The sequence below is a fragment of the Triticum urartu genome, chromosome 2A, assembly GCF_056163025.1.
Source record: "Triticum urartu cultivar PI428250 chromosome 2A, HENAU_Tu73, whole genome shotgun sequence".
NCBI classification, from domain to species: Eukaryota; Viridiplantae; Streptophyta; class Magnoliopsida; order Poales; family Poaceae; genus Triticum; species Triticum urartu.
In genome coordinates, this window is record NC_141874.1 from 483993951 (window position 1) to 484066039 (window position 72089).

The 72089-nt window shown below is 48.1% G+C and overlaps 1 protein-coding gene across 1 annotated transcript; it reads right to left on the reverse strand.

Moving 5' to 3' along the window:
- Positions 1–33542: 33542 nt before the first annotated feature.
- LOC147985552 (uncharacterized) lies at positions 33543–34124 on the reverse strand. The gene has a single exon (XM_087541637.1). The coding sequence runs from the start codon at positions 34122–34124 to the stop codon at positions 33543–33545; it is 582 nt and encodes a 193-aa protein (XP_087397763.1).
- Between the last annotated feature and the right edge of the window lie 37965 nt (positions 34125–72089).

A 72089-nucleotide genomic window follows, 5' to 3' on the forward strand; every position in this document is an offset into this window, starting at 1 on the left:
CCGGCAGCTGACAGGTTGGACCAACACTCAGAGGAGCACTGGCCCGGGGGTTTAAAATAATGATGACCCTTGGGTGCGCGACCCCCAAGGGAAAAGAAAAGGCTAGGCGGCGAATGGTAAAACCAATGTTGGGCATTGCTGGAAGAGTTTTATTCAAGGCGAACTATCAAGGGGCTCCCATTATTACCCAACCGCGTAAGGAACGCAAAATCCGGGAACATAACACCGATATGACGGAAAACTAGGGCGGCAAGAGTGGAACAAAACACCAGGCATAAGGCCGAGCCTTCCACCCTTTACCAAGTATATAGATGCATTAATTAAATAAGATATGTAGTGATATCCCAACAAGTAAACATGTTCCAACAAGGAACAACAACTCCATGTTCCAACAAGGAACATACTTCAATCTTCACCTGCAACTAACAACGCTATAAGAGGGGCTGAGCAAAGCGGTAATATAGCCAAACAACGGTTTGCTAAGACAAGGTGGGTTAGAGGCTTGGTTCAACAATATAGGAGGCATGATAAGCAAGTGGTAGGTATCGTAGCATAGGCATAGCAAAAGAGCGAGCAACTAGCAAGCAAAGATAGAAGTGATTTCGAGGGTATGATCATCTTGCCTGAAATCCCACAAGGAAGAAGAACGAGTCCATGAAGAAGACAAACGGACGTAGTCGAACAGTTCCTCAAAAACGCGACGTTGCCGAAACCAACCCGAAGAAGCAAACACCGGAAAGAAACACACAACATAGTAAACAACCAACACATGAACATGGTATGCTATGCGGGATGCGGTATGAGATGCATATGCATGATTTGCAAGGGAAAGAAAGAACCTGTCCTCAACTTGGAAATCCAAGTGTGCCACTGGAAAGGTGAGATGAAATCGCTTGAAAATGATATAAATATCACCGGGATCGGAGTTACGGTTTGGAAATGGCAAGCAATTCAAATATGACCACGTTCTGCGATTTACAGCAAGTAGTCATCTAAATGCAACAAGATGAACATGCTACAGCACCCAAACATGGCATCAAAATACATGGCAGGGATCCACTCATGATGCTTAACAAAAGACTAGCACTGAGCTACGGCCAATTCATCCCTTAACAGGTTCAAACAAGCATGGCAAAAATGCAAACGGTAAACAGATCTCAGACTTGGTGAAATTAACACTTGTCTGGAATTTCAGATCAGATAGCACCCTTTGGAGCAACAAAACTATATGCTATAGGACCTGAACATGGCAAAGTAAAGTATGGCTTGGAGCTACTCAAAGAACTTAACAAAAGTACCTTAGTGACCTTGAGCCAAAAGGGGTCAGAAAACACATTTGCAAGCATGTGAACATGGCAAAAACATAATCAGATCACAGACTTAGTGAAAACTGGAGCATGCTGAAAACAGATATCAAGTAGGCATGTTTACGAGCTCGATGCACTCACTACAGAGCAAGACATGACAATCTAAGCATACACCCATCAAGAATACACAAAATGCAAGCTAGACATGGCAAGAACAATAACATAGCATGCACGGATCAACTACAACATCCTTGGCAAAATCGCTAACAAGTAGACAATCTGCCCAGATTCATGAAATAGCAAAAGTAGAGCTCGATTGACTCAAGCTAGGGTGCTCCATAATTGCAAACAAAGACATGGATGGATAGAGCACTACAAGATTAACAAAACATCCTTACTGATCATCCTCAAAAGAGGCACGGATCACTAGGAAACAACATGAACATATGGCATTTTGAGATAAACAGACCAAGGACTTGGTGGAAATGCTAAGTCCCTGAAATCAGCATTACCAAGTGCCTCACTTTGCAAGCTTGTGCTAGTCACCACACACATCACAAAAATACATGGGTTGCACCTCTGGAAAGATGGCAAAACCCTTAACAAAACATATGTAGAGCTCATGGGCATATCATGCACACAATAATCATGGCAAAAATGACAAATATCTAAATGGAGCAGCAGATCTGACAATTAACTCAAGTAGCACTCTTCTAACAGAATTTCGGGCATCAAGATGAACTCTAATGAAAATGATGCAGTGAGATGAAATGAGGTACTCTCTGAGATGAACATTTTGATATGCTATATGCACAAATCGGAGCTACGGATGCAGAGTTACGGCATGATGAACAAGGGGATATGAATCTGGGAATTTCGAGGACTTAGTAGAAATTATACCTCCGCGAAAAAGTCAACGCGGGATGAGGATATCCGGGATGTGGACGCGGCGTTTGGATGGAGGGTGTGGTGGATCTGGTCCCGGTTGACGCGGATGACGAGGACGGCGGATCTCACCGGAGACGACGGGGACGGCGGTCGGAGGAGCTTGGGGGCGCCGGAGAGGAGCGGGGCGGCGCGGCGTTCGAGCGAGCGAGGTCGGTCAGGTCGGGTCGGTGGCCGGCGCCGGCGTTGCGGGGTGGCAAGGTCTTGACAGACGATGGCGGCGCGGCGAAGGCACATGGAGGCGGCACGCGGCCCGAGGAAGCGGGCGGCGGAGCATGGGACGGGCACCGGTGCGGGAGGCCAGGGCGCTGGGGCGGGGAGGCGGCGCGGGATCCGGGCTTGGCGGGCCGGATCAAGGTTCCGAGGCCCGCGGCGGGAGGCGCGATGGCGGAGGCCACGTGGCGGCAGATGATAGGGTGCGGGAGGTGGCTCGGCTGACGTGGCAGCGCCTTATTCGTCGGAGTGAGGTGGCTGAGGGCAGCGGACATGTCCAGCCGGTGGCGGAGATGCGTCCTGTGGCGCGAGGTAGAGGAAGACTAGGGTTTCGTCCGCGAATTTGGAAGGGTTGCACATATATATAGGTAGAGGGAGCTAGGAGAGTCCAAATGAGGTGCGGTTTTTGGCCACGCGATCGTGATCGAATGACCGAGATGATGGAAGAGGTTTAGGTGGGTTTTGGGCCACTTTGGAAGGGTGTTGGGCTGCAACACACACGAGGCCTTTTCGGTCCCTCGGTTAACCGTTGGAGCATCAAACAAAGTCCAAAAGGTACGAAACTTGACAGGCGGTCTACCGGTAGTAAACCAAGGCCGCTTGGCAAGTCTCGGTCCAATCCAGAAATGTTTAATCCCCACACACGAACGAAAGGTAGAAATGACCACCGGAGGAGAACGGAGCGCCGGAATGCAAAACGGACAACGGGAAAAATTCTCGGATGCATGAGACGAACATGTATGCAAATGAAATGCACATGATGACATGATATGCAATGCATGACATGCAAGCAATGACAAGGCAACAACAGCGAATAACTGGACGACACCTGGCACATCGGTCTCGGGGCGTTATAGCAGTAGCGAAGGAATCACTCGGGTTCAGTTAACAGCAAGGGATCGATCGATCGCTTGGGTTCAGTAACGTGTATCTTGTAGTGCAATCTCTCGGGTTTAGTTAGAGCCCAACGCCTCTCTCGGGTACAGGTAGAGCGCAACACCTCGCACACACGCCCATACGTATGAGAAAAACGCGCATCGCTCGGCCCCCGACCACCCACCGTAACAGGGAACACGCCGATATTTTCCTTTCCCTCGCTTCTACCATGGTTTTTCCGTCATGGACAGCCCAAAGAATGTCATGTAGCTGCGTCTCCGGCCCGCCCAGGACGAAAAGCCCATTTTCTGTCATGATTTTTTGTCATAGAAGTAGGACCCCACCACATCTATGATCATACCGGGTTTTGTCACAATTATCATCATAGAAGTGTCATAAGTATGACATAAAAAAATTCGTTCAGCCCAAAATGCCACGGATGTGTCTTTTTTGTAGTGCTCCTATTCAAGCATATCACGGTGGGGGCGAACACGGAGGTGGCACGGCCATTGGCGAATGGGAGGGCTTCCACCATCGGTAGCTTAGCATTGTTCGTGTCAGGACGCAATGATGATGAGGCCCGCCCATCCTACTCGATAATCGACCTCACCTCCATCGACTATGTCGATGACCAGGCAGAGGAATCTGGAGTGGAATAGTAGGAGGTGGTACACGGACGTGCCCATCTCTGGCGAAAAGTTGGATGTGGGACAGGGACGTGCCCATGGCCGATGAAGAGTATACTAGGGTCGGACACTTTTGATAGGTAAAAAATCGGTATTAAGGAAAATGGCGTGTCCGCTTTTTTCGTGCATCAGGTTTAATGGCCGGTTGTGCTAGCACTGTCCACGGACATGTCCAGATATGGTTGTTCATGTTCTGTGTGTCCATTTTGATGGACGATGTTGGCGAATCCCTTATAATTTGACACTGATGCTAAATTTCTAGGTTTGATTGCTACCATTATTTTTACCAAGGGAAATGGTAAGATAGGTTCTATAAAATTATTAAAACACGGAATAATATATGTGGATCAAAACAGACTAAACAGGGCACTAAAGGGGGAAAACTAGGTGCGACATAGTCAAGTACGCCCATGGCGGTAACTAACGGCATTGCTACGATGCCAAGGCCTAGTAGCGAGGCCAGGATGGGCAGGGTTGCGCTAACCTTGAGCCCAGTGGGCTGGCTGGTGACAGATCGAGGTCTGGCTGTGGGGCAAAAGTAGTGTAGTCCAGGGTGATCAAAACCATGGGAAGGATTGCTAATTGAGAGGTGATTCTTGCTAGCTTCTATCATCGTAAAGAGTTCTAGCTTCCAGGACCAAAATTGCGTAGTTTTAGAGAGAACAAATTATTAGGAAAATAGGTCAGGGCTTAAGGTCTTACTTGCAACCGCATACTTGCATTTGTGTTTTCATCTAAATATCCAACATGGTCCTGGTAGATATCGCTACTTATGTTTTGTCAATGTGTATATGTGGGGGTTGCGTCCTAATAACCTCTTGACCGATCAGCAACCTGCATCACAATTCTATTGCCAACCAAGGCACTTACCGTCACACTGGGTAACCTTGATTATGATGGATTCCGCTTAACTTCACATTTTCCATTTAGGCTTCAATTTCCTCCATTAAGTGGTCTATTGCAAAGGAAATAAAATAAACAAAAGGATTTGCAATCTCTTAGTTTTATTAGTCAGTAGTAATAAAAAAATTACAGACTAAGGCATAGCCTAGTGGTGGGAAGGGGCTGATGCCTTCCCGCCCACCCAGGTTCAAGGCATGGTACTTGCAATTTGGCTTTGTTGCACCAATTATACTGTAAGGGGTTCCCTTACAGTCTTTGTCAAAAAAAATAGTATTCCAAATTGGCTCAAGAGGATTGGTTAAGGGTCAAAGTGGGCCGTGTACATGTGGGAGCAATTCATGGGCAGTTGGGCGTGCTAGAGGACGTCTGGTCTGGATCTGACGGTCCAAATTGTGATGAGTAGGGTTTGGACGGATGGAGCTAGGGTTTTTAGGGTGGAGGTGCTAGATCTGAGAGAGGGTTAGGGTTGGCTATTGGGTTTAGTTAGGGAGAGGATTTTTCTTCTAGATTTTAGTGTTTTGCCCTAAAATGGATGAATGATGTTGCATTATATAGTGAGGGGTATGTGGGGCTAGGTGGGCTATTGAGCTATGTTAGATGAGAGGGAAGGCCTGGCCTGTCTAGCAAATTTAATGCCAAATTTATTTATTATTTAACTGGCAATAGAGACCTGATGTTTAATCTTTGGGGTATCAAACGAACTCTAATTGAGTTGAAATTTTAAACGGATCCTCACTAGAGTATAAGCCACAAATTGTGATTCAAGCCATTCAGAGCTCACTTGATATCTATTTTAGAAAATATCTCTATTTGTTCAATAAATAAGGTTTGGACTACATGTGATAGATAACCTTGGGCTAAAATTGTGAAACAATAATGGTAGGTCATAAAATTCACAAAAAGAGTGGGTGCAAGGTTTGGGGGTGAGTCTCGGACTAGAACATCGAAAGGGAGAGGGATTTATGTATCAACCATTCAACAAAATGGCGAAATAAAATGTCAAATGATTACATGATGTCGATCCAATGCTAATGATGCAATGATGATAACATTAAATTTCTAATTCAGAAAACACTCCAGGATGTTACACTATACATCATACTTCACCAGGAACCTGACAGATTTAGCAAACCTTTGGCATTCCCATGAACGCCGTCATTGTGTAGATGCCAACTACGCAAGAGCAATAAAACTGTCCTTGATTTCATGGCATCACTGCATGCACTTCATTTTAAACTGTCATAGGGTCAAAGACTCCCCATCTGCATGCACTTAATAGGACTAAAGCCTATCATCACCAGTCCACCTCGACAAAGATTCGGATGGCAATTCCCATTCTGCCTCACAACTTTCTCAAAGTTATACTCTTTGTGCATGCCATAATAGCGTGAAAATCATCTTCATTTGAGCAGGTGCATATATTGCATACGCCATCCATTTATTTATTTTATTGGAAGAGTGCTCATGGTTGCGCGTCTGGCAAGGATCCTAACATTTTCATGTACTCATATCTTCTACATCAAGTCACATATCCTTTAGTCATCCACTGCATTGCTGGAGCTAGATGCTTGTGGGAAATTTTGGGCTTTTAGTTTAGACACGAGCCTATAAGCGCTCGAAAGGATTGATATGGTTGACTAGAGGGGGGTGAATAGGCAACTGACAATTTTTAGCTTTTCTTTACCAAATTAAACTTTGCATCAAAGTAGGTTGTCTAGATATGTGCTACCTCTTGAGCACTGCGTTGGTTTTCCCTTGAAGAGGAAAGGGTGATGCGGCAAAGTAGCGTAATATTTCCCTCAGTTTTTGAGAACCAACGTATCAATCCAGTAGGAGGCCACGCACGAGTCCCACACACCTACACAAAAAAATAAAATCCTCGCAACCAACATGATAAAGGGGTTGTCAATCCCTTCACGGTCACTTACGAAAGTGAGATCTGATAAGATAATATTTTTGGTATTTTTATGATAAAGATGCAAAGTAAAGAAGGCAAAATAAATGGAAAAAGAAATAGCTTGTTGACGGGAGATTAATATAATAGAAAATAGACCCGGGGGCCATAGGTTTCACTAGTGGCTTCTCTCGAGAGCATAAGTATTACGGTGGGTAAACAAATTACTGTTGAGCAATTAATAGAATTGAGCATAGTTATGAGAATATCTAGGATGATCATGTATATAGGCATCACGTCCGAGACAAGTAGACCGACTCCTGCCTGCATCTACTACTATTAGTCCACACACCAACCGCTATCCAGCATGCATCTAGAGTATTAAGTTCAACAGAACAGAGTAACGCTTTAAATAAGATGATATGATGTAGAGGGATAGACTCATGCAATATGATATAAACCCCATCTTGTTATCCTTGATGGCAACAATACAATACGTGCCTTGCTGCCCCTACTGTCACTGGGAAAGGACACCGCAAGATTGAACCCAAAGCTAAGCACTTCTCCCATTGCCAAGAAGATCAATCTAGTAGGCCAAACCAAACTGATAATTTGAAGAGACTTGCAAAGATAACCAATCATACATAAAAGAATTCAGAGAAGATTAAAATATTGTTCATAGATAAACTTGATCATAAACCCACAATTCATCGGTCTCAACAAACACACCGCAAAAGAAGATTACATCGAATTGATCTCCACAAGAGAGGGGGAGAACATTGTATTGAGATCCAAAAAGAGAGAAGAAGCCATCTAGCTAATAACTATGGACCCGAAGGTCTGAGGTAAACTACTCACACTTCATCGAAGAGGCTATGGTGTTGATGTAGAAACCCTCCGTGATCGATGCCCCCTCCGGCGGAGCTCCGAAAAAGGCCCCGAGATGGGATCTCACGGGTATAGAAGGTTGCGGTGGTGGAATTAGGTTTTTGGCTCCGTATCTGGTAGTTTGAGGGTACGTAGGTATAGATAGGAGGAAGAAGTATGTCGGTGGAGCAACATGGGCCCCACGAGGGTGGAGGGCGCGCCTGGGGGGTAGGCGCGCCCCCCTACCTCGTGCCTTCCTAGTTGCTTTCTCGACGTAGGGTCCAAGTCCTCTGGATCACGTTCGTTCCAAAAATCACGTTCCCGAAGGTTTCATTTTGTTTGGACTCCGTTTGAATTTTTTTTCTGCAAAACTCTGCAATAGGCAAAAAACAGCAATTCTGGGCTGGGCCTCCGGTTAAAAGGTTAGTCCCAAAAATAATATAAAAGTGTATAATAAAGCCAAATAATGTCCAAAACAGGATATAATATAGCATGGAACAATCAAAAATTATAGATACGTTGGAGACGTATCAAGCATCCCCAAGCTTTATTCATGCTCGTCCTCAAGTAGGTAAATGATAAAAACAGAATTTTTGATGTGGAATGCTACTTGGCATAATTTCAATGTAATTCTCTTAATTGTGGTATGAATATTCAGATCCGAAAGATTCAAGACAAAAGTTTAATATTGACATAAAATAATAATACTTCAAGCATACTAACTAAGCAATTATGTCTTCTCAAAATAACATGGCCAAAGAAAGTTATCCCTACAAAATCATATAGTCTCGCTGTGCTCTATCTTCACCACACAAAGTATTTAAATCATGCACAACCCCGATGACAAGCCAAGCAATTGTTTCATACTTTTGGTGTTCTCAAACTTTTTCAATCTTCACGCAATACATGAGCGTGAGCCATGGGCATAGCACTATATGTGGAATAGAATGGTGGTTGTGGAGAAGACAAAAAAGGAGAAGATAGTCTCACATCAACTAGGCATATTAACGGGCTATGGAGATGCCCATTAATAGATATCAATGTGAGTGAGTAGGGATTGCCATGCAACGGATGCACTAGAGCTATAAGTGTATGAAAGCTCAACAAAAGGAACTAAGTGGGTGTGCATCCAACTCGCTTGCTCACGAAGACCTAGGGCATTTTGAGGAAGCCCATCATTGGAATATACAAGCCAAGTTCTATAATGAAAAATTCCCACTAGTATATGAAAGTGATATCATAGGAGACTCTCTATCATGAAGATCTTGGTGCTACTTTGAAGCACAAGTGTGGTAAAAGGATAGTAGCATTGTCCCTTCTCTCTTTTTCTCTCATTTTTTTATTTGGGGATTTTCACTTTTTTTGGCCCCCTCTTTTTTTTAGTCCGGAGTCTCATCCCGACTTGTAGGGAAATCATAGTATCCATCATCCTTTCCTCACTTGGGACAATGCTCTAAAAATGATGATCATCACACTTTTATTTACTTACAACTCAACAATTACAAATCAATACTTAGAACAAAATATGACTATGTGAATGCCTCCGGCGGTGTACCGGGATATGCAATGACTCAAGAGTGACACGTATGAAAGAATTATGAATGGTGGCTTTGCCACAAATACAATGTCAACTTCATGATCATGCAAAGCAATATGACAATGATGGAGTGCGTCATAATAAATGAAACGGTGGTAAGTTGCATGGCAATATATCTCGGAATGGCTATGGAAATGCCATGATAGGTAGGTATGGTGGCTGTTTTGAGGAAGGTATATGGTGGGTGTATGATACCGGCGAAAAGTGCGTGGTATTAGAGAGGCTATGAATGGTGGAAGGAAGAAAAGTGCGTATGATCCATGGACTCAACATTAGTCATAAAGAACTCATATACTTATTGCAAAAATCTACAAGTTATCAAAGCATCGCTCCTAGGGGGATAGATTGGTAGGAAAAGACCATCGCTCGTCCCCGACCGCCACTCATAAGGAAGACAATCAATAAATAAATCATGCTCCGACTTCATCACATAACGGTTCACCATACATGCATGCTACGGGAATCTCAAACTTTAACACAAGTATTTCTCAAATTCCAAACTACTCAACTAGCATGACTCTAATATCATCATCTTCATATCTCAAAACAATTATCTAGTATCAAACTTCTCATAGTATTCAACACACTCATAAGAAAAAAATTACTAATCTTGAATGCCTAACATAATTAAAGCAAATTATCATGCTGTTTTGTAGGACTCTCAAAATAGTCTAAGTGAAGCATGAGAGAACAATAGTTTCTATAAAACAAATCCACCACCGTGCTCTAAAAGATATAAGTGAAGCACTAGAGCAAAAACTATATAACTCAAAAGATATAAGCAATGCGCATAGAGTATTCTAACAATTTCCGAATCATGTGTGTCTCTCTCAAAAGGTGTGTATGGCAAGGATGATTGTGGAAAACTAACAAATAAAGGCTCAAATAATAAAAGACTCTCCAAGCAAAACACATATCATGTGGTGAACAAAAATATAGCTCCAAGTAAAGTTACTGATGGAAGTAGACAAAAGAGGGGATGCCTTCCGGGGCATCCCCAAGCTTTGGCTTTTATGTGTCCTTAGATTATCTTGGGGTGACATGGGCCTCCCCAGGCTTAGGCTCTTGCCACTCCTTGTTCCATAATCCATCAAATCTTTTACCCAAAACTTGAAAACTACACAACACAAAACTTAAAGTAGAAAATCTCGTGAGCTCCGTTAGCGAAAGAAAACAAAACACCACTTCAAGGTATTGTAATGAACTCATTATTTATTTATATTGGTGTTAAACCTACTGTATTCCAACTTATATATGGTTTATAAACTATTTTATTAGCCATAGATTCATCAAAATAAGCAAACAACACAAGAAAAATAGAATCTGTCAAAAACAGAATAGTCTGTAGTAATCTGTAGCTAACGCACGTTCTGGAACCCAAAAAATTCTAAAATAAATTGCTGGACGTGAGGAATTTATCTATTAATCATCTTCAAAAATAATTAACTAAATAGCTGTAATGCCCCGAGACCGATGTGCCAGGTGTCCTCCAGTTATTCGCTTTTGTTGCCTTGTCATTGCTTGCGTGTCATGCATTGCATATCATGTCACCATGTGCATTTCATTTGAATACATGTTCGTCTCATGCATCCGAGCTTTTCCCCCGTTGTCAAATTGCAATCCGGTGCTCCTATGTCACCCGGTGTCCCGTTCTACCTCTTTTCGTGTGCGGGTGTTAAACGTTTTCGGATTGGACCGAGACTTGTCATGCGGCCTTGGTTTACTACCGGTAGACCGCCTGTCAAGTTTCGTACCATTTGGATTTCGTTTGAGACTCCAACGGTTAACCAAGGGACCGATAAGGCCTCTTGTGTGTTGCAGCCCAACACCCCTCCAAAGTGGCCCAAAACCCACCTAAACCTCCTCCATAGCAAAACTAGCATCCCCAAGCTTAGGGTTTTGTATATCATTAACACAATTGCAAAACTAGCATCCCCAAGCTTAGGGTTTTGCATATCATTAACACAATTGCCATTAAGAGAATTTATAATGACATCATTGCAATCATGCTTTTCATCGAAGGAACTATCAAGTATGGGTGCAATAGAAACTATCTCATGTTTAACATAAGGACCTATAGCAAATTCATCTTCATAAATATTGGCATCATGGCCACAAGAATAGCAAGCATCATGTTCATCAAGGGATATTTCAATCAAATTATTGGAATCATAATTATCTATAGATTCATGCATATCATTATTTTCTTCCGAAGCAACGGTCATTCTTTCAATAAATTCTTTTACATAGACATTATGAGCATAGTTTTCATAGCAATATTTAAGTATGTCAAAATTTTCAGATTCGTAGAGAGTAATATCATACTTTTCAATCAAAGAAGCAACTTCATAAGCACCCTTGAAAGCAACAAATTCTTCAATTCGTTTGATATCGTAGTAACTATAAACACCCTTTGCATAAGAAGATAAGATTTTAATATCATTAAACTCACATAGGTAGGGGAGGTGTTTTTTAGGGTTCTTAGAGCAACAAGTAAAATCACAAATTTCACAAAGATTCCAAGAATAACACATCAATCTGTTATTTGATTCCATAAGAGTCTCCCTTTTTCAGACAAACGGTGACGCACAAAATGAGCATGCTCATCTAAAGATTTCCCATCAACTAGGCTAGTTGCGGTTTCAGCACGAGCGCATAAAGATCGAAGATGATCTAAGTAGAACACTTTAAGTGGATCCATATCAATAGATTTTTAGCAAGCAAAGATGCAAGCAAATAGAAGGCACATGGAAACACAAACAAGGATACAAACGGGAAGAAGGCAAACGAAAGAAGAGGCAAATAAAACGGCAAGGGTGAAGTGGGGGAGAGGAAAATGAGAGGCAAATGGCAAATAATGTAATGCGGGAGATAAGGGTTTGTGATGGGTACTTGGTATGTTGACTTTTGCATAGACTCCCCGGCAACGGCGCCATAAATCCTTCTTGCTACCTCTTGAGCACTGCGTTGGTTTTCCCTTGAAGAGGAAAGGGTGATGAGGAAGTAGTGTAAGTATTTCCCTCAGTTTTTGAGAACCAAGGTATCAATCCAGTAGGAGGCCACGCAGGAGTCCCTCGCACCTACACAAATAAATAAAATCCTCGCAACCAGCGCAATAAAGGGGTTGTCAATCCCTTCATGGTCACTTACGAAAGTGAGATCTGATAGATATGATAAGATAATGTTTTTGGTATCTTTATGATAAAGATGCAAAGTAAAGAAAGCAAAATAAACGGAAAAAGAAATAGCTTGTTGACAGGAGATTAATTTAATAGAAAATAGACCCGGGGGCCATAGGTTTCACTAGTGGCTTCTCTCGAGAGCATAAGTATTATGGTGGGTAAACAAATTACTGTTGAGCAATTGATAGAATTGACCATAGTTATGAGAATATCTAGGTATGATCATGTATATAGGCATCACGTCCGAGACAAGTAGACCGACTCCTGCCTGCATCTACTACTATTACTCCACACACCAACCGCTATCCATCATGCATCTAGAGTATTAAGTTCAAAAGAACAGAGTAACGCTTTAAGTAAGATGACATGATGTACAGGGATAAACTCATGCAATATGATATAAACCCCATCTTATTATCCTCGATGGCAACAATACAATACGTGCCTTGCTGCCCCTACTGTCACTGGGAAAGGACACCGCAAGATTGAACCCAAAGCTAAGCACTTCTCCCATTGCCAAAAAGATCAATCTAGTAGGCCAAACCAAACTGATAATTCGAAGAGACTTGCAAAGATAACCAACCATACATAAAAGAATTCAGAGAAGATTCAAATATTGTTCATAGATAAACTTGATCATAAACCCACAATTCATCGGTCTCAACAAACACACCGCAAAAGAAGATTACATCGAATAGATCTGCACAAGAGAGGGGGAGAACATTTTATTGAGATCCAAAAAGAGAGAAGAAGCCATCTAGCTAATAACTATGGACCCGAAGGTCTAAGGTAAACTACTCACACTTCATTGGAGAGGCTATGGTGTTGATGTAGAAGCCCTCCATGATCGATGCCCCTTCCGGCGGAGCTCCGGAAAAGGCCCCGAGATGGGATCTCACGGGTACAGAAGGTTGCGGCGGTGGAATTAGGTTTTTGGCTCCGTATCTGATAGTTTGAGGGTACGTAGGTATATATAGGAGGAAGAAGTACGTCGGTGGAGCAACGTGAGCTCCACGAGGGTGGAGGGCGTGCCTGGGGGGATAGGCGCGCCCCCCTACCTCGTGCCTTCCTAGTTGCTTTCTCGACATAGGGTCCAAGTCCTCTGGATCACGTTCGTTCCAAAAATCACGTTCCCAAAGGTTTCATTCCATTTGGACTCCGTTTGATATTCTTTTTCTGTGAAACTCTGAAATAGGCAAAAATAACAATTCTGGGCTGGGCCTCCGGTTAATAGGTTAGTCCCAAAAATAATATAGAAGTGTATAATAAAGCCCAATAATGTCCAAAACAGGATATAATACAGCATGGAACAATCAAAAATTATAGATACGTTGGAGACGTGTCAATATACAACTAGGTAAACAACCTATATGATGCAACAACAACAAACACACAAGAAAGCAAGGGATATAACACTATATAAGCTTGTGCAAGTAAAGGTAAGAGATAGCAAAGAGTGGAGCAGGTGGAGACAAGGATGTGTTACTGAAGTTCCTTCCCTTTGAGGGGAAGTACGTCTCCGTTGGAACGGTGTAGAGGCACAATGCTCCTCAAGAAGCCACTAGGGCCACCATATTCTCCTCACGCCCTCACACAATGCGAGATGCCGTGATTCCACTATTGGTGCCCTTGGAGGCGGCGACCGAACCTTTGCAAACAAGGTTAGGGAAATATCCACAACTTAATTGGAGGCTCCCAACAACACCATGAAGCTTCACCACAATGGAATATGGCTCTGCGGTGACCTCAACCGTCTAGGGTGCTCAAACACCCAAGAGTAACAAGATCCGCAAGGGATTAGTGTGGGGAATCAAATTTCTCTTGGTGGAAGTGTAGATTGGGGCCTTCTCAACCAATCCCTAGAAAATCAACAAGTTTGATTGGCTAGGGAGAGAGATCAGGCGAAAATGGAGCATTGAGCAACAATGGAGCTTGGGGAGGGATGAGGTGGTCTTCTTCTGGAAGAAGACCCCCTTTATATAGTGGGAGAAAAGATCCAACCGTTACCCACTCGTTCAACTCCCGACATGTGGTACTACCGCACAAGCCCGCAGTACTACCACGAGGAGTTGCGGTACTACCTCTTGACGGTGCGGTACTACTCCTGGAGTGGCAGTGACCAGACGAGGCCCTATTGCATATAGCAACGAGCGGTATAACCGCCGGAGCGGTACTACCGCGCGCCCTTGTGGTACTACCGCAAGGAAGGGCTCAACTAGGCTGAGAAGGCATGGACTAAATATATGTATGTGGCTACTTCTAATGAGTTTAGGACTATGCAGAAGTCAGGCACAGTACTACCGCTGGCAGGGAGCGGTACTACCACGTGGGGGCGGAAGTAAAAAATTACTTCCGCGCCTACTTCCACATGTGCTAGTGTTAGGGCCGGAGCTAGCGGTACTACCTCTCACTAGGAGCGGTACTACTGCTGGACCCTGCAGTACTACCATGCCCTCGAGCGGTACTACCGCAAGGCCCTGCATTACTACTTCTCCCTTGAGCAGTACTACCGCATGCCACAGACACTAAGCATTTGGAAGCCTTCCTTTCACAAAGTCAAGGGTAAACGACCGGTGCTCCATTGAAGTGAAGGAAAGGTGGTGCAAAGGAACAGATGTGTACGTGTTGATTCCACCCTAACCTTTCCGAAGCAGACCCCCTCTTAATAGTACGGCTTTCCTACGACTCAAATCCACCAAAAAGAAACATAGAAAACCGCCGTCTTCGATAGGCTCCGAGGGGCACCGAATCGTCTTGTGCCTATACATGAGATATCGGAAATGATCAATGCACACGATTAGTCCGCAAATGCATTGTCATCAATCACCAAAACCACATAGGGAGAAATATGACCTTACAATCTCCCCCTTCTTGGTGGATTGATGACAATACGGGATTTGCACATAAGGATATAAGATGAACATAAGAAAACCCAACATCTATAAAAGATAGACAGGCTCCCCCTAGATGTGTGCACTCTAGGTATGCTTTGGACTGCACGCCACACTATCTAGGATCAACACTACCCCTATATTTTATAGACAAGGTAATCCTTGCAGCAATATAAGTGCCACTAAGCATGGAGGCAAGGTAAAGTAAGTGAGCATGAAGTAAAAGGCACGAGATAACATAAGCTCACAATCTAGTAAAAATACTAGACAAAAAGATAAGATTGAGGGGCATATGTCTCACACCATATGATAGTCTCCTGGTCTCACACGAACACAACCACAAACCAACAAACCAAAGCAAGGAAGGTTCAAAGGAACGAAAGCAAAGTGAAACAAGACTCGACACAAGACTCGCAAATCCTACACTCTCTCCCCCTCTGGCATCGAGACACCAAAAAGGCAGATATGACACCTACGACACAGGTGGTAGCTCCCACTGCAGTGATCACCCATCAAGCTCCTCATCTATCTCAGCAGCAGGAATAGACTCCCCATCTGACTCAGTCCACTAATAGCCCTACTTTGCCATCCAGGCAGCCTCCGGAGTGATGTTCTTCTCTGATCCGCTCACGACATCCTCGCCCAGCTTCCTTAAGATCCTCTTGTTATGCTGGTGACTCTCCTTCTAAGCAACGTGGGCCTTGTACTGTCCCTTGGCCCGCATGCAGAACAGAGCCTTCATCTTGGCCTTGAGCTTCTTAGCCCAAGATGGCTCAGTAGATGGAGGAGAATACCCCATAGAACTTTCCTCAGCCTCCTCCTCCTCAAACTCATCCTCATCAACATCCATCCGTGCAGCCTCAGCTCAGGTCGTGGTATTAGCCCACTTTCTCTTGATGCACAGATTGATAGGCTCATGGCGAATCCAGTTGGGAGCAAGAAACTCTTCACCCGGAAAGAGCTTCTTCCAAGTCTTCAAGATCAAGAGGAACAAGTAAGGTCCATAGATGGGCACCCTACAGTGTGTCGGCGTCCTGGGAACGGGGGTCCCCAGATTTAGCTGCCTGCGGCCCATGGCGTGGCTGAGCCAGCAGGCCATACGACCCATCTTCACCAACAAAGCATCCAAGACCCTCGCGAGGGTCCAAGCCTCGCGAGGCGGATGACGCAAGGCCTCCTCTGGAGTGGCCTAGCCAGGAAGGCTCACGGGGAGCAGAGATATCAAGGCGGGGCAAACCTCACGAGAACCTCGTGACGTGAGCCGTGACGCACGACACCAGGCGGGCGCCAGGTGGGCGCCAGCGCACGCAACGTCCTTGTTTCCTCTTTGGTGCTAAGGAGGCTAGCGCAGGCGAAGAGTACCAAGGCATCAGGCAAAGGTTGCTATATTGGTGCAACGAGACCAAGACCAGGAGGACAGCAAGACGGAGCTCATCCTGGAGCCCAAGACGGCGTCACCACAGAGCTTTTCGCGGGCGAAGACCACTTTTGTCAGGATAGCTTGTACTAGCTGTCCCCCTTCAAATTGGCCCGCCATTGTTGGCTCCCTTCTCGCTCGGTATTTGGGAAGAGGACCAGGGCCAATATAAATAGGACTAGCCACCACCTTAGCAAGGGACGGATCATTCAGACCATCCTCACACACACAAGATCACCGAGCTCAAGAACACCTCAACCTCAGGAGGTTGTTCTTCCCTTGTATTGTTCATCATTAGCCCTAGAGGCAATCCACCACCACCACACTGGAGTAGGGTATTACACCACAACGGTGGCCCGAACCAGTATAAATCTCGTGTCTTTCTATGTTGCGAGTTCGTCGAGTTCGTCCGCGATATCTTAGCGAGCTAGGGCATAGATTGGTGGGAAGGAAAGACTTCGCGCGCACCCAGTGTTTGAACCTTAAGGGTTTGCCGGAACCCCACATCAGACATTTGGCGCGCCAGGTAGGGGTGCGCCGGGGCTTCTCTCCACCAACCAGCGCCCCGTACCGCCGCACTACGCTCCCATGGCAGGTGCCTCGCCACCAACCTCTGCGGCCAACACTACCAGCAGGGAGTCTGGGTACCGTGCCCTGGCCCCCGCTCTGCGGCGAGTGCAGTGGCCGGCCAAGTTCAGGCCAGAGATGCCGCCGCGTTACGACGGCGCGGCAGACCCGGCGCCGTTCCTGCTGGCATACGAGGAGGCCGTCCTCGAGGCCGGAGGCGACGACAAGATCATGGCCAACTGGTTCCCCATGGCCCTCGCCGGCGAGCCGCGCGCCTGGCTGCTCAACCTCTCGGGATCCACGGTGGCATCCTGGGGGGGAACTCCGCAACCTCTTCACCGCGCGCTACGCGGTGCCGGCGCACCACACAGTCGCGGCACTGCTGGGTGGCTCCCAAGCACCGCCTTCAGATCGCCACGTCAAACCTTTCTTCCGTCAGATTGGGGCAGCCTTCAAGCGCCCAGGGGCTCTGCCGAGTTGGGCTACGCCGGAGGCCGACCTCACCTTCGGCTCGGAAGACCACCCCGGCTCCAACGCCGGCTCCGGGATGCTCCCGATGCTTTGCACGCCCACCATCTGCAACATGGCCGTCACCAAGACCCTCATCGGCCTCAACTTGCTCTCCATAGAAGCCTTCAGCCTTCTTCATGTGCCGCTCGAACGGCTCAGCCTCAGCAAGCCCTTCACAGGAGTGGGTGGTGGAGCTGCCCACTCTCTGGGGCAGATCCGCCTCCCCGTCACCTTTCGCACGCGAGACAACTATCGCACCGATCTAGTGGACTTTGACATCGCCCGCATCGATCTTCCGTACAATGCCATCCTCGGGTACCCGGCTCTCGCTCAGTTCATGGCAGCGACTCACCCGGCCTACAACCTCATGAAGATGCCAGGGAGCAAGGGCGTCCTCACCATCAAGGGGGATATTAAGGAGGCCGTGGCGGTGCTCAGGCTCGCCTTCAAGACCGTGGCAGCAGCACAGCCAGCCGGCGTTGGTACGCCCGAGGCAAAGGAAACCGCGCCCACCAAGAAGCAGCTATTCACTCAGGACAAGGCGGAGACCAAGAAGGTGCCGGTCGACGAGGAAGGGTCTTCAAGAGCCACCTTCACCATAGGAACCGGCCTTGCCCCGGGTCAAGAAGAAGCTCTGGTGAGGTTCTTCCGCGAGAACAAGGAGATATTCGCATGGGAGTCCAATCAGCTGGTAGGGGTCCCAAGAGAGGTAATCCATCATCATCTAAGGGTGTGCCCCAACGTACGCCCCGTGAAGCAGCGAGCAAGATGGCAGTCCACTGAGAAGCAGGCCTTCATCGTCCAAAAGACGCGCAAGCTGGAGGCGGCAGGTACCATCCGATAAGTTCGATACCCCGAATGGCTGGCGAACCCCGTCGTAGTACTGAAGAAAGGCGGGAAGGAATGAATGTGCGTCGACTTCACCAACCTTAACAAAGCGTGCCCCCAAGATCCGTTCCCGCTTCCACGCATCGACCAAATCGTCGACTCCACCGCCAAGTGCGTCTTGCTATGTTTCCTAGATGCATTCTCAGGATACCGCAAAATTAAGATGGCGGTGGAGGATGTGGAGAAGACATCCTTCCTGACACCATGGGGGTGTACTGCTATACATGCATGTCGTTCGGGCTGCGCAATGCGGGCGCAACCTTTCAACGGTTGATGCAAATCGCCTTGGGGCTGCAGATCGGCAGAAACATAGAGGCCTACGTTGATGACATAGTGGTCAAATCTCGCGAGGCGAGGACGTTGATTCAAGACCTGGAGGATACCTTCAAGAGCTTGTGCCAAGTGAACTTGAGGCTTAACCCGGAGAAGTGCGTGTTTGGCGTCCCCTCCGGCAAGCTACTGGGGTTCCTCGTATCCCATAGAGGGATCGAGGCGAACCCGGAGAAGATCAAGGCCATCAAAGATATGAGCCCACGACAGACCCTCAAGGAAATGCAAAAGCTAGCTGGGCGGGTGACCATGTTAGGGCGTTTCATCTCCAAGCTAGGCGAGCGCGCCTTACACTTCTTTAAGCTCATGAATAAGAAGGGCTCGTTCAAGTGGACCCCGGAGGCCAACCGGGCCTTCCAAGACCTCAAGAAGTACCTCACCATCCCCCCCCCAGTGATGGTGGCACCGCGGCCTCTCGAGCCTCTGGTGCTCTACCTCGCCGCCACACCGTACTCCGCCAGCGCGGCGCTGGTAGCAGTTCGGGAGGAGCGCCAAGCAAGGGTGTGCCGCGCCAAGCCAGAGCTGATGCAGCGCGGGGTCGGGAAGGGGCGGCAAAGCCATCAGCGGCGGAAGACCAAGCTCAGCAGGGCAACATCGCAGAAGCTCCTGAGGACGGTCAGGTCTCAGGAAACCCACCACCTCAGGATATGCCACAATCTCTGTGGGACTCGAGCCTCGACAGTGTGCCAGCCCTCGTCGAGCACCCGGTGTACTTCGTCAGCACCGTACCGTGGGACGCGAGGGCACGCTACCCATGCCGCAAAAGCTCCTGCTCGCACTCTTGGTGGCCTCACACAAGCTGCGACACTATTTCCAGGGCCACCCCATCAAGGTTGTCTCAGCCTACCCATTAGAGAGGGTGCTCAGGATCCCTAACTCAGCCGGAAGGGTTGCTGAGTGGAACATCGAGTTGCAAGCATTCCAGTTGGAATTCAACACTACCAGGGTCATCAAGGGAGTCGCGCTCGCCGATTTTGTGGTGTAATCGACAGATGCCCTGGCTCTTGAGGAACGAGAAGACCGGTCCACCTCCCCAGGAAGCGAGGCACCAGATTGCTGGGTCATCTATTTCGATGGCGCCTTCGCGCATCAGGGCGCGGGGGCTGGAGCAGTGCTCATCTAGCCCACTCAGGACAAGCTCTACTACATCGTGCAACTCTATTTTCAGCAAGGCGAGAAGGTCTCCAACAACATCGCAGAATACGAAGGCCTCATGGCTGGCCTGAGGGCTGCGGCAGCTCTAGGGGTGAAGCGCCTCACCATCAAAGGCGACTCGCAGCTCCTCGTGAACTTTTCCAACAAGGTGTACGAGCCGAAGGACGAACACATGGAGGCCTACCTCACAGAGGTGCGCAAGATAGAAAAGCAGTTCTCGGGCCTGGAGCTGCAGCACGTGCCCCGGGGCACCAACAAGGAAGCCGATGGCATCGCCAGGAGAGCATCCAAGCGGCAACCGCAAGAGCCCTGCATCTTCGAAGAGCGGCTCTTCAAGCCATCAGCTTCGCCACCTTTTTCAAGCATGACTCAGCCTCGGGAGGAACTCCGACAGCCCCCGGGCACGGGGGCCCCAGCCTGTGGCCCGACCTCAGGAGCTCGGCTGCTCTTGGCGCTCGAGCCCCAGGAGGAGTGCTGGAACAAGGAATTCAAGGAGTACCTGATGCACGGGGCGCTGCCAAAGAAGGAAGAGGATGCGGAGCGCATGGCCCGGCAGGGCACGGCATACTGTATCCAAGACGTGAGTTATATAGGAAACGACCGAACGATGTCACGCTGTGCTGCATCTCCAGCGATCAAGGAAGGGAGTTGCTGATTGACATACACGACGGTGACAGCGGACATCACTCGTCGTCACGGACCCTCGTCGGCAAGGTGTTCCGCAGTGGGTTCTATTGGCCTACATCACTCAACGACGCGGACGAGCTAGTGAAGTACTGTGAAGCTTGCCAATTCCATGCCAAGCAAATCCATCAGCCTGCTCAGGGCCTCCAAACCATCCCACTCACATGGTCGTTTGCAGTCTAGGGGCTGGACATCCTAGGCCCATTTCCCCGGGCTCCAGGGGGCTACCGCTATCTCTACGTCGCCATCGACAAGTTCACCAAGTGGGCGGAAGTGGAAGCCGTCCGTACCATTCCAGCCGGCTCTGCTGTCAAGTTCATCAAGGGCCTCGTGAGCCGCTGCGGGGTCCCCAACCGCATCATCACAGATAACGGTTCGCAGTTTACTAGCAACCTCGTCAAAACCTACTGTGCTAACCTTGGAACACAGATCCGCTACGCTTCAGTGGCCCACCCCAGGAGTAACGGTCACGCCGAGCGCGCTAACGCGGAGGTCCTATGGGGCCTCAAGACCAGGACCTTCAAGAAGAAGCTAGAGGCCTACGACAGGGGCTGGCACGACGAGCTCTAGTCTGTGTTGTGGTCCATCCAAACCACCGCCACCAAGCCAACGGGCGGGACTCCATTCTTCCACATCTACGGAGCTGAAGCAGTCCTTCCTCACGAGGTCAAGCATCGCTCCGCACGAGTCCTAGCGTTCGACGAAATGCAGCAGAACGCCATGCGGGGGATGGATCTCGTGCTGGGGGAGGAACGCCGTCGCGAAGCCGCGTTGAGGGCAGCAAGGTACCAACAAGCACTGCGGCGATACCACTGCCGCAACATCCGCTCCAGGACGCTCGAGGTGGGCGACCTCGTCCTAAGGCGGGTCCTCTCCAAGGAAGGGCTGCACAAGCTTTCGCCCATGTGGGAGGGCCCGTTCAGGGTCGTCCATCTCTCTAGGCTGGGTGCAGCGCGCCTGGAGACGTAGGACGGGATACCTATCCAGAACGCCTGGAACATCCAGGACCTCCGGAAGTTCTATCCATGAAGCAAGGCCTAGAGCCTGAGAAGCAAGGCCCAGAGCTTGACAAGCAAGGCCCATAGCCTGAGAAGAAAGGCCCAGAGCCTGTGAAGAAGGCCCGGTGCCTGTGACGAATCGCCGCCCGTGACACTCTCACGTAATAATGAGTGGTGTTGTACACGCCCCGGAGTCTCAAGAGCGCCGGCCTCAGGCCCTGGGGCTCCCTCCCATGCCTAGTGGACAGCACTTAGCTCCGCACTGGTGGGAAGACTTGAAGACTAGATTGGGTGCCGGACGCGTCTTTTCATTTGCTTTCCGTAGTTGACTCGCTTTTCCTCAATCAAAGTTTTCCCTTGGCGTTCCTTGCCAATTTGATTCCCTCGCCTCTCACTGCATTTTTTTCCGGCTCGAATTTGCTCGTGTTCTCTCTTCGCATGCCTCGCGAGGGGGCTAGGCAGGTGCCCTTGCGAGCATTTTTTTTCTCTCCTTTTTGCCTTCTCGCGAGCCACCCTCGTTCGAGCCCAAAAGCTGGCACACCTCTCCTAGTCCGTGCCCCTCGGGTACCGCGACACAAAGCGCCAGGAAAGGGCCAGGATGAATGGCAAATCTCTTAACGCACTTCCTAACAAGTTTTTCGCAGTTCCTGAGCGAATGCAGGCCACTAAGGCAAGATGAATGCGAGGAAATAAACGCTTCATGAGGAAGAGGACGTCCTGAGTATACCAGGTTAAGTTATCTTTGCGCGAAATAACGACACAGCATGAGAACAGCACGCATACTGATATAAACCAAGGAACCGTAGTTCGATACACGCCCCCCTGGGCCCATGCTGGTTTCATTCTTGATGCAGGAAAAGAGAAAAACAAAAGTAGCGTTGCAGCGATCCGCGAGGACAGGCACCTAGCACTACCCCGAGCCTAGCCAGATCCTTCCACACGCTTCACGGAGGTGCGGCGACGAGACGACCCACTATCGCCTTCAAAACGGGCGCGGCGGCGTGGAGGCTGGGCATAGCCGCCATTGCTGGAGCTGTAGCCGGAGGAAGAGCCGCCATAGCTGGACGAGACACGATCGCCGACGAGGGTGGGCTCGCCCTCGTCCTCGTCGTGACCGTCCCCAAGGACGAGTTCCTCCTCACCGTCGTTCGCCTCGGGGCAGCACCCGGTGCGACGACCATGTTCCCCAAACACCCTCACATCAAGGGTCGACCCACCATCATACCTGAAGTGGAGGGTGCACCGCCTGCCCAGGCCGCGCACGCGGGCGAATGTCTACCAGCCGCGGGCCAGGGCTATGTTGCCTGCGGCGGAAGTCTCGACCGCAACCCAAGAGACCTTGCTGCAGCAGCCATCCGCCTACAGCCAGAGTCCGCCTGGGCCAGAGGCCGGCAGTTCACCGGCGAAGAAGCGCGGGAGTTGGAGCCAGTTGCCGGCCGGGTTCTCCGACCAGACGACGAACTCCGGCGACACCTCCGCCGTGTGGAAGCGCGAGCGAGGGGGCCGCGCCACCATGGCGCGCCTCCCCTCATCAACTGGACCGCCATGGCTGGGATGGCCCACTCCGCATGCCGTGGTGCCGTCTCGACAATGGGCCACGGCGGGGGTCGCGACATGTTTACGCGGGCGGCCATGGCCGCGCTTGGGCGCCGGGGAGCTGGGTCCCTCGCGAGGGGCTTTCCCCTTCTCGGCGGTGGAGAACTTCCTTCGTGGTGCCATGGGTGTCACTGCAAGTGATGGAGCGAGGAGGAAGGAGCAAACAAGCAAGGAAAAGATGGGCAATGGGGGCTCCGCCCCCTCCCCATTTATAGCAAGGGAAGGCCAACCGGCGTCTCCCACGATCGCAGGTAATGATGGTTTTCCTTGCATGTCGTAGGGACCTGACGAGGCAACATGGGGAAGCGGAGAAGCCCACGTCCAATCACCCACCACGCGTCAATCGAGGCCGCAGGCTTTTGGGGCCCGCGGTGCTCCGGACTTGGCCCTTGGCTTCGCCGAGAAGCCAAGCCCGAGCGCACCTTGGGCCCGGGGGCTACTGTCGGCGTCCTGGGAACGGGGGTCCCTAAACTTGCCTGCCTGCGGCCCACGGCGTGGCTGAGCCAGCAGGTCGTACGGCCCATCTTCACCAACAAAGCATCCAAGACCCTCGCGAGGCGGATGACGCAAGGCCTCCTCTGGAGCGGCCTAGCCAGCTAGGCTCACGAGGAGTGGAGATATCAAGGTGGGGAAAACCTCACGAGACCCTTGTGACGTGAGCCGTGTTGCACGACACCAGGCGGGCGCCAGCGCACGCAGCGTCCTTGTTTCCTCTTTGGTGCTAAGGAGGCCAGCGCAGGTGAAGAGTACCGAGGCATCAGGCAAAGGTTGCTATATTGGTGCGACGAGACCAAGACCAGGAGGACAGCAAGACGGAGGTCATTGTGGAGTCCAAGACGGCATCACCACAGAGTTTTTCATAGGCGAAGACCACTTTTGTCAGGATAGCTTGTACTAGTTGTCCCCCTTCAAATTGGCCAGCCATTGTTGGCTCCCTTCCCGCTCGGTATTTGGGAAGAGGACCAGGGCCAATATAAATAGGACTAGCCACCACCTTAGCAAGGGACGGATCATTCAGACTATACTCACACACACAAGCTCACCAAGCTCAAGAACACCTCAACCTCAGGAGGCTGTTCTTCCCTTGTACTATTCATCATTAGCCCTAGAGGCAATCCACCACCACCACACTGGAGTAGGGTATTACACCACAACGGTGGCCCGAACCAGTATAAATCTCGTGTCTTTCTGTGTTGCGAGTTCGTCGATGAGGGAGTCCTGGATTAGGGGGTCTCCGGACAGCCGAACTATATCCTTTGACCTGACTGTTGGACTATGAAGATACAAGATTGAAGACTTTGTCTTGTGTCCGGATGGGACTCTACTTGGCGTGGAAGGCAAGCTAGGCAGTACGGATATGGATATCTCCTCCTTTGTAACCGACCTTGTGTAACCCTAGCCCCCTCCGATGTCTATATAAACCGAAGGGTTTTAGTCCGTAGGACAACATACAATCATACCATAGGCTAGCTTCTAGGGTTTAGCCTCTCCGATCTCGTGGTAGATCAACTTTTGTAATACTCGTATCATCAAGAATAAATCAAGTAGGGCGTAGGGTTTTACCTCCATCAAGAGGGCCCGAACCTGGGTAAAACATCGTGTCCTCTGCCTCCTGTTACCATCCACCTTAGACGCACAGTACGGGACCCCCTACCCAAGATCCGCCGGTTTTGACACCGACATTGGTGCTTTCATTGAGAGTACCTCTGTGTCGTCGTCGTTAGGCTCGATGGATCCTACTATCATCGATAGCGATGCAGTCCACAGTGAGACTTTTCTCCCTGGATAGATCTTTGTGTTCGGCGGCTTCGCATTGCGGGCCAACTCGCTTGGCCATCTGGAGCAGATCGAAAGTTATGCCCCTGGCCACCAGGTCAGGTTTGGAAGCTTAAACTACACGGCCGATATCTGCGGAGACTTGATCTTCGACGGATTCAAGCCCCTGCCTTGTGCGCCATGCGGTCACGATGAGTACGATTTAGCTCTACCATCGGATAGTGTTCAAGAAATCGCACCGGCAGCCGCTCCGACCCTTAATTCGGAGCCAGTTGCGCCATCCATGGACGGATGGATAGACCCCGCCACGGAGGTCGTACCCTCAGCGGCGATCGAGCCGAATATCGACCTTAACCTTCACGAGAGCCGTGTTGCCAAACGGCCGGATCCTTCTCCGGCCACGGACTCCGAACCGCCTGCGCCCGTTCTTGTCGAATCCGATTGGGCGCGGATCATGGAATTTACCTCCGCGGATATTTTTCAGCACTCGCCCTTCGGCGACATACTGAAATCATTAAGGTCTCCCTCCTTGTCAGGAGGGTCCTGGCCGAACTATGTCCAGCAGGATTGGGATGCGGATGACGAAGAAATTCGCCGCCCACCCACCACCCACTTAGTAGCCACTGTCGATGACTTAACCGACATGCTCGACTTTGACTCTGAAGACATCGACGGTATGGATGACGATGCAGGAGACGAACAGGAACCACTGCCCACAGGGCACTGGACGCCCACTTCATCACATGACGTATACATGGTGGACACACCCAAAGAAAACAATGGCGAGGAACGGAAGGATGCAGCGAAGGGTTGTTCCCTCGAGAAGCAGTCAAAGCGGCGGCGTAAATGCCGCTCCAAATCCCGCCTCGGCAGAAATAACGATCATATAGACCCAGCGATAGAGCAGGGTGAACCATCGCCCGACCAGGGCAACACGGGGGAATCAAACCGAACAACCCAACTCCGTCGAAGATAACAGTCTGGACGACACCACACCGGACAGGCGCCAGGAGCAACATAACACGCACCAAAGAGTTGTTGCCACGGTGAGGAGCCTGGAAAAACAGAAGCAAAGGCTCAAGGCTGCACAAGACACACTCAAAATCAAATGGAGTGAAGTACTCAACACTGCAGCGAAGTACGGCAGTAATCGCCACACCATGAGCTATCCGAAGCGAAAATTGCTACCTGAATTTGATGAGGAGGCCTTAGATCCTCCACAATTAAAAAATAAAACGGCCATCCGGTCAAATAGACTACCTCATAGCCAACATAAAGCGGAAGACGACGCCGCACATAAACCTGTATGCGATCCACGTAAGGGCTCGCATCAAAAGGATGGCGCAACCAGATCCATCTATGGACCACGCAAGCGCGCTCCAACATACAATGCAACACAACAAACATCCGAACACCATGGTACACCCAAATACAGGGGTGCCACACACCCTCTATGTTTCACCGACGAGGTGCTGGATCATGAATTTCCAGAGGGATTCAAACCCGTAAACATAGAGGCGTATGGCGGAACAACATACCCTGGGGTCTGGATTGAGGACTACATCCTCCATATCCATATGGCTCGAGGAGATGATCTCCATGCCATCAAGTACTTACTTCTCAAGCTCAAAGGGCCAGCTCGGCACTGGCTTAAAAGCCTCCCCGAAAACTCCATCGGAAGCTGGGAAGAGCTCGAAGACGCCTTTTGGGCAAATTTTCAAGGGACATATGTCCGACCACCGGATGCAGACGATTTAAGTCATATAACTCAACAGCCCGGTGAGTCAGCCTGAAAATTTTGGAACAGGTTCCTCACTAAAAAGAACCAAATAGTCGACTGTCCGGACGCTGAAGCCTTAGCAGCTTTCAAGCATAGCGTTCGAGATGAATGGCTTGCCAGACACCTTAGTCAAGAAAAGCCGAGAACAATGGCAGCATTAACAAGCCTCATGACCCGTTTTTGCACGGGCGAGGACAGCGGGTTAGCCCGATGCAGCACCAGCGACCCAAGTACATCCGAAGTCAGGGATGGAAACGGGAAATCATGACGCAGCAAGAATAAACGCCGGAATAAAGAAGACAGCCCGAAGAGCACGGCGGTAAACACCGGATTTAGAAGCTCTCGGCCAGGCCAGCAGAAGCCGCCCTCCAAAGGCAACAGAGATGAACTGTCCAGCCTAAACAAAATTCTGGACCAAATATGTCAGATCCATAGCACCACTGATAAACCTACAAATCATACCCACAGAGAATGTTGGGTCTTCAAACAGTCCGGCAAGCTCAACGCCGAACACAAGGGGCAGGATACACCAAGTGAAGACGAGGATGAGCCTCGCAAGCAAAGCACAGGGGAACAGAAGAAATTCCCGCCAGAAGTCAAAACAGTCAACGTGTTACATGTGATAAAAGGGAGAAACAAAGCTGCACCTTTAGAGAAACATGCCCCAGGGCCTATCACCGCGGAGCTCCGCCACTGGTCGTCCCAACCGATCACCTTCGACCATCGGGATTACTCGGCATGTATCCGGCATGCAGGATGGGCTGCCTTGGTTTTAGATCCAATAATTGACGGATACCACTTCACACGAGTCCTGATGGACGGCGGCAGCAGTTTAAATCTGATATATCAGGACACAGTCCGCAAAATGGGGATAGACCCAACAAAAATTTGCCGCAGCAATGCCACCTTTAAAGCAATAACGTCAGGCCTGGAGGCTCATTGCAGGGGCTCCCTGCTACTAGAGGTTATATTCGGCTTCCCCGATAACTTCCGCAGCGAAAATTTAACTTTCCATGTCGCTCCATTCCAAAGTGGCTACCAAGCACTACTCGGACGTGAAGCTTTCGCTCGCTTTAACGCAATACCGCATTACGCTTCCCTGAAGCTCAAGATGCCCGGTCCACGTGGCATCATTACAGTAAAATGGAAATATTGAGCGCTCCTTGCGCGCCGAAGACGGTGCGGCCGCCTTGGCCGCCGCACACTAAACGGCCTCACCAACTCAAGCATTTGACAGGTGGTTAAGACCACGGACGCAGTTAGACGAGTCCGGCGCAGCTATACGTAATTAATACAGGTTTGATGGCTATACCCCTATTACAATACAAGGGGCTCAACGCGCGCGCAAAAGTGGCAATAAGGCTCACCTTTACTCATTTTGAAATATATATTGTTTATTTAGTACACTTAACCTTTGCACGACAACTTTTCAATTAAGTTCCTCTCTTTGTCAGATGACCATCGTGCTACACCCGTCCAGGATACGGCACAACGGAGACACAGGCGCAGACGTGCAGCAGGGACCCATTCCAAGGATTCTTTGTAGATTAAGACCCTGCGTAAACCTTTTTTACTGTCTCTTGTTGATTTAGATCCCTTGGATTCTTAGTATAATCGAGAAGGATGCTGACGTCTTGGCATGTGGCCATGCCAGAATAATGTACGTACCTGGACACCAGGGGCTTCTTACAAAGGGTACTGTTTAGACCCGGTTTACACCATAAAGACCGAATATCTTAGGGAGTGTTCGGCGTCGCGAGTTTGGCCTTATATGCATCAGCTCCGAATCATGTCTTTGGTAAAATGTTCGGTTTGCCCGGCTCTTGTGTTTTGCTGCCTTACGTTCCGCTCTATCGGCTAAGGCGACACCAGGAGAACTACTACGATTGTGCCCTGGTTCATCCGGATGAGCACCTCAGTAGAGAAAGCCGAAAACTGACTGTCATGATATAGCATGAGACTGGTCAACCACTCGATGACCTATTGGAATCTTCGGGATTCCTCCGCATTAATGAAGGGCCATTTCCCGGCCAAGCATGTACGCACCCCGAATCCGGATGAGTGCGGAGCCACCAGGGGCTATATAGTAGCCCCACTGTCAAACTCCTATGGCTAAGTGAAAGTGTTAAAGCATTATAGTCCGGTTGCCTAGTTCGCTGCGCTATCACCTCCTTAATAGGACCAAGACGTTGGATTAAGTATGAATACGCGTCTTCTGTGAACACCCCCGCATTATATGCGTGGGGGCTGAAGCCAACGACTGCAATCTTTCAGGTTATATACATATATACATAAACGGCCGCACATGAGGCATCACAATACTTTCGGGCAAAAGTATAAATACAGCATTGATAAATACAATAAAACATTGTTTTTTATAGGAATACATGTCACTCAAACATAAACATTCTTCGAGCACTGGGCCTCTATCGAACGAGCGCCCTCAAGAACTTCTTCAAAATAGTGCTCGGCAGCCACTCAGCCTATGGCCGAACCCTGCGCCGCGACAGTGGTGGCATCCATCTCCGCCCAGTATGTTTTGACACGGGCAAGGGCCATCCGCGAGCCTTCTATGCACGCCAACTTCTTCATCGCATTAATGCATGGCACCACACCAAGGAACTGCTGCACCAAGCTAAAATAGATGTTCGGCCTTGGCCTTTCCGGCCACAGATATCCATGACAGACCTCATGGCGAGTCCGGACAATCTATTGAGTTCGGCCCATTCGGCAAGCTGATCAGTCAATGGAAGCGGACGCTCTGGAACGTTAAATTGCGACTAGAATAGCTTGTCCACTTCACGATCTGTTTGATCTCGGAAGTATTCGGCCGCATCGACAGCGCTCGCCGCTAAGTCCAGATATGCGTCGGCCGAACTCCACAGCCGATCCAGAGGGGCATATCGCGGATCGCCGAACTTCCTCCGCAGCATAAAGGGCTTCCCATCCACAATTTCCCCGGCTTCACGCAGTTCCTCCTTCTTCGCTCTCATTGCAGAGCGGGTGTCTTTGGTCGCCATTGTGGCCTTTTCAAGGTCCGTAGCCTTCACCCGATTTTCTTCTTCAAGAAACTGGCAGCGGTCGGCAGTGTCTTTTAACTTCACAGCCATTTTGGCCATTTTCTCTTTGCTCTCGGTATGAGCGGCCTTCTCGGCTCTCAACTCTTTGGCTGCCTTCAAAGTGGCCGCATTACTACTCCTTGCTTGCTCCTTGGCTCGGGCAAGCTCCGCCCGCAGGGCCTCCATGGTGGCAGCTCCATCTGCAGTCACAACATATTAAAGATACTGGCATCACGCTGCTCTTACTATGTGACATCCACTATAAATATCACCTACCCTGTGCCTCGTCAAGCCGCTTGTTAACAAGCTCAATGTCGGCATCTGCTGCATCCAGTTGCCGCTTTAGTTCGGCAACCCCATCAGTCCGGCTGGCCACCGGAGCTTCAGACACCTGCACATAAAGGCGGTCTGGTTATTACCTGGGAGTATGATCCTTTGTTCGCCGCCGTTCTCGACGACAACCAAAGTCTAAGGGGCTACTATCTACACAGAGCACACCTAAAATGTGTGGTACCATCACAAATGTATATCATTTCACATACCTCAAAGCCCATCAGTAGACTCATAAAGGCTTCATGCAACCCGTTTTTGGCGGACGAACTCCTTTCAATCACCGTACACATTAATGTACGGTGCTCTTCTGAGATAGTCGCTCGCTCTAGCAGACCCTTCAGTACGTCCGACCACACACCAGATGGTGCCGGACTCTTTTGATTGCTCTCTTCAAGAGCCGGATACTGAGGGCTTCGGGTGACCGTGGGATTACCTTCTGGCCTTGCCGGATCCGGAGAAACTCTCCGTGATGACACTTCAAGGTCGCCCGCTTCTTGAGCTGGGGAATCCGGGGAGGCATTTCGCTCTCCATCATCTCCGAAAGAAGATCCCCCAAAGACGAGCTTTGCTGAGAAGGGCTCAGATCCGAACTGCAAGATAAATGCTTCGGTTATCTTCCTCAGAAGTAAGGTAGTATATCTTCACTATTAAGTAGTTTTTGATTACTTACAGCTCGTTAGAGGGCTGATCCCTGCACGGACTTTGTGCGGCAAGAGCACCCTCCGAGGCGGGATCCTCTGGTGGAGTTTTCTTCTCCCGTTTGGAAACCTTGGTTTCCGGATCATCAAAGGTAGTCCTCTTCCTCCCCCGGGGCGAGGGAATGTGAGATTCCTTCCCTTGGTTATCCTCCCTCACGGAGGCGCTCGTTCCCTCGGTTGGAATAGGTAGCGGTGGAGGCCCACTTTCGCCCTCATTATTCCCCCCTTCATCTTCCTTTAAGGGCACCAGGCAAGGTGCTGACTCGAGCATCTTTTCCAGCACCGGATTGTCCAAGCCTTCGGGAAGGGGGGCCGAACACCGGATCATCTTAGCCTTTGTTATCCAGTCCTGGTCAAAAAATGATTCTTCAGAATGACGTCGTGATAAATGAAAGACAATGTGTTCGACTAGAGGATTACTTACTTGGGCCGCGGTGCAGTTGCTGCTCAGGACCACGTCCTCGGAGGTGTCCGGACACTCTATTTGGGGTCCGAAGAACGACTTATACATCTCCTCATGCGTCAGGCCGAGGAAATTCTGAATAGCGTGCGGTCCTTCTGGGTTGAATTCCCACAAGTGTAGAGGACGGCGTTTGCAAGGCTGGACTCGACGAACCAGCATGACTTTCACTACCATAATCAAACTAAAATCTCCCTCTAAGAGATCCCGGATGCGGCTCTGCAGTATGGGCACATCCTTGGCTGGACCCCAGCTCAGCCCCCTGCTAATCCATGACATCAGTTATGGTGGAGGGCCCGAGCGAAAGGCGGGGGAAGCTACCCACTTGGCACTTCTGGGAGCGGTGACGTAGAACCTCTCCCATTGCCATAATCCGGACACCTCTGGAAAGGAACCCTTTGGCCATGGAGCTCCAGCAATCTTGCTTATAATGCCCCTCCGCACGCTGCATGCTGCCCCTCAACCGTCTTCGGCTTCACATCAAAGGTCTTGAGCCACAGGCCGAAGTGAGGGGTAATGCGGAGGAAGGCCTCACATACGACAATAAATGCTGAGATGTGGAGAAAGGAATCTGGGGCTAGATCGTGGAAATCAAGCCCGTAATAGAACATCAAACCCCTAACAAAGGGATCCAGAGTGAGGCCTAGTCCTCGGTGGAAGTGGGAGAAGAACACGACATCTTCATTGGGTTCAGGAGTAGGGACGACCTGCCCTCGGGCAGGCAGCCGATGCGAAACTTCGGCGGTCAGGTATCTTGCCTCCCTCAACTTCTTGATATCCTCTTCCGTGACGGAGGAAGGCATCCACCAGCCCTGGAGGCTGGATCTGGACATGATTGGAGATCTGAAGCACCTGACCTGGGCTTTGGGTGTTAGAACTCGAGGATGGGGAAGGATTCGATTGATCACGGGAGGGAAAAAGTAAAAGCCTTGTCCCTTTATAAATAGGGTGAATATCAAGCATCCTCCTCGTAGCCGTTTGGGACTTGCCTAAAATCTAGGAGTCCTAGGCGCGGTTGGGTTACCCACGACCGTATTGATGAGAATCCCGTAATAAGGGGGACACGATCTCTGCTTTGACAAGACGTGTCAAGAAACTGCCTCGCGTTATGTGCGGTGCTAGTTAAAGAAAAACGGTTCGAATAATCGCCGAGCCATGGCATGATGTCATGTTGCCAAAACATGTCAGCAGATTAGATTTGTGGAAATATTATTCTCTCTACGGTGGTATGTGGAACTTATTTTGCAGGGTTGGACACTATCCTTTTATTCGAACTCTTCTGTGGTGTATCCGGAGGAGGAACCCGCCTTGCAATGCCGAAGACAACACTGCGCGCCAGACTCATCATCATTGAAGCCTGGTTCAGGGGCTACTGAGGGAGTCCTGGATTAGGGGGTCTCCGGACAGCCAGACTATATCCTTTGACTGGACTGTTGGACTATGAAGATACAAGATTGAAGACTTCGTCTCGTGTCCGGATGGGACTCTACTTGGCGTGGAAGGCAATCTAGGCAGTACGGATATGGATATCTCCTCCTTTGTAACCGACCTTGTGTAACCCTAGCCCCCTCCGGTGTCTATATAAACCGGAGGGTTTTAGTCCGTAGGACAACATACAATCATACCATAGGCTAGCTTCTAGGGTTTAGCCTCTCCGATCTCGTGGTAGATCAACTCTTGTAATACTCGTATCATCAAGAATAAATCAAGTAGGACGTAGGTTTTACCTCCATCAAGAGGGCCCGAACCTGGGTAAAACATCGTGTCCTCTGCCTCCTGTTACAATCCATCTTAAACGCACAGTTCGGGACCCCTACCCAATATCCGCCGGTTTTGACACCGACAGTCGAGTTCGTCCACGAGATCTTAGCGAGCTAGGGCGTAGATTGGTGGGAAGGAAAGACTTCGTGCGCACCCTAGTGTTCTAACCTTAAGGGTTTGCCGGAACCCCACATCCGACACGGTGGAACACGGCAAACTGAAGCTCACTCCACATAATGTGAGAGATATCAAGTGGTTCAGGTATTTGATGAAGGGCTACCTCACACATGAGCATCATGTCCACGAGATAGTAGTGCACCTTGTCCTTGTTGCCTATGCGAGGAAACAGAGAGTTGCGTAAGATCCGATGCATGATGTCAAGAAAAGGGTTCGGCACAAAAGACTTCTTGCCACTGGGGATGGTCTTCTCAACAAGGACGGGTTGAAGCTTGTTCTTGTTGGCAGCCTCGGGGTTGGCATGCGGGTGGGCACCAACAGGCGCATCAAGACCCTCATCACAAACATACAATAGCTCCATGAACTCCTTCCACTGAGCAGTCATCCTCTTCCCATTTGTCATCCAAGTCATGGTCCGCTTCTCATCCGTGTGGATGTGGACAGAAGCAAAGAACTGAGCCACCAACTCTGGGTCAAAGTCAAGGTGGAAGGTGATGATCCCTTCAATACCAAACTCCTCCACCAAATCCAGAGGCTCTCCAAAATATGCCCGGTTCTTCTTTAGATGTTCCATGTCAATCCACTGAACTGACACATAGGTGTTTTGCTTTGCCTTAATCACATCTAAGAAGATAAAATTTTGTTGCTTTGTCCAGAATAGGTCATTTCCCCTTGTGAGCTCCCTAGCATTAACGTAGGGGTTGAGCTTCCTTTGAATGAGAAACTCCACTTGAGGCATCTCATCCATGCCAACATTTGGCTCCTTGACCTTTTTAGCTGTGGACTTGATGTGGCGTTGTGGGGCACTAGAGCCCTCAGGAGCCTCTTCATTGTGAAGACGCTTGGAGCCGGTGTCCCGGCTGGGGTTCGAGTGCCTAGCATTGGAACTGGAGCCACCACCTAAGACACAAAACACAAACACACGAGAAAAACAAGAAGGATTATTGCAAAGACCAAGACCAAAACCGAATAAAACAATGTAGAAATGAGATTGAGTGTGCCAAAACAAAGTAATTTATATGTCAACGGTAGTACTGCACCGTGAGGCGGAAGTAAAAAGTTGCATCTGCTCTAGCCGTGGTAGTACTGTGCCGGTTTGGCACGGTAGTACCGCGCCTAGAGCGGAAGTATTTTTTTACTTTCGCGTGCCGGGTGGTAGTACCTCTCCAGCAGAGCGGTAGTACCGCACGGGACAGATCTCCCTAGAGCAGGCGGTAGTACCGCTCCGGGAGGAGTGGTAGTATGTTGAATCTCGCCCAAATGGATCTAGGAACATCTGTAAATTTGGATTGGTACTACCGTTGATCAAAACTACATTGTCGCAACACACAAAATAGCATATCTACGGCACTAGCAATCTCCTACAATCTCCTCTTGCAAAGATTTAGCTAAAAATCTCAAGAACTACACAAGCATCTCCCAAAACCTATAAGCATAACAATGGGGCAAAAAGAGAGGGACTGAGGGAGATACCGAGTTCCATGGAAAGAGGGCGTGGTGGGGATCAATCCCATCGGTTGGAATGCGAGGAGAGTGGCTGGAGACGGAGATCCGGTGAAGTCCTTCGGCGCCATTCTTGGGCAGGAGAGAGAGAGAGAGAGAAAAAGTGATGGGAAGAGATGAATGGGTATGGGGGAGTTGGAACTCCCCCTGCCCGCTCTTAACCTCCACGCGCTCTCGACAACGTGGTAGTATTGCGGGTCATTGCGGTAGTACCGCCCGGGCAGAAGATCCACGCACAGGGTGGTTGTACCGCTCTTCCAGCGGCAGTAAAAAATTACTTTCATGCTGGAAGCGGTACTGCCGTGCCAGAGTTGCAGCTGCATGAGCACAGATGCCACCCACCTCCTGCGGTAGTACCGTGGCTTGCCACGGTAGTACCATAAACCAAAGAAAGTGCACGTTTCAACAAAAACGGAAAAACACGGCCTTTGCAATGCAACCTTTAAGGAACCGGACACGCAAACGAGCACACACACGAGGCAACTCAAACACAAACACGGCTCAAAAGAAGGCAAAAGACAACGAGGACCAAACATGAACCAAAACCTCTCTAAGAGAGAGGGCGGTGGCTGGAGCCACCTATGTTTGAGTCAATTGGTATGGCACCACGAAGAATTATCCTTGGGACCATGACCAAAACTCGTCTTTTAAGCACAAGTACCATCAAAATGTCTTATGTGAAAGAGTTGATCAATTTATGCATAATTGGGGGAGGGAGAGTTCATTGAGAAAACAACACTCCCCCTATATCCATGCCTACACCTAAACAAGACATCAAGATGAGTATGGTGGGGTGTGCAAAGGTTCAAGCCACATTGCTCAAATCAATGATATTTAGCTCATGCCTTAACTCGCGAAATCTTGCTTCATCCAAGGGCTTCATGAAAATATATGCAAGGTTATCATGAGTGTTAACATAGTTGAGCACGATCTCCCCTTGCCTAATGTGATCCCGGATGTAGCGATACCAAATCTCAATATGCTTCGTCTTGAAGTGTTGCACCGGGTTGAGAGAAATCTTGATGGCACATTCATTTTCACATCAGAGGCACTTTGTCACAAATGACAGAGTAATCCTTTAAAGTTTGCCTCATCCATAGAAATTGAGCACAACAACTACCGGCGGCCACATACTTCGCTTCGGTGGACAAGAGAGACACACAACTTTGCTTCTTAGAAGACAAGCTCACCAAAGAGCAACCAAGAAATTGGCACCCTCCAGAAGTTGATTTCCTATCCACTTTGTATCCCACCCAATCCGAGTCCAAAGAGCCCACAAGGTTGAAGTTAGCTCCTCGTGGGTACCATAAGCCAAAGTTTGGGGTATGAGCCAAATATCGAAAGATTCGCTTGACCGCCACATAGTGGCTTTCCTTAGGTGAGGCTTGAAACCGTGCACAAATTCCCACATTCAACATGATATCTGGTCTAGATGCACAAAGGTAAAGCAAGGAGCCAATCATGGAATGATATACCTTTTGATCCACCGCTTTACCATTGGGATCTATGTCAAGTTGGCATTCGACGGGCATTGGAGTGGAAGTCGACTTGACATCACTTAGCTTGAATCTCTTGAGCATGTCTTGAGTTTATTTGGATTGGTTGATGAAGGTTCCTTCTCTTCTTTGTTTGATTTCAAACATGTCGTGGAATTGTCATGGCAGATGTCCTAACAGAAGGACTTAGTCGTGGAGCCATCGGAGCTAGGTTAGCTTAAAGGGGTTAAATGGGACAAAGGACACAGAGAATTTATACTGGTTCGGCCCCTTGCGGTGAAGCTAAAGGCCTACTCCAGTTTGGGATTGTATTGCTTGGGTTTCGATTACGAGGGAGCGAATACGCTTGACCTAGTTCTCGAGCTCTTGTTCCTTTCCCTAAACTGTCGCCGGGTCATCCCTTTATATACACAGGTTGATGTCCGGCGGTTCACGGAGTCCCGGCCGGCTCATACACAACGTGTCCAGCTCGGTAACTAACTACGCTTGCCTTACAATACAAGTCATACACACACGACGGTTCATCCTCCTGGGCCTTAAGTCACCTCTGGGTCTTGGGCCATCAACGGGCTCATATGATCCGCTATCTTCATTGGTAAGCCGCCACTGGTATGACCCGGCCCCTCCTGGGCGGTTCATACCCAGTAGTTATACCCCCAACATTAGGACCCAGGTTGATTTGAACTTGTTCACATCAATCTTCAATACCTGACTTGTCACAATCTTGCATCACTTGTCTGATAAACCTTGATGTAACTCGTCATGACGTCAGCTCACAGAATTTTCTTAAACCACCATGGCATCATTTTGCATTAATATCGCATGTAGCCCAGAACATCTTAATTGATACTTATCTTAATGAACCTCCCGAAAACTAAGGCGTCCATATAACCATATGATGATTTTGGCCTCCTCGATTCCCGCGCATGCCTTATATCCACCCCCTTATAAATAGGGACAGGGGTCTTTATCATTTTCACCCCTTCCTTCGTCTTCCTCTCGCGTCTCTTCTATCGCTCGAGCTCCGCCGCCGCGACCTTCAATCGCTGCATCGACCCAGGCCGCTGCATTAACCTGGTTGGATCAGAAACTCGGGCGCGCCACCACTGCTCCTCATCTTTCATAAGTGTACCTTTCCTTCCATCTAAGATCTATGTTTAGGGTTTGGGTAGTTCATCGGTGTTCTTGTTGTTGTTTGCTATTTTCTTCAACTCCAGTGGATTTTAATCTAGATAAGCTACGAACCATGTGCGGAAGTAGTTTTAGCATTTGCTTTTATCATTAGAATAACATCTATTCATAGAAGATCTCATCACAGCACCCATACTTTTCCACTGCCGCCACTTTAGGCTAGAATTTTACTGCTTTTCTGAACTGCCATAGATCCAAAAATATAGCTTGAACTTGTGAAATCTATTTGTCCACCATTTTAGCAACTTTTTCTTTTGACCAAGCTGAAGCACCAACATTGTCATGGCGGCTTATGACATAAACTGTAACCCACTATATACCATTAGGCCCTGTTTAAACCGCCAACATTTACCTTATAGTCAATAACTTCTGTAATATCCTTCTGGTTTTAACAACTGCATACTTTGAACTGTATCTCCATAACCATCAGCCTTCTATAGAAAATTAAACAATAATCTATAAGTCGCTAGATATCTGCCGGTTTAATAACTTCTTGAACCGCCTTGTGTTGGCTATGCACCCAACCATGACTAAGACCATCACATCATGTGATTGGGTCCTATCCATTGTTATTGAGGCAATGCTCTAGGAGTACGTCAAAATTGGCTTCTTACCAGCAAAAAACATCATTCAGTGGCATATTCCAAAACAAAACAAAGTCAGACCTCAACCATAGGATAGTGAAGTGATTGTCTTTACTAATCACATGAACCGGGGCTTCTCACCGCCCAGGTCAAAATTCTTTTGTGATGTTCTGTACTTTTTTCAACTTCATCCTCAAGACATTGGACTCAATTCCAAGTCTTCTGTGAAGTATATCTTTAAGAGGAACCAAGTGTTGAACTCTTTAGAGAGTATTTTTGCTTGAACCGCCAAAATGAATTCACTGATGTGCCCAGTCAGGAGCTCGGAGGGATCTCAATTCAACGACGCAGAGACACCATTTTTCCTTATGCCAAACTTCCAAGCCATCCCAAGGATTGGAATAAAACCTGGTTCTACTCCAAGGATACGTCTCGTGCTAATGATAACCCCATTCCCGGCTTTCGTGACCAACGGCTCAACCTGAAACATCCTCTCCCTGACCAGCTTACCACTGCTGAAGGGGCCAAACTTGCGCCTACCTTCTCAAAGGTTAGAGCGCTATTGGGCAATGGATTGACCGGGGTTGATCTAGTTTGATGCTGGGTAGCTTGGCGGATCATACCCTTAAGCCGCCGGTCCGGCTTAATGTGTACATATACTGGTGACACCAAAGATCCACTGCGCTACAGTTCCACGCGTTTGACTGATAAAGCTATCAATGAGATGACCAAGACTCTTCTGAATGAAAGTTTGGAGAGCTGCAGCCAAGTGGGGCAATCTTTGTTGTAATTTGTTGCAGGTAAAATCGTCCTTTTAGGATTAAAAGTATGATGAAAAAGCCGCCAAGAGGGTCAGGGCTAAGACCAACGCCGTCAAGAAGAACAAGAAGAAATCCACTGCTTCTGATCTGTTCAATTTGGACGAAGATGATGATGAGTCAGAGGTAGACCTTGATTCTCTTGGCTCTTTTTTCATCCATCTTATTGACACTGATTGCTATCAAGATGATGCAGAAACCAGCCAGGCGGGTAATGATGAGGTAACTATTATTTCCTCCGACTCAGAGCCCTTGCCAAGGCAGAAAATTCGACGAGTGATCCGGAAAGTAAGGTTTTCTAACCCTTTAGCTCACTTGGATCCCAACTTTATTTTGATGCAACAACAACACGAGAACCAGCGCAGAACCCGGACCAGTGAAGGTGGAGAACTTTCCTCCGGCTTGCACAGCACGCCAGCCCCACGCAAGCGCATGAGTGAGGTACTTCCAAAAAAATTCCAACTCTTATTATTCTCAAGAAGATTTTATTCATCAAATGCTTAGTCCTATGGAAATTGTAGGATGGATGAATATTGTCGTTGAGTGCTATATTGATCTGACCCTCATATAGGGGTATATATAGGAGTACAATATGCGAAGAGGATTGGAGTACAAGGCAAGTCATTGTTGGTTTAAACCAAATCTATCTCTATCTCTCCTAATCCCTAACTAACACGTTTGTACTTCTAACATTCCCCCTCAGTCGTAGCATGAGTGAAGCGGGCGATTCCAACTGAATTTGAAGTCGTGCGTTTCCGCCGTCTTCTCCGTTGCACCATCATCAACTGCGTCTCTGATGGGCACCTAGGGCGGTGACTGCCTCCCCTTCTGGTGCCTCCCTTGACTCTTCTCTATTCCTTCCCGCAATCACAGCGGGAGTGGCGTGGACGCTGCTGACGACACGGACGCTGTCGACTGGATTTGTTGCCAATGTGTTGCTGTAGACCAAGCTATTAATGTCGATGTCGAGGTAGCCAATCATGATGATGTAGCCATGGTCGATGATGCATTCGTCATGGATGATGAACCCATACAAAGCAGGAGGCGCAAAAAATGTGCTATGACGGAGTTGCAGACGTGGACGATGCACCTTGCGGATGTCAGAGGGTGCCGTCGGCGATGAGTCCACTAGTTTTGCCAAGACCGGAGGAAGCCCATCGAGCACGCATCGGTTTTGCCAGAACCGTGTGGCCGTGTAGGGTTGTCACTATAGTGACGCCCTGTTGATGCAGTCGTGCCGTCATGGATGACGCGGTAGATGTCATCGTCATGACACGGTCAATGCCATCGTCGAGGTTGCGTCTTGCAGAAAGGTCAGTCAGAGGACGCTATGTGTCCATCTTGTGGACGAGGCGGCGGCGGTGTGTTGACAATGATAGTGATGAAGACCACGTTGATGAAGACCTTGGCGATGAAGTGTCGGCGATAGTGTCATAGCGGGGTGTCAACGATGATGCGTCGCTTGAAGGCGTCCCACCGTGGCGACGAAGTGTCGATGTTGTGCTGAAGAAGTATGTTGGCTCGTAGCCCGGCGTAGTCAGACAACTTGATATCGTTCGGCTCGATGTAGAGGCATCCGTGTGGCTGTGCAGTACAGATTAGCGGCGATGGTCGATGCGGCCATGTAGGAGATGATGTAGCTCAGCTCGGGATGTAGCGGTTGGTGTAGACGATGGTGTCGTGGGCGTCGTTGCAGATTGCTCAGTTCTGGAGGTGGTGCGTTGTCGTCTGTAGCATGCGCGTTGATGAAGCCATGATGCGGTACGGGATGTCGATGACGAACTGGTGCGGAGCCGTAGAATTGCCGCATGAAGCTGAACCATCGCGGAGATCCCATCGTAGCTTTGCATGGCATGAGCGTGCATGCCTGATTTCTAGACACCACGTACTCGCGTCCTGGACTCATGCACGGGAGCACCTAAGATCGGAGTATCCCCTATTTCCGATTGGATTGGGATGATGCTCAAATCGGTGTGCTTGCCTGAGGACGCCGCGTACGCGTTCTAGCGCACGTAGTTTGCCAGCAGCGACGATAACCTCGGTCGCGTGCGTGTCATGATCACATCATCGGGCGGACGGCGACCCGTTGTGATGCCGGCATAGATCATGTGGAGGTGCATCCGATGCATGCGGGTTGACGAAGTAGAGGCCGGGATCCGGGGTGGTTGTTTGTCGATGCAGATCTGATCGAGTCCATGTGACTCGTCGGGTGTCGAACTGTCGATGCGCTCGTACGCCCGTGGCGTTGATGTGGATCACGTCAGGGAGGTGTCGGGCTGATGAGCTCGTTCAACGAAGTTGTGCGTCGCTCGGAGTCAAGCGGGCCATCGCTGGTCGCAGACCCTCCTGGCCTGCACGTAGCTTGTTGAGCTTGATGTCGAGCTGGCCGTTGAGGGATTACTGCCCACCGCATGCACACACCGCCTGCGAGTGGATTCGGGTCAGATTGAATTTGAAGGATCCGAGGAAGACGCCCCGGAGTCATGTCTCCTATTTGCCTGCTTGTTCGGCTGGCCAGCGCTGCCCCTCCTGATTGCACCTGATTTTCACCAAGATTCGAGGGATCTGATTTGGAAATCGATCTAATCTAAAGAATCGACCTAACAATGATGAACTCAAAAATTTGATCTAAAACTACCAGACCAATCAAATCTTTGACTGATCGGGTGTCGTGCCCCCGAGGAGAGAAGATTAATCTCCCCGGGGGCGGCGTGTCGCGGAAGTGGTAGAGGAACCTAGGATCAACATCGTGAGACTAACCGATCTAATATCATGTGGAAATTGTAGGATGGATGAATATTTTTGTTGAGTGCTATATTGATCTGACCTCATATAGGGGTATATATAGAAGTACAACGTGGGAAGAGGATTGGAGTAGAAGGCAAGTCATTGTTGGTTTAAACCAAATCTATCTCTATCTATCCTAATCCCTAACTAACACGTTTCTGCTTCTAACAAGTCCTCCTGACTCAAATTTATCAAGGAAACTCTCACTCTTCGTCCGGCGATTCATCTCAGACTCTGCTTCTGGCTTTCAAGACTGCTCCTGGGTACCAACTTTATCTGATCTTTTCAACATCTCTAAACTCATACTGACTTTTTTAATCCTCTTGAAGTGGGAAAGCAAAGCCTAGCAAAAATGCTAAGATAAACAAGCCAACAGAAGATCCAAAGACTTATGAATTGAAAAAGCAAGCACCCATCTTTGAGGCCTCCGTGCAACAACCAGAGGAAACTGCCGATGACCCACCACCAGAAAATTGTGGTACCTTTGCTGATCATATAGTTAGTGACCCCTTGGGCACTGAACCGCCGATCCCAGTCAAGCCTTCTGAACCAGACACTGAGGAGGTTTTGATCACTGGCACTACTTTCCAAGAGCCAGGCAATCCTATTGCTCTAGCCAAGCATTCTACCAAGGAAGAATTGGTTGAAAGGCACAAGGTCAAATTGACATGGTCAACTACAATCATCTTAGTATGAATGAAATCCTCGCCGGCTATCTAAATCAAATACGCAGCAGCCATGATCTGGAGATTGACATGATCAAGCACATGCATCAGAAGCATGAGGTATCAATTCTTGCTTTTACATAATATATATTCCTTTAGCCCCCAAGTCTACTGAATATGATAGAATATAATATGTTGTAGACTTGCCAGATAGCCTGTAACTTATGCATCTGAATCAAAACCTGTAGCCCCCAAGGGCCGGCTTAAACTTATCAAGTTAAGCAGGGTCTTCCAATAATCAATTTTGCACCTGTAGCCCCCAAGGGCCAGCTTAAACTTTTAAGTCAAGCCAGGCCTTCAGTTAGAATGATCAATTTTGTAGTTGTAGCCCCCAAGGGCCCGTTGAATCCATATGATTAAACTGGGGCCCATTGAATCCATATGATTAAACTGGGACTTATCGTTGTCGGATAACAAATTTTTAGTCACTCATGCAAACCGGGTTAACTTTGGAAAAAAAACCGAGGTCATCTGCCATTGTATCATTAAAAGAAAACTGCGCATGCATTAGCCCCCAAGTGCCAAGTGCTATTGCTTGCAAAGGGCTTGGGACTGAGCAATACATTGTGTGGTATAAAGATACTTCCTGCGGGCATTATGTAACGCCCTCGATGCGGCTATATCTCCCACGTGTCAGAGCACGACTTAGAGGCATAACCGCATTGAAAGCAATGTCGCAAGTGAGGTAATCTTCACACGACCCATGTAATACATAAGGGAAAGAGATACATAGTTGGCTTACAATCGCCACTTCACACAATTACATGAATAAAGCATTACATCAACCTGATACAATCAAGGTCCGACTACGGAACCAAAATAAAAGAAGACTAGCCCAAATGCTACACAGATCCCCGATCGACCCCAACTGGGCTCCACTACTGATCGACTAGAACGAAACAACACAAAGGACAAGATCTTCATAGAGCTCCTCCTTGAGCTTGGTTGCGTCACCTGCACGGTTCAACGGCACCTGCAAGCTGGTTTTGGAAGTATATGTGAGTCACGGGGACTCAGCAATCTCGCACCCTCGCGATCAAGACTATTTAAGCTTAAAGGTAAGGTAAAGGTATGATGTGGAGCTGCAGCAAGCGACTGGCATATTTGGTGGCTAACATACGCAAAAGAGAGCGAGAAGAGAAGGCAAAGGCACGAGCGACAAACTATGATCAAGAAGTGATCCTAGAACAACCTACATCAAACATTACTCCAACACCGTGTTCACTTCCCGCACACCACCGAGAAGAGACCATCACGGTTACACACGCGGTTGGTGCATTTGAATTAAGTTAAGTTTCAGGTTATCTACAACCGGACATTAACAAATTCCCATCTGCCCATAACCGCAGGCACGGCTTTCGAAAGTTCAAATCCCTACAGGGGTGTCCCAACTTAGCCCATCACAAGCTCTCACGGTCAACGAAGGATATTCCTTCTCCCAAGACAATTCGATCAGACTGGGCATCCCGGTTACAAGACATCCTCGACAATGGTAAAACAAGTTCGGCAAAGCTGCCCGAATGTGCCTACAAATCCCGATAGGAGCTGCACATATCTCGTTCTCAGAGCACACTCAGATGAGACTATCTACGAGTAAAACCAACCCTCAAGTTTCCCCGAGGTGGCCCCGCAGGCAGCTCAGTTCGGACCAACACTCAAAGGAGCACTGGCCCGGGGGGTTAAAATAAAGATGACCCTCGGGAGCACGACTCCAAAGGGAAAAGTAGGTGATGGTGAGGCAAATGGTAAAACCAAGGTTGGGCCTTGCTGGGGGAGTTTTATTCAAAGCGAACTAGCAAGGGGTTCCCATTATAACCCAACCGTGTAAGGAACGCAAAATCCGGGAACATAACACCGATATGACGGAAACTAGGGCGGCAAGAGTGGAGCAAAACACCAGGCATAAGGCTGAGCCTTCCAGCCTTTACCAAGTATATAGATGCATTAATTTAAATTAGAGATATTGTGATATCCCAACAAATATCCATGTTCCAACAAGGAACAAACTCCAATCTTCGACTACAACTAGCAACGCTATAAGAGGGGCTGAGCTAAGCGGTAACATAGCCAAACAACGGTTTGCTAGGACAAGGTGGGTTAGAGTCTTGGCTTAACAATATGGGACGCATTATAAGCAAGTGGTAGCTATCGCAGCATAGGCATAGCAAAAGGGCGAGCATCTAGCAAGCAAAGATAGAAGCGATTTCGAGGGTATGGTCATCTTGCCTGAAATCCTGCAAGGAAGAAGAACGAGTCCATGAAGAAGACAAACGGACGTAGTCGAATAGGTCCTCACAAACGCGACGTTAGCAGAACCAACCCGAAGAAGCAACACCGGAAAGAAGCACACAACATAGTAAACAACCAACACATGAACATGGCATGATATGCGGGATGCGGTATGTGATGCATATGCATGATTTGGAAAGGAATGATTGAACCTGGCCTCAACATGGAAATCCAAGAGTGTCACTGGAAAGGTGAGTTTATTTCGGTCGAAATCGATATAAAGATCACCGGAATCGGATGCACGATTTGGAAATGGCAAGCAAAACAAATATGGCACCGGTCTGCGATTAACAGCAAGTAGCCTTCTAAATGCATCAAGATAATTAAGCTACTGCACTCAAACATGACAACAAAATACATGGCAGGGATCCACTCATGATGCTTGACAAAAGATGAACACTGAGCTATGGCTAATTCAATCAATAACAGGTTCAAACAAGCATGGCAAAAGTGCAAACGATAACAGGTTATAGACTTGGTGAAATTAACCACAAGTCAGGAATTTATCATCAGGAAGCAAATTTTAGAGCACGATAACTATATGCTACATGCACATATCATGGCAAAGCAAGGCATGACATGAAACTACTCAAAGCATATAACCAAAGTACCTTACTGACCATGAGCCAAAAGGGATCAGAAAATACAATTGCAAGCATGTGAACATAGCAAAAACATAAACAGATTCAGACTTGGTGAAAAACTAGAGCATGGCAAAACAGATAACGAGTAGGCATGTTTACGAGCTGGATGCACTCACTACAAAGCATGGCATGACAATATAAGCATACACCCAGCAAATAGAAATGGCATAGAAGCTATACATGTCAAGAACAACAACATAGCATGCACGGATCAATAGCAACAACCTCGGCAAAATCGCTAAACATGTTAACAATCTGCCAGGAACATTTTATAGCAAAAGTAGAGCTCGATTGACTCAAGCTAGTGTGGTCCATAAATGCAAACAAAGACATGGATGGATATAGCACCATTATCTACAAAACATCCTTACTGATCATGCTCAAAAGAGGTACGGATCACTAGGAAACAACATGAATATATGGCATAAAAATAACAGCAGGACAAGGACTTAGTGAAATTCTAAGTCCCTGAAATCAGCATCATTGAGTAAGCTACTTTGCATGCTTGTACTAGTCACCAAAAAGATCACAAAAATACATGGCATACACCCCTGTATAGATGGCATGGCATTCTTCAAAGCACATGTAGAGCTCAGGATCATAGCATGCACACATTAATCATGGAAAAAATGACAAAAGTGCATTTGCTGAAACATATCTGAAACTATCATCACATGGCCCTCTTCCAACAGCATTTCGGGCATCAAGATGACCTCAAATGAAAATGATGCAATGAGATGAAATGATGTCGAGGCGAACATTTTGATATGCTACACGCACGAATCGGGGCCACGGTGATGAAGTTATGATGCAATGAAAAATGCATAAAATTACTGGGACTTAGTGGAATTTCAACCTCGCAAAAGTCAACCTGGGATGGAGAGAAGCGGGACGGCGCGGATCCGGATTTGGACGGAGCGTTTGGTTGGATGAAGTGGTGGATCTGATCCACTCCGAGTGGATCCGGCCGGAGAAAGCTCCGGCGAGCTTCAGGCCGGCGACGAGGTACTCCGGCGAGCGGTGCCGGCGGTGGCCAGAACGGGACGAAGGACGGTGGCGTGAGGGATGACCGCTCCACGACGAGAGAAGGCCGGCACGAGGAGGAGCCGAGGCACGCGGCGGCGGCGCCATGGCACCATGGTGGAGCAGCGCGGGAGGCGGCGCTCCGGCGAGGCCAGGCCGCGGTGGCGGGCCGAGAACGACGGCGGCGGGGCTTGCTGGCGATGCGGGCAGAGGCGCAAGGAGGCGGGCGCAGAGGGCGGCGGCGGATCTGGGCTTGCGCGGGCCTCCCGCGGGCCAGACGGGCCGCGGCGGAGGGAGGAGAGAGAGAAGGCCAGGTGGCGCGCGGGGAGTGGACGCGGGCGGCGGCGGAGATGACGTGTCATGTCCTGATTGGACGGAGCGACGTGGCGGCGGGGCGGCGGACATGTCCGGCGCGGTGGGGAGTTTTGTCCGGCGGCGCGAGGAGCGGGGCTAGGGTTTGATTTGCACGGATTTTCGGGGAGAGACACACATATATATATAGGTAGAGGGAGCTAGGAGAGTCCAAATGAGGTGCGGTTTTCAGCCACGCGATCGTGATCGAACGACTGAGACGATGGAGGGGGTTTAGGTGGGTTTTGGGCCACTTTGTAGGGGTGTTGGGCTGCAACACACACAAGGCCTTTTTGGTCCCTCGGTTAACCGTTGGAGTATCAAACGAAGTCCAAATGGCACAAAACTTTACAGGTGGTCTACCGGTAGTAAACCAAGGCCGCATGACAAGTCTCGGTCCAATCCGAGAACGTTTAACACCCGCACACGAAAAGAGGTAGAAAGGGACACCGGAGGACATAGGAGCGCCGGAATGCAAAACGGACAACGGGAAAAATGCTCGGATGCACGAGACGAACATGTATGCAAATGAAATGCACATGATGACATGATATGAGATGCATGACACACAAGAAAAGACAAGGCAACAATAGCGAATAACTGGAAGACTCCTGGCACATCGGTCTCGGGGCGTTACAACACTCCACCACTACGAGAGGATCTCGTCCCGAGATCTAGAATGGCACCGGAGGGAAAAAACGGAAGAGAAACAGAAGAGGTAAAACTAAGTTGCTTCTTTGACAAACGAATGAAACCACGAGCCTTGAGAGGTTGAACAAATTGAAAGAAAGAAAGCAACGAGAATGAACGAAGTTGAAAGCACTCTGTTAGGAAAAGGAACAAGGAAGAACAAATTCGAACATCACTCCGGTTGGAAAGATATGCAAGGCTTGATAAGATAAAAAGAACTTCATCAGAGGGCACAACACCCCGGTTAAATGGATAAGCACGACAAGAACATGATCTTTGACAAAACGAGATGATGGGTTTAAAAGAGAAACATCACAATACCTCCAGAACAAAAGAATAGAAGATAGATAATTGAAATAGGAGAATGGAGAAGAAAATGCCAACTTCTGCCACAACTGAGCTTGGAAAGCACCCTTCCAAGAAGGTTATGACGGAGTTGTTGGAAAACTGCAACGAAAATAATAAGCTTGTAGTGGGCTTATGGAAAACATCTCAAAACGTAAGGTGAAATTCTGCCACTAACGAAAACAAGATTGGATTGATATCAACAAGGAGACGAGAAACTTATTTCACCGGGAGGATAAATGAAGAACTTGGGTCATTTATAAGCACCATAAATAGCAACAATTCTCAGGGAAGGCTTTAGGTGAAAATATAACCCAAGATAACTCCAACGAAGAGGTTGATGGATTTAAAATATCTCATTCTTAACAACATGTGAATCATGAAACATGAACTCAAATTATCAAGAATGACATAATACCACCTCCAATGATACGGACGAAAGAATTGCACTTCGGAATGCGAGATGAAGAATGCTTGAGCTCCTTTAAAAGAATCTTGATGAACATTTGGAGAATGAATTAAATCCTTGATGAAACATCATGTAGAACCTCCATGAAGAACTTCGGTAAACAAAAGAATGATCAAACGAAAGGAAAGAGAAGTAGAAAAACACAAGGTGAAACCTTGTAATGATTTAGATGAATCTCTGTGGTGATATAATTGAAAGAGGTTGGAATTCCGGGAAAAGAGAAGATGAACAATTGACAACGAGAATTAGGCATTGCGAACGATCTCCGGAGGAATGAATCCATCATTTGGATAAAGCAAGAATAAGAATTATGTTATGTGTATCCTTCACCAATTTAGGTTGATGACAGGCAACGGATTTAGCATACTACTTATTCTCGTTGAAAAAGGATTAAGATAGATATAGCGCCAACTTGAGAAAAGGTCTTCAACGAACCACCGGTAGGATTGAAGCAACGAATGAATTGATATGCTAACCAAGGAAGAGAAAACTCTTGAATGAACCACCGTAAGAATTGAAATGAGAGTAGCAAAGGCACAAATCACCGGGTAGAATTGGAAAACGAATGAAGATGCTTGAGAGAATTTAGATACAAGTGAACGAAGAGATCCCGAGCTTATTAGAGAATACTTGAATGATGCACCGGTAAGATTTAGAGAATGAGAGATGAAAGCTGGAATGGATAAATCTTCTGAAATGATGGCCTCCGGATAATCAAACTGAAAAGACTCCTGAAATGCTCTGGATGGATGAAAAGAACTCTCACAATCGCAAACAATTATGAGAGGATGGCATGAAGCTAGAACCATGAGTCTTGAAGAGAAAGGAGCAAGATTTAGAGGGAAACTCTTCTTCGGTCTACAAATGTTGAGAATGACGATGAGAACACCACCATGAATTGTTGAGGCACACCGGAATGAAAAATTAGAAAGGTTGAGCCAACGATGAAAAGAATTTAACCGATCTTGGAGAAAGGCATTTGACTGATGATAAATCATTCTTACGTCAAACTTCGAAAAGAAATTTGAGGATAGCTCCGGGAAAATAAGAAGAGTCAGGTAAGATCCTGGGAAAAGACCTGTGGGTTAGGGCCCACTGAAAAGATACATCGTTGAATGGTTTTTGAAGAGAGATTGCACCGGTTGATTTAAATTACTTGAATGAGATAACATCCTCGAAAGAGCTTGAATGAATGTAGAGTGGAAAAACGAATCTTCGAGATTTCTTGAGCACTCCGGAAAAAATGAATAGCAAGAAGTGGATGATTATGAGGTGCACCGGCATGAGAAGGTATTTGCAACGAGGAAAAAATACGATCAACACTGAAAGCTTGAGTTGGATCCACCGGAGAAGAAAAGAATGAAGAATGATGAACTTGAAGCTCCATTAGAATCTTCCTTAGAATCCCCGGGTAAGAATATGAAGGAAAAGGAATGGAGAGACTTCCCATCAATAAAAGGATACTTGTATACGAAATCTAAGCCCTTGAGAAAAAGGTTGGGCAGGTGGGAAAACAAAGGCAACTCGGAGATGGATGAAACAAACACCGTTGAGAAGAACTGATACTTGATCTTGTGGATGTTGAAATGTTCGGATCCACTTGAAGAGAAACACACCGGTTGACAAGAATTGTCAAGACAATCTCAATAAACGAGAAGGATTAGTATTCACATAGAAATATGAGAACACCGCTTAGGCAAGGTATGGAATCGACACCTGACTTCGAAGCAACCCGAATACCACAACTCAAAACAAAACAAAGGATTGGCTTGCAGAATAAGCCGGAACAAACATATGTTAGAGATTTCGTTCGAAGTTTCTGTGGTGGGGCCTACACGGGCTCGATCGTACAGCACCATCATGTACAAGGCAGTGCACATGACATACGAAGCGTCCCCGAGTCAGCATAGCCAAGGACTCTTTAAGACACAACGAGACCACTGTAAAACCAACCGTGGGTAGGCGGACCACTAGATGTCGAACCCCAATTTCATATCATACATCTGTCGGAATGATATCCTAAGAGCTACTTGAATTCCCACTTATAAACTCCTGAAACTTTCCGTTTATGCAATCAGGTGTTGGGGATACAGGGGAAGCATAATATCTCACCCAATTCTAGCAAATCCTACATCCAGCTGTATCCATCCTTCAACACATAACCAAGATGTCACATCCCTAGTTCTGGTATGACCTAGACTAAGCTAGTCATTGTGCATCATGTTTAAATTCCATTTAATTTTGAAATGAGGATTTGTGAAACCCTCAGAATCATTTCTGGAAATGACCCAAATAAAAAAATTGCTCCAAAAAGGTCCAAGAAAATGCTCATGTTGCTCTCTGAAAATATTGGACAGAGATAAAAATCAAACCAATATTTTCAGGAGCTCATAAATATTTATTTTGGCCTTTTGGAATTAATCTAGTAATTATTTGCATTGGATATATATATATATGTTATATATATAATATATGTCCAAAAATTATGCCAGTTGTTGAGGAGCTCTGGAATAATACCACTAGCTCCTACAAAAATTGGCATAAGAAAATAAAATAGTTAGTATTGTTGTTAAATCAAAACAAATGTCAGAAAAATAGAAAAGAAAAATGGAAAAACCTTACCTGGCGCCTCTGGCCGGCCCGTTTCTGTTCTGGCCCAGCCCACCAGGGGCATAGCCGTCTTCCTCCTCTTGCTAGTAGGCAGAGGGGAAGCGGTGCCCGACGCCGTGCGCGCCGGCACGCAACTGCCTGCCTGTCCTTTCCAGGCCTTCTCCTCACGCCAGACGTCGCCACGCCCCCCAAGCCTCTCTCGCTCTCTCCCGTGTCATTCCCTCTTCCCCCTCGCTCCCTCTCTCGTGACCGAAATCACCGTCGCCGCCGTCCACAGCCACCGTGGCCTCGGCCACTGCCCCACCTCCCCGACACGCTCTCCAGCTCCGCCGCGACCCCCTCTCCCTCGTCACCGAGCTAAGCAACACGGGCGAGCTCCGCTTCGTCCTCATCGCCGTCTTCTTCATCGCCGGTCGCCGGAGATCGCCGTCGTCGTTCCACCGCGTTGGACCTTCCCCGAGCTCGCTGACGCCTCCGCAGGATCTGCTGTGAGCCCCGCCGTCGAACCCCCCCTCTCCCCTGCTCTTCCGGCGCCCTCTAGCCCCGTCTGCCACCACGGCCGTAGCTCCTCGCCGTCGTTCATGCTGCCGCCGTCGTCCTGGCCACCGCAGCTCGTGCCCGCGCACGCCATCATGCTCAGCATCCCCCCAGCAAGCCAACGCCGACAACCGCAGCCCCTGTCGTGCATCGCAGCGCTGCGCGCGCACCCGGCCGAACTCCAGCTGCCGCCTCGAGCTCAATTCCGGTGAGCTCCGGTCTTCCTCGCCTCTCTCGTTTGCTCCAGATGACCCGGACGGGCCCTGGCTCCTCGCCCGTGGTCTCCGCGGCCCATTTGGTCACCGGAGGACCAAATCCGAGGCCCTCCGCCACGTCTGGCCTCGCCGGCGTCGAGTCGCCGGCGGGTTTTGACCCCGCTGACCAGGAGGTTTTACCTCCCGTGGGTCGTTGACAAGTGGGCCCTGGCCCCAACTAATCCTAGTTTAGTTTTTAATTAAGTTTAATTAACTCCACTGACATTTTATTTAGTAGGAGCTTAACACTAATTAACTTAGATTAGTTAGTCAGTCACTAACATGTGGCCCCCACACGTCAGGTTTGACCCGGGTCAACCTGGTTGACCTGCTGACGCAATGCTGCTGTCATGCTGACACAATATATCATTTTCTGGTTTAAAAATAAATCAGGAAATTCCAGAAAATGATATGAACTTCAAAAATTCATAGAAATTCAACCGTAGCTCAGTTTGAAATAATTTATATATGAAAAATTATCAAAAAAAATCAATATATCCATCTGTACCATTTTCATGCATGACTAAGCAACTTATACATGTTGTATATGAGGAAACACATCAATGGCATTTATAAAGGCTTATTTTGGAGTTGCATTTGAAACTTTGGTTCAAATGGACTTCATGCAAATGAATTGCTAGATGCATTAACTCACACAGCATCACATATTCATGCCATATTCATGCATCATATTGTTGCATATGCTTGTGTTTGATTGTGGACACCGTTCCTTCTCGATAGGTCTTGCTCCGGAGACCGATCCAGAGTACCTGTCAGAGGAGCAGTGCCCCCTGTTGATCTACCAGGCAAGCAAACCCCCTTGTTCATTCCGATACAATCCTACTCTCTCTCTCCTGCTCTCATTTATTGCATTAGGACAACAATGATTCAACTGCTACTTTATGATGCGGTAGTTGAACCCATTCCTCTGCATGACCTTTCATTGCCACAGTAAATAGTTAAAACCCACTAGCATGTGTAGGAGTTGATTGAGCCATGTTGTGTTCCTACCATGCATTGCCTGCTATTGCTTAGAGTATGTCAGGTCTGATTCATCAGGAATGAATTGGAGTGTTACGATATGTTCTGGTGCTGAGAGTTAAGCGTGTGAACACGATTTGGTAAAGGTAGCGGTGAGAGGCCATGTAGGAGTACATGGTGGGTTGTCTCACTGGGACCATCCTTAAGAACTGAGTTCTGTGTAAGTTGTCCAATGACTAGCTACTACCACACATTGGGCTCCGGGCGCTCCAAGCTCTCTCGACTTATTAACCGCCTTGATATCTGTCCAGGAGTTGCAAATAGTTTCTGGTGTTTGTAGGTAGTGCTATTTTTCTACCGAGTGGCACCCGGCAGGGTGGACTTGGGACAGACAAGGCACCGTGGCCCGGTGTACCGAGTGGCACCCGGATGATGGGCTCGGGAACCCTATACACATTGTTTGGGGCCGTTAGCGAAACCCTGGCCGGATCTCCTTGCGGATGGAACCCGAATAGGCGATAAACCTGGACTAGAGCCTTGTGTGGTTAGTCAGGTCGTGGCCAACACCCTCGCCAGGCTTCCGCTTGAAGGTTGCCGAGATACATGACGTGTACATGGTGATAAGTGGTGAGAGCATGTGTGAAGAATTACACCCCTGCAGGGTTATCATGATCTATTCGAATAGTTGTGTCCTCGGTTATGGACTTCTTCGATGCTTACGTGGTACATAAACAACTTAAAGTGGATACTCTAAAATGCTCAAGACAATTTTGAGTGCTATGGATGGCCTTCTCGTAGGGAGACGGAAATGATTCCATAGTAGTGTATTGATGTGGTGATTAGTGGACTCGTGTGCGCTGCCTCACCTCAAAGAAGTTTCTCGTAGTCATAGAACAGGATAGCCACTGAGTCAAAGCTAGCTTGCTGCAACTAAACCCCGCATTAGCTTCTTGATACAAATGCATCTATGATAGGATCTGATGTAAGTCTTGCTGAGTACCTTTGTACTCATGTTTGCTTTATTTATGTTTTGTAGGTAGACATCTGTCTCACTAGTAGTACCGCTTGGACTTTGGCGAGTAGCTTGTTACCTCAGCTGCGATCTTGTACCCTTGGGAGGGACTTGTAGATAGTCAGGCTTCTCAGCCTCTTTCTTTTGTAGTTGTCTGTACTCAGACATGTAATGCTTCCGTTGCATGTATGCTCTGAATGATGGGTCATGTGACCCCTGTTTGTATTTAATGCTATGTGGCTCTTCTGGGCCTTTATCTATATGAGTTTGTGTTATGTTGTGATGCCATGTTGTACAGCACATACTTGCATGTTATGCATACGTGTAACGTGTATTGCTATGTGTGGGATCCGACAACCTAGTTGTCTATCCTTGGTAGCCTCTCTTATGGGGAAATGTAGTCTAGTGCTTCCACCGAGCCATGGTAGTCCACTATAGCCCGGTTTTACCCGGAGTCCTGCTAGGCCAGCACAACTGCTCCGGAACACTTAGACTGGCCGGCATGTGATTCACTTTGTTCCTGTGTCTGTCCCTTCGGGGAAATGTCACGCGGTGACATTCGGAGTCCTGCCTAGCCTGCTACAGCCCGGGTTCCCGGAGTCCTGTTAGCCCAGTTGCTACAGCCCGGATTCACACGCTGCTGACCGACATGCTCGATGTTGTTTCATATATGCCTGTCCCTATAAGTTAGTGCCACTTTGGGTTCACGACTAGTCATGTCGGTCCGCGTTCTCTGTCATATGGATGCTAGCGACACTATCATATATGTGAGCCAAAAGGCGCAAACGGTCCCGGGCCATGGTAAGGCGACACCCGTGGGAATACCGTGCGTGAGGCCGCAAAGTGATATGAGGTGTTACATGCTAGACCGGTGTGACTTAGAATCGGGGTCCCGACAGCCTTGGTATCAGAGCCTGACTGCTTGTAGGATTACCAAGCCAACCTGGTCGAAGTTGGGTCTAGAAATTCTTTCGCTATATAGGGGAATTGATTGTGGAAGGGAACGTAAGGCTCTTTTTACTCCTTATACCTCATGCCTTCTGATCTGAGTCTTCCTATCTTTCCTACGGGGTTAAGGAACTAGGCTTTCTCTTCTGTCTATCAGGATCACGTGTTACTACTCCGTAGTCTCTAAGGATTGGTTGATCTAAGTCATATCCCAGTTCGAGTACCTCCGGTGTAGCCTGTTTAGTAATATCTCAGAACCTTGAGTGATGATGTTGAGTTTGGTGCTACCCCGTCTTTTGCAGAATGTCTCATTTTGAGCATTTTACTATCGTTATGCTGCCGGAATTGTCCTAGGAGTTCGAGAGATACTAATTTCTTGTGCTACCTTCTGCATCCTATAGTTGGTGCTGAATCCATCCTTGTTTTCTTTGGTTTCGTTCTTCAGGATGTTGCCGTTTAACCGAAGTTCTGTTGCTCGTAGTCGGAACCACGGAGATGGTAGGGATGAGGATCCTCCCGACCAGTATTCATTGGCAAAGTTCATGTTAGAGATGGAGAGGAACAAGCGTGAGTCTAACCGCTTGTTAGTACGTATAGAGGAGAACACCGCACCCCAGTGCAAGGAGTCAGCGACCATCTATGATTTCATTGGTCTGAAACCACCTACCTTCCATCATTCCATTGAACCACTCAATGCAGATGACTGGCTTCGTAGTATCACTCACAAGCTGCATTCTGCGAACGTAGCTGAAAGTGACAAGGTCACGTATGCTGCTTATCATCTGGAAGGTCCTGCTAGTCTTTGGTGGCAGTACTATGAGGCTATGCTTCTAGCTGGCCAGATACCCACCTGGAGAGATTTCACTGAGGATTTTCGCGAGCACCACATTCCTCAGGCTCTCATTGACCGCAAGAGAGAAGAGTTCTGTAGTTTCACCCAGAGTAAGATGGCTGTTGATGCTTATAGTAGAGAGTTTGAGAACCTTGCTCGCTATGCTACAGAAGAAGTGTCCACAGACGCCAAGAAGGAGGCTAGGTTCTGGAAGGGTCTCAACCCCAAGTTGCGTCGTGATCTCCACTTGCATCATTGCAATACATTCCAGGCTCTTGTGAACAAGGCCATTAATGCAGGGACAGCTCAACTCACTTACGAGGAGTCTCGTAAGCACACCCGCGATTTGGGTTCTTCCTCCGGTTCTACTTTGCAGAAGCGCCGGATTTGGGTTCCGAACTCCGCTCTTCGACCCGGTTATACACCGAGGCCTTCTTGTGTGGCACCTCACCCAATTCAGTTACATGCTCCACCCAGGCCTATTGGTAGAACGCTTGTCAAAGCAGGTCCACGGCCTACTTCAGGGACTTGTTTCACATGCGGACAGCCAGGACACTATGCACGTGACTACTCTCAAACCAACTATGCTCCACTCCGTCTGAGAAGTCTGTTGGCCGTGGTAAGCCATCACGCAAGATGATTAGTGCCAAGTCAGCTCCCACTAAACGTGGATGTGTGCATCACGTCTCAGCTAAAGACGCTCATGATGATCCAGATGTCGTTCTTGGTACACTCCTTGTCAACTATCATCCAGCTTCGGTTCTGTTCGATACCAGAGCATCTCACTCCTTCATCTCTGAAGGCTATGCTCGTTTGCATGACATGTCATTTTGTGATATGCCAACTCCACTTGAAATCCAAACTCCAGGTTCTAGATGGCAAACGACCAGAATAAGCCATGGTAATGAAATCCTTGTTGACAGACTTGTATTCCTTGCATCACTTGTAGCCCTCAAGTCTTCAGATATTAACATCATCTTGGGTATGGACTGGATGACAGCTCATCATGCCAAGATTGATTGTTTCACCAGGTATGTTCAGCTTACACACCCATCTGGCAAGATAGTCACTGTCTCCACTAGAGTTACAAAGCGCCAACTCTATTCTCTTAATGCCAACCCTCTTCCTGACCTTGAAGATATCCCGGTAGTCCGTGACTTTCCGGATGTCTTTCCAGAGGAACTGCCAGGTATTCCACCTGACAGAGATGTAGAGTTTGTCATAGATCTTATCCCAGGAACCGCTCCAATCTCTAGGAGACCTTGCAAGATGGCACCATTAGAACTAGCTGAGCTTAAGAAACAACTCGATGAATCCTTGCAAAAGGGTTTCATCCATCCTAGTTCTGCTCCCTGGGCTTGCCTCGTCCTCTTCGTCAAGAAGAAGGATGGTACGGACCGAATGGTTGTAGATTACCGTCCCGTTAATTTGGTCACGATAAAGAACAAGTATCCGCTCCCCAAGATCAACGACATGTATGATCAGCTCATTGGATCCTCGGTCTTTTCAAAGATGGATTTGAGGTTAGGCTACCACCAAATCAAGATCAGAAATGGGGACATTCCTAAGACGGCTTTTGTCACTCGTTATGGCCAGTACGAGTACACCGTCATGTCCTTTGGTCTAACCAATGCTCCAGCTACATTCTCTCGCTTGATGAACTCGATCTTCATGGAGTACTTAGATAAGTTCGTCATGGTTTACCTCGATGATATTCTTATTTACTCGAAGAATGAGGAAGAGCATGCCGAACATCTTAGACTTGTGTTAGAGAAACTCAGAGAGCACCGCCTTTATGCCGAGTTCTCCAAGTGAGAATTTTGGTTGCAAGAAGTGACCTATCTCGGCCACGTGATCTTTGGCAAGGGCATTGCCATCAATCCCGAGAGAGTTCACGTCGTTCTTGATTGGACTCCGCCTGAAACAGTTAAGCAAGTTAGGAGTTTCTTGGTCTAGCCAGTTATTGTCGCCGCTTCGTTGAGAACTTCTCCAAAGTGACCAAACCTCTCACGGAACTTCTCAAGAAAGATAAAAAGTTTGAGTGGTCCCCACAGTGTGATTACAGTTTTTTGGAACTGAAAAGACGCCTGACTTCTGCTCCCATACTTGTGCCACCGGATTTCACTAAGGACTATGTTATCTACTGCGACGCCTCACGACAGGGACTAGGTTGCATTCTTATGCAAGATCGCCATGTGATTGCCTATGCATCTCGACAGTTGCATCCACATGAGGAGAATTATCCTACACATGATCTAGAGCTTGCAGCCGTAGTCTATGCACTTAAGACCTGGCGACATTACCTTCTTGGTAAGCGTTGCAAGATTTACACTGATCACCAGAGTCTCAAGTATATCTTCACCCAACCAGATTTGAACCTTAGGCAAAGGTGTTGGTTGGAGTTGATCTCAGATTATGACTTAGGGATTACCTACACCCTGGGCAAGGGGAATGTCATGGTTGATGCGCTAAGTCATAAGTCCTATTGCAACAATCTTATGTTGCAACAGGGCCAACCACTTCTCCATGAGGAGTTATGTAAGCTCAACCTTCACCTTGCTCCTCACGGATTCCTTTCTACCTTGGTGGCGAAACCTACTCTTGTGGATCAGATCATCTCTGCTCAGAAGCAGGATACAGGAATTTCCCGGATCAAGAGAAACATTGACAAGGGAGTTGGTGGCAGTTTCTCCATAGATGATCGAGGTGTTGTTTTCTTTGAGAATCGCTTGGTGGTTCCCAAGAATCAACATCTGCGACAACTGATTCTTAAGAAGGCTCATGAATCTCCTCTCATGATTCATCCCGGTAGTACTAAGATGTATCAGGACCTGCGCCAGAGGTTCTAGTGGACTAGGATGAAGAGAGAAATTGCTAAGTTCATTGCTAACTGTGAAGTTTGTCGTCGCGTTAAGGCAGAGCATCAAAGGCCTGCTAGCACCCTTCAACCTTTAGCCATTCCTGAGTGGAAATGGGATAAAGTTGGTATGGACTTCATCACCGGCTTTCCCAGGACCAAGAAAGGGAATAATGCTATCTTCGTAGTCATTGATCGTCTTTCCAAGGTGGCTCACTTCCTACCTGTTCGAGAGAGTATCACTGCTAGTCAGCTCGCTGACTTATATATTTCTCAAATAGTGTCACTTCATGGTGTTCCACTAGAGATCAATTCAGACCGTGGTAGTCTTTTCACTTCTCATTTCTGGGAGAGTTTCCAAACAGCCATGGGCACCCATCTTTCCTTCAGTACCGCTTTCCACCCTCAATCAAGTGGTCAGGTGGAAAGGGTCAACCAAATTCTTGAAGACATGCTTAGAGCTTGTGTTATCTCATTCGGTATGGATTGGGAGAAGTGTCTTCCCTTCGCCGAGTTTTCTTATAAAATAGCTACCAATCCGGCCTCAAGAAAGCTCCTTTTGAGGTTCTGTATGGACAAAGATGTCGAACACCTTTGAACTGGTCAGAAACCGGTGAAAGACAATTCTTTGGACTGGATATGATCCAGGAGGCAGAAGAGCAAGTTCGCATCATTCGTGAGAATTTGAAAACAGCCCAATCTCATCAAAAGAGCCAGTATGACCATAGTCATAAGGAAGTGGCTTATGAAGTTGGCGACAAGGCTTATCTTCGGGTTACTCCCTTGAAGGGTACCCATCATTTCAGTATCAAGGGCAAGTTGGCTCCTCGTTACATTGGTCCTTTTCGCATTCTCGCTAAACGAGGAGAGGTTGCCTACCAGTTGGAACTACCCCCACATCTTTCTCGAGTTCATGATGTCTTCCACGTCTCTCAACTCAGGCGTTGCTTCTCGGATCCCATCCGCGGAGTGGACCACGAAACACTTGATCTCCAAGATAACCTCACATATCGAGAGTACCCTGTTCGCATTCTTGATCAAGCAGAGCGTGTCACTCGACATCATAACATCAAGTTTCTCAAGGTTCAGTGGTCTGATCATTCCGAGAGAGAAGCTACCTGGGAGCGTGAAGATCGTCTTCGACTTGAGTACCCCACTTTCTTTCCGCCGACCCCTGAATCTCGGGACGAGATTCTTTCGAGTGGGGGCGAGTTGTCACATCCCTAGTTCTGGTATGACCTAGACTAAGCTAGTCATTGTGCATCATGTTTAAATTCCATTTAATTTTGAAATGAGGATTTGTGAAACCCTCAGAATCATTTCTGGAAATGACCCAAATAAAAAAAATTGCTCCAAAAAGGTCCAAGAAAATGCTCATGTTGCTCTCTGAAAATATTGGACAGACATAAAAATCAAACCAATATTTTCAGGAGCTCATAAATATTTATTTTGGCCTGTTGGAATTAATCTAGTAATTATTTGCATTGGATATATATATGTTATATACAATATATGTCCAAAAATTATGCCAGTTGTTGAGGAGCTCTGGAATAATACCACTAGCTCCTATAAAAATTGGCATAAGAAAATAAAATAGTTAGTATTGTTGTTAAATCAAAACAAATGTCAGAAAATAGAAAAGAAAAGAAAAATGGAAAAACCTTACCTGGCGCCTCTGGCCGGCCCGTTTCTCTTCTGGCCCAGCCCACCAGGGGCATAGTCGTCTTCCTCCTCTTGCCAGTAGGCAGAGGGGAAGCGGTGCCCGACGCCGTGCCCGCCGGCACGCAGCTGCCTGCCTGGCCTTTCCACGCTTTCTCCTCACTCCAGACGTCGCCACGCCCCCGCCCCCAAGCCTCTCTCGCTCTCTCCCGTGCCATTCCCTCTTCCCCCTCGCTCCCTCTCTCGCGGCCGAAATCGTCCTCGCCACCGTCCACAGCCACCGTGGCCTCGGCCACTGCCGCACCTTCCCGACACGCTCCCCAGCTCCGTCGCGACCCCCACTCCCTCCTCACCGAGCCACGCAACCCGGGCGAGCTCCGCTTCGTCCTCACCGCCGTCTTCTTCATCACCGGCCGCCGGAGATCGCCGTGGACATTCCACCCCGTTGGACCTTCCTCGAGCTCGCTGACGCCTCCGCAGGATCCGCTATGAGCCCCGCCGTCGAACCCCCCTCTCCCCTACTCTTCCGGCGCCCTCTAGCCCCGTCTGCCACCACGGCCGTAGCTTCTCGCAGCCAATCATGCCGTCGCCGTTGTCCTGGCCACCGCAGCTCGTGGCTGCGCACGCCAACACACTCAGTAGCCCCCCAGCAAGCCCACACCGCCAACCGCAGCCCCTGCCATGCACCGCAGCGCTGCGCGCGCACCCGGCCAAACTCCATTCGCCGCCTCGAGCTCGATTCCGGCGAGCTCCAGTCGTCCCCGCCTCTCCCGTTTGCTCCAGACGACGCGGACGGGCCCTGGCTCCTCGCCCGTGGTCTCCGCGGCCCATTTGGTCACCGGAGGACCAAATCCGAGGCCCTCCGCCGCGTCTAGCCTCGCCGGCGTCAAGTCACCGGTGGGTTTTGACCCCGCTGACCAGGAGGTTTGACCTCCCGTGGGTCGCTGACAAGTGGGCCCTGGCCCCAGCTAATCCTAGTTTAGTTTTTAATTAAGTTTAATTAACTCCACTGACATTTTAGTTAGTAGGAGCTTAACACTAATTAACTTAGATTAGTTAGTCAGTCACTAACGTGTGGCCCCCACACGTCAGGTTTGACCCGGGTCAACCTGGTTGACCTGCTGACGCAATGCTGCTGTCATGCTGACACAATATATCATTTTCTGGTTTAAAAATAAATCAGGAAATTCCAGAAAATGATATAAAGTTCAAAAATTCATAGAAATTCAACCGTAGCTCAGTTTGAAATAATTTATATAAGAAAAATTATCAAAAAAATTCAGTCTATCCATCTGTACCATTTTCATGCATGAAAAACCAACTTATACATGTTGTATATGAGGAAACACATGAATGGCATTTATAAAGGCTTATTTTGGAGTTGCATTTGAAACTTTGGTTCAAATAGACTTCATCCAAATGAATTGCTAGATGCATTAACTCAAACAGCATCACATATTCATGCCATATTCATGCATCATATTGTTGCATATGCTTGTGTTTGATTGTCGACACCGTTCCTTCTCGATAGCTCTAGCTCCGGAGAGCGATCCAGAGTACCTGTTAGAGGAGCAGTGCCCCCCTGTTGGTCTACCAGGCAAGCAAACCCCCTTGTTCATTCCCATACAATCCTAATCTCTCGCTCCTGCTCTCATTTATTGCATTAGGACAACAACGATTCAACTGCTACTTTATGTTGCGGTAGTTGAACCCATTCCTCTGCATGACCTGTCATTGCCACAGTAAATAGTTAAAACCCACTAGCATGTGTAGGAGTTGATTGAGCCATGTTGTGTTCCTACCATGCATTGCCTACTATTGCTTAGAGTATGTCAGGTCTGATTCATCGGGAATGAATTGGAGTGTTACGATATGTTCTGGCGCTGAGAGTTAAGCGTGTGAACACGATTTGGTAAAGGTAGCGGTGACAGGCCATGTAGGAGTACATGGTGGGTTGTCTCATTGGGACCATCCTTAAGAACTAAGTTCTGTGTAAGTTGTCCAATGACTAGCTACTACCACACATTGGGCTCCGGGCGCTCCAAGCTCTCTCGACTTATTAACCGCCTTGATCTCTGTCCAAGAGTTGCAAATAGTTTCTGGTGTTTGTAGGTAGTGCTATTTTTCTACTGAGTGGCACCCGGCAGGGTGGACTTGGGACAGACTAGGCACCGTGGCACGGTGTACCGAGTGGCACCCAGATGATGGGCTCGGGAACCCTGTACACATTGTTTGGGGCCGTGAGCGAAACCCCGGCCGGATCTCCTTGCGGATGGAACCTGAATAGGCAATAAACCTGGACTAGATTCTTGTGTGGTTAGTCAGGTCGTGGCCGACACCCTCGCCAGGCTTCCACTTGAAGGTTGCCGAGATACATGACGTGTACATGGTGATAAGTGGTGAGAGCGTGTGTGAAGAAGTACACCCCTGCAGGATTATCATGATCTATTCGAATAGTCGTGTCCTCGGTTATGGACTTCTTGGATGCTTACGTGGTACATAGACAACTTAAAGTGGATACTCTAAAATGCTCAAGACAAGTGTGAGTGCTATGGATGGCATTCTCGTAGGGAGACATAGATGATTCCATAGTAGTGTATTGATGTGGTGATTAGTGGAGTCGTGTGCGCTGCCTCACCTCAAAGAAGTTTCTCGTAGTCATAGAACAGGATAGCCACTGAGTCAAAGCTGGCTTGCTGCAACTAAACCCCACATTACCTTCTTGATACAAATGCATCTATGATAGGATCTGATGTAAGTCTTGCTAAGTACCTTTGTACTCATGTTTGCTTTATTTATGTTTTGTAGGTGAGACATTTGTCTCACTAGTAGTACCGCTTGGACTTCGACGAGTAGCTTGTTACCTCAGCTACGATCTTGTACCCCTGGGAGGGACTTGTAGATAGTCAGGCTTCTCAGCCTATTTCTTTTGTAGTTGTCTGTACTCAGACATGTAATGCTTCCGTTGCTTGTATGCTTTGAATGATGGGTCATGTGACCCCTGTTTGTATTAAATGCTATGTGGCTCTTCTGGGCCTTTATCTATATGAGTTTGCGTTATGTTGTGATGCCATGTTGTACATCACATACATGCTTGTTATGTGTACGTGTAACGTGTATTGCTATGTGTGGGATCCGGCAACCTAGTTGTCTATCCTTGGTAGCCTCTCTTATGGGGAAATGTAGTCTAGTGCTTCCACCGAGCCATGGTAGTCCGCTACAGCCCAGTTTACCCGTAGTCCTGCTAGCCCAGCACTACTGCTCTGGAACACCTAGACTGGCCGGCATGTGATTCACTTCATTCGTGTGTCTATCCCTTCGGGGAAATGTCACGCGGTGACATCCGGAGTCCTGCCTAGCCTGCTACAGCCCGGGTTCCCGGAGTCATGTTAGCCCAGTTGCTACAGCCCGGATTCACACGTTGTTGACCGACATGCTCGATGTTATTTCATGTATGCATGTCCCTATAAGTTAGTGCCACTTTGGGTTCACGACTAGTCATGTCGGCCCGGGTTCTCTGTCATATGGATGCTAGCGACACTATCATATACGTGAGCCAAAAGGCGCAAACGGTCCCGGGCCATGGTAACGCGACACCCGTGGGAATACCATGCATGAGGCCGCAAAGTGATATGAGGTGTTACATGCTAGACCGGTGTGACTTAGAATCGGGGTCCCAACACAAGAAACCTTCGGAAATCATTTACCTCAACCTTCGAAAAGCATCCGTTATATGAGTTATGGCAATACTCCCGAACTCCTACCCCAGTACTGGGTGGCGTCGAGGTTATCTCACCAACAACTGCATAAAAGAGATTTTCAATGTCGGCGAAACTCAGGTATTCCAGAACTGCAACGATAAAATTGTGATGACAACACCTCAGAGCTCAACTCCCTGGGACACTGCCACAACCCCTAAATGTCAGGAGGCACCAAGAACAATGTTCTCGTCACGAAACCATCGAAATGATTCCAAGATACCCGCGTGATCCTAAAAATAATTCCAACGAAACCATCGAAATGATTCCAACACCGTGTTCACTTCTCGGACACCGCCGAGAAGAGACCATCACGGTTACACACGCGGTTGGTGCATTTTAATTAAGTTAAGTTTCAGGTTATCTACAACCGGACATTAACAAATTCCCATCTGCCCATAACCGCAGGCACGGCTTTCGAAAGTTCAAATCCTTGTAGGGGTGTCCCAACTTAGCCCATCACAAGCTCTCACAGTCAACGAAGGATATTCCTTCTCCCAAGACAATCCGATCAGACTCGGCATCCCAGTTACAAGACATCCTCGACAATGGTAAAACAAGTCCAGCAAAGCCACCCGAATGTGCCGACAAATCCCGATAGGAGCTGCACATATCTCATTCTCAGGGCACACTCAGATGAGACTAGCTACGAGTAAAACCAACCCTCAAGTTTCCCTGAGGTGGCCCCGCAGGCAGCTCAGTTCGGACCAACACTCCGAGGAGCACTGGCCCGGGGGGGTTAAAGTAAAGATGACCCTCGGGAGCGTGACTCCCAAGGGAAAAGTAGGTGATGGTGAGGCAAATGGTAAAACCAAGGTTGGGCCTTGCTAGAGGAGTTTTATTCAAAGCGAACTAGCAAGGGGTTCCCATTATAACCCAACCGTGTAAGGAACGCAAAATCCGGGAACATAACACCGATATGACGGAAACTAGGGCGGCAAGAGTGGAACAAAACACCAGGCATAAGGCCGAGCCTTCCACCCTTTACCAAGTATATAGATGCATTAATTGAAATAAGAGATATTGTGATATCCCAACAAATATCCATGTTCCAACAAGGAACAAACTCCAATCTTCACCTGCAACTAGCAACGCTATAAGAGGGCTGAACAAAGCGGTAACATAGCCAAACAACGGTTTGCTAGGACAAGTTGGGATAGAGGCTTGGCTTAACAATATGGGAGGCATGATAAGCAAGTGGTAGGTATCGCAGCATAGGCATAGCAAAAGAGCGAGCATCTAGCAAGCAAAGATAGAAGCGATTTCGAGGGTATGGTCATCTTGCCTGAAATCCCGCAAGGAAGAACAACGAGTCCATGAAAAAGACAAATGGACGTAGTCGAACGGGTCCTCACAAACGCGACGTTAACGGAACCAACCCGAAGAAGCAACACCGGAAAGAAGCACACAACATAGTAAACAACCAACACATGAACATGGCATGATATGCGGGATGCGGTATGTGATGCATATGCATGATTTGGAAAGGAATGATTGAAACTGGCCTCAACTTGGAAATCCAAGAGTGCCACTGGAATCGGATGCACGTTTTGGAAATGGCAAGCAAAACAAATATGAAACCGGTCTGCGATTAACAACAAGTAGCCTTCTAAATGCATCAAGATAATTAAGCTACCGCACTCAAACATGACAACAAAATAAATGGCAGGGATCCACTCATGATGCTTGACAAAATATGAACACTGAGCTACGGCTAATTCAATCAATAGCAGGTTCAAACAAGCATGGCAAAAGTGCAAACGATAACAGGTTACAGACTTAGTGAAATTAACCACAAGTCAGGAATTTATCATCAGGAAGCACATTTAGAGCACGATAACTATATGCTACAGGCACATATCATGGCAAAGCAAGGGATGGCATGAAACTACTCAAAGCATATAACAAAAGTACCTAACTGACCATGAGCCAAAAGCGATCAGAAAATACAATTGCAAGCATGTGAACATAGCAAAAACATAAACAGATTCAGACTTGGTGAAAAACTGGAGCATGGCAAAACAGATAACGAGTAGGCATGTTTACGAGCTTGATGCACTCACTACAGAGCATGGCATGACAATATAAGCATACACCCAACAAATAGACATGGAATAGAAGCTAGACATGGCAAGAAAAACAACATAGCATGCACGGATCAATAGCAACAACCTCGGCAAAATCGCTAAACATGTTAACAATCTACCAGAAACATTTTATAGCAAAAGTAGAGATCGATTGACTCAAGTTATGCTGCTCCATAAATGCAAACAAAGATATGGATGGATAGAGAACCACAATATCAACAAAACATCCTTACTGATCATGCTCAAAAGAGGTAAGGATCACTACGAAACAACATGAACATATGGCATAAAAATAACAGCAGGACAAGGACTTAGTGAAATTCTAAGTCCCTGAAATCAGCATCATTGAGTAAGCTACTTTGCATGCTTGTGCTAGTCACCACAAAGATCACAAAATACATGGCATACACCCCTGTAAAGATGGCATGGCATTCTTCAAAACACATGTAGAGCTCAGGATCATAGCATGCACACATTAATCATGGCAAAAATGACAAAAGTGCATTTGCTGAAACAGATCTGAAACTATCATCACATAGCCCTCTTCCAACAGCATTTCAGGCATCAAGATGACCTCAAATGAAAATGATGCAGTGAGATGAAATGATGTACTCGTCGAGATGAACATTTTGATATGCTACACGCGCGAATTGGAGCCACGGTGATGAAGTTATGATGCGATGACAATGCATAAAATTACTGGGACTTAGTGGAATTTCAACCTTGCAAAAGTCAGCCCGGGATGGAGAGAAGTGGGACGGCGCAGATCCGGATCTGGACGAAGCGTTTGGTAGGATGAAGTGGTGGATCTGATCCACTCCGAGTAGATCCGGCCGGAGAAAGCTCCGGCGAGCTTGAGGCCGGCGACGAGGTACTCCGGCGAGCGGTGCCGGCGGTGGCTGGAACGGGACAAAGGACGGCGGCGCGAGGGATGACGGCTCCACGACGAGAGAAGGCTGGCGCGAGGAGGAGCTGAGGCGCGCGGCGGCGGCGCCATGGCACCATGGTGGAGCAGCGGCGGGAGGCGGCACTCCGGCGAGGCCAGGCCGCGGTGGCGAGGCGAGAACGGCGGCGGCGGGGCTTGCTGGCGATGCGGGTAGAGGCGCGAGGAGGCGGGCGCAGAGGGCGGCGGTGGATCTGGGCTTGCGCGGGCCTCCCGCGGGCTAGATGGGCCGCAGCGGAGCGAGGAGAGAGAGAAGGCCAGGTGGAGCGCGGGGAGTGGATGCGGGCGGCGGCGGAGATGACGTGTCGTGTCCTGATTGGACGGAGCGACATGGCGGAGGGGCGGCGGACATGTCCGGCGCGGTGGGGAGTTTTGTCCGGTGGCGCGAGGAGCGAGGCTAGGGTTTGATTTGCACGGATTTTCGGGGAGAGACACACATATATATATAGGTATAGGGAGCTAGGAGAGTCCAAATGAGGTACGGTTTTCGGCCACGCGATCGTAATCGAACGACCGAGACGATGGAGGGGGTTTAGGTGGGTTTAGGGCCACTTTGTAGGGGTGTTGGGCTGCAACACACACGAGGCCTTTTTGGTCCCTCGATTAACCGTTGGAGTATCAAACGAAGTCCAAATGGCACGAAACTTGACAGGCGGTCTACCGGTAGTAAACCAAGGCCGCATGACAAGTCTCGGTCCAATCCGAGAACGTTTAACACACGCACACGAAAAGAGGTAGAAAGGGACACCGGAGGACATAGGAGCGCCGGAATGCAAAACGGAGAACGGGAAAAATGCTCGGATGCATGAGACGAACATGTATGCAAATGAAATGCACATGATGACATGATATGAGATGCATGACACGCAAGCAAAGACAAGGCAACAATAGCGAATAACTGGAAGACACCTGGCACATCGGTCTCAGGGCGTTACACAATAGCCGCCAAGTGTCAAGTTCTATTGCTTACAAATGGCTTGGGACTTATCAATATATACTGCTTTATAACTATGCATACTCGTTTGAACATGCTCTTTTCAGGAAGCATCTATTCAATTTCAGTCTCAGCTGACTGAATTAAAAACCCGGCTTGAAGCACAAGAATCTGAAACCCGGAAGGCTGACTCCAAGTTCAAGTTTAGCTTGGATGAAAATGAAAAACTGAAAACTGAGTTTAATACCGAGAAAGCTGCCTGGACTGAAGAGAAGGCTTCCCTGATCAGGAGATCTAAAAAGGCTGAGGCCTCGTTAGAAGAGGTCACCACAGAACTTAGTGGCTTGAAGCAGCATATCAATCAAATGACTTTTGCTATCTTTGGTAAGACATGTTATATCATAATAACTTTCCACCTTCCATGTTATAACCGCCAAGTGACTTAATCATCATATGCCATGCAGGTCCCAGAAGCAGCAATCTTGGGAAGGAGATACTGATAAAGCTCAAGGCAGTTTATACATTACTAGAACAACTATACACCGGAGCTCAGCGTATGATAGCCACCATCTCCCTAAGTAATCAAGCTCCATCTCTTCTCAGCAACGTTTTAAGCCAACTTTCTGTTCTGCCTTCCCGTATTAAAGAAAACAAATGGTCGGTTGCTAGAGCCGGTGCCATTACGGATTTAAGCCGGGCAAAGGCATGGCAGTCAGAATTAGACCCAGCCGAGCTAGCCACTGGCTGCCCTAGTTTCAAAGAGGACTGGTTTGCTTTTGACAAGAAAGATTTTGCTACGTGTGTGAAGGAGATGTGTCCCTTGGTGAGCCTGCTTGTTGAAGAAATAGATCAGACCAAATATCAGGTGGCTTATACCGCAAAGAACCAGAAAATTCCCACGCCGGCTTACAAAATTGCAGATCTTATCCCTCCAATCCGTAAGCACACTTTTGCCCCTGAAATCGATCCGTCTGAGCTTATCGATGATGAAGCTAAATTCCAAGCCTTGACTGGCATCAATTGGTCATCGCCTGACTTCCAGACGGTGGAGGGAGAAGAAGAAGAACCGGCGCAGGGTGACCCGGAAGCCTCAAACTGCCAAGACCAGGAGAGCTGATCCACAGGACGGTTCTCAATTTTCCTCATCAAGTATTGCTTTTGAAAACACTTAATCATTTAGGCTCAAGGAGCCATGTAATAGGCTAGTTAAACTCTGATCTACCATGCCATCGTGCATGTTTTGTTCTGCATAACACTGCTGATCCGCCAGTTGAAGATCTGCCACTTATGCTTATGATATCATCAATTATGCAGATCTAATTTATCATTTTTCCTGCAGATAAAACAGATCACAAGTGCCCTGGCAGTTTACCCCAGGGCGGATCACAATACCCCATATAAAAACCACTGGTGACTAAAACAGTCCATAACCAGGGCCGGTTTAATCACAACCTTATATAATCATAACAAAATATCATACCTATGATATTTGCTCACACTGCCGGCTTAACATACCTGTGCAGTAAGGGTTACAACCCAAAGATTGAGAGCACAACGCCCTGTTTAATTGATTTATACCGCCAGCTTACAACGCCGCATGCAGCAAGGGGTAATATCCCAAAACTTAGAGCACAGCGCTCTAAGCACATAAAATCATCATACACTGGCGACTTAAAGTCCAAAGCCAGGCCGGGTTAACAAACGCCACATAGATTCAGATATAAACCATAAGGCAACATAGCCTTCATCAGTTTTCAATCATGTATTAACATGTCATAAGAAATGAATCTCAAAAAATGTTTAAATCAAATACAAATCAAAAAAACAAAACAAGCTTTCATAGGCTGACAAGCCTTCAAGTTAATTGTTTTTCAAGGGCCGCACAGCGACTGAGTTAAACCTTCATTCAACCTTGTAATTCGGGCCTCACATGACCAATCGCCATTTTAACTTTGACAAGTTCAGGGTCTGTATAAGATTGACTGTCAAGAGTACGGTTAGTCATTCCAGGATTATGTGGGCGGAGTGGCAGACTTAAAAAGGCAGGATAACCCGGATTTTTAGGTGAATACACATGGCTTCCAAGCCTACTACAAGGGTCATCAAAGCTCTTGTCCATTTAACAAAGAGCCCCCAAGTAATATTTCATTCTAGGCGTACAAGCCGGACCAATAGGGTAGTCATAGCTATGCTCAATGAGCAGGAAGCCCCCAAATATTTGGTAATTATGGCGTACAAGCCAGATCAAGAGGGTAGTCATAGCTCTGCTCAATGAGCAGGAAGCCCCCAAGTGATCATATGAAGTGACAATAAAGAATCATTATTCTCAGAAATGAAACGACAGAGGCCCTGAATTATCCGGGATGTCGGCTTTATTATATTCATCATAATATATACATTGTCAAAATATGTACATCACAAGAGCCGGTGGCTCAGGTGTAGTAAGGCTGAAGATGAGCAATATTCCACGGTCGGCCGGTCTCCGCCTCCGACGTGCGTGAGTCCTTGTGGTCTCAAACATCGACAAGGTAGTATGACCCATTGTTCAGATTTTTGATGACCACAAAGGGCCCTTCCCAAGGTGGGGATAGTTTGTGCATATTAGTTTGATCTTGGATAAGCCGGAGCACCAAATCACATTCTTGAAAGGTCCTGGTTTTAACCCGGCGGATGTGATAACAACGTAGATCCTGCTGGTAAATCGCCGAACGAGCCGCCACAAGGTCACGCTCCTCATCCAACAGGTCAATAGCATCCTGACGTGCTTTTTCACTATCAGCTTCAACATAAGCCGCCACACAGGGAGAGTCATGACGAATGTCACTAGGGAGAACCGCCTCTGCTCCGTAAACCATGAAGAAAGGCGTGTAACCCGTAGATCTATTGGGGTGGTATTAATGCTCCATAACACTGAGGGTAATTCCTCCACCCAACAACCCGCCGTCCTCTGCAAAGGGACCATAAGCCGGGGCTTGATGCCTCTCAATATTTCTTGATTGGCTCTCTCAGCTTGACCATTAGACTGGGCGTGAGCCACTGATGATACATCAAGTCGAATATGCTCTCGTTGACAAAACTCTTTCATAGCACCCTTGGACAGATTAGTGCCATTATCAGTTATAATGCTGTGGGGAAAACCAAAATGGAAAATCACCTTTTTGATGAATTGAACCACTATTGTCGCGTCACACTTACTAATCGGCTCTACTTCAACCCACTTTGTGAATTTTTCAACCGCCACCAAAAGGTGGGTCTTTTTATCCTTGGACCTTTTGAAAGGCCCAACCATATCAAGCCCCCAGACTGCAAATGGACAAGCAATTGGAATCATCCTCAATTCTTGAGCCGGCACGTGAGCTCGTCTTGAAAATTTCTGACAACCATCACATTTACTGACCAAATCCTCTGCATCAGCATGAGCCGTTAGCCAATAAAATCCATGACGAAAAGCCTTGGCCATTAGAGACTTACAGCTAGCATGGTGACCACAATCTCCTTCATGAATCTCCCATAGGATCTCACGACCTTCTTCAGGGGAGACACAACGTTGAAACGCCCCTGTAACACTGCGATGATGCAACTCTCCATTGAAAATAGTCATTGACTTAGACCGCCGGGTTATCTGCCTGGCCAAAGTTTCATCTTCAGGTAACTCGCCCCGGGTCATATATGCCAACTACAGAACTGTCCAATCTGGAATAGCATTAAGAGCCGCCACCAGCTTTGCCTCCGGGTCAGGAATAGCAAGATCTTCCTCTACAGGCAGTTTGACTGAAGGATTATACAGAATATGAAGGAAAATATTGGGTGGCACCGGATTATGCTGGGATCCCAACCGGCTCAAAGCATCAGCTGCCTCGTTTTTTTCCTTCAATCAACATGCTCCACTTGATAGCCCTTGAGGTGACCAGCAATAGCATAGACCTCTCGGCGATAAGCCGCCATGAGGGGGTCCTTAGAATCCCAAGTGCCAGAGACTTGCTGAGCTACCAAATCTGAGTCATCAAAACACCTCACCCACCTTAAGTTCATCTCCTTAGCCATCCGAAGACCATTGAGCAAGGCTTCGTACTAAGTTGCATTGTTAGTACAAGGGAACATCAACCATAAAACATAACAAAATTTATCACCTCGTGGGGAAGTCAAGATAACTCTAGCCCTCGATCCTTTCAACTGCCTGGATCCATCGAAGTGAATAGTCCAATATGTGCT

Excerpts from the sequence above, each read along its gene's own strand:
- LOC147985552 (XM_087541637.1), bottom strand. The coding sequence starts at position 34,124 with ATGGAACATCTAAAGAAGAACCGGGCATATTTTGGAGAGCCTCTGGAT.